The sequence below is a fragment of the Pleurodeles waltl genome, chromosome 3_1 (assembly GCF_031143425.1).
Source record: "Pleurodeles waltl isolate 20211129_DDA chromosome 3_1, aPleWal1.hap1.20221129, whole genome shotgun sequence".
NCBI classification, from domain to species: Eukaryota; Metazoa; Chordata; class Amphibia; order Caudata; family Salamandridae; genus Pleurodeles; species Pleurodeles waltl.
In genome coordinates, this window is record NC_090440.1 from 34,474,261 (window position 1) to 34,538,681 (window position 64,421).

The 64,421-nt window shown below is 46.3% G+C and overlaps 1 protein-coding gene across 1 annotated transcript; it reads left to right on the forward strand.

Moving 5' to 3' along the window:
- Positions 1 to 26,064: 26,064 nt before the first annotated feature.
- Positions 26,065 to 59,930, forward strand: LOC138283736 (embryonic protein UVS.2-like). The gene is made up of 13 exons (XM_069221779.1): positions 26,065 to 26,189; positions 30,646 to 30,670; positions 31,331 to 31,396; positions 36,036 to 36,176; positions 36,274 to 36,391; positions 42,131 to 42,306; positions 44,909 to 44,990; positions 47,079 to 47,206; positions 52,735 to 52,850; positions 54,712 to 54,937; positions 56,208 to 56,326; positions 57,395 to 57,617; positions 59,556 to 59,930. Exons 1-13 carry the CDS (start codon positions 26,121 to 26,123, stop codon positions 59,564 to 59,566), a joined length of 1,500 nt encoding a protein of 499 aa, XP_069077880.1. The 5' UTR covers positions 26,065 to 26,120; the 3' UTR covers positions 59,567 to 59,930.
- The last annotated feature ends 4,491 nt before the right edge of the window (positions 59,931 to 64,421 follow it).

Consider the following 64,421-nt stretch of genomic DNA (forward strand, 5'->3'; position numbering starts at 1 on the left):
ATCCTGGGAGTGTACATGACTCATTCATCTTCCGTCACTGCACCATCAATGAACACTTCCAGGATGGACGGTGTGGCAATGGACTACTTGTTGGTAAGTACAAAAACCTACTTATATACACACTGCACAGCAACCCTCTAGGACACACTACACATACACCACAACAGAAACATGTGAACAGGAACATACTGAGGTCATGACATCGCTAGCCATGTTTCTTAGGTCACCATTGAACCTGTCACACATCGGAAATTACTGTACAGCCTAATGTTAAGACGTCAAAGATCACAACGTTTGGAGTGGGTTGCCCAAATGTCACCTTGCAAAATGTAAGTGTCCCAATGACCTTTACATGAATCCATTGCCTAAGTCTTAAAGGTATGAGATGTCCAGGGTACATTGATCTGAACGTGTTAACAACACTGTCAATTTTAACTGTGCATGGAACTATCATCTCACCCCCAGTGAAGACACACGGACACCTGTATCACAAGTCACAATGCTAGGGAGGGCACACTGTACTGCAAATCCCAAAACATACTGCTGACAAACGGTTAGCAGACAAACACTCGTTCTGCCAAGTAAACAAAACAATGCAGATGGTACATCCTACAAGCATAGGATGCCACATTATTACACAAAAGAGTCACAGACAACACAAGACAACTACTGGCATGAAAGGTCATTTCAATAGTGCCAGCTACATCAACATGATCCCAATAATTTTCTCTTGCAGCTGATCAGGTCTATGGCATCCAGCCATGGATTATGACACCATTTGGCAACCCAAGTACTGCTGCAGAGCGTGCCTACAACGACGCCCATAGGAGGACACGCAGCATTGTCGAGAGGACCTTCGGCATCCTCAAGTCAAGTTTCCGGTGCCTCGACATCACTGGTGGTAGCCTCCTATATTCCCCGGAGATGGTCTGTAGGATCATCCTCACATGTGCAATATTGCACAACATTTGCATCAAAAGAAACATTCCCCTCCTGGAACCAGAGCCACACATGCCTGAAGAGGAGGATGCTGGCCTGCAACAGGAGGGGGAACTACAGAACACGGCTGCTGGTATACGCAGGTGGCAACAGATCGTCAACAATTTCTTTTGAATATGATCACCTTCACCAGTTTAGTTAACGAATTTAAATAAACACCTATTCTAATCACCATATCATGGTCTGGCTATTCCTTTTTGCACACCTTCATCTCTACTTATCAGAATAAGAGTGTTGCCTCATGGAGCATTGCTGAGATAATGAGTAGGACAGAGAACATCCCAGAGCTAATGTGATGCCTAACATACAATGGTCACATACACACACACTCTTAATGACATATATCATGTACATTTCTCCTTTGAAGGCCAATAGCAGAGGACCACAACTATTTCACACATACATGTTGAAATCAAGGTCCAACGCAGCATATGGCACACAACTAAGACACCATCACTCAATAAGGAGAAAACAAGCCTCATACATGAGGCAGTCAATGTGCTTTGGCATCAGTAACAGGAATGCCTGACCAGACCCTTGACAGCAGTAAGTCGAACTGCATCCAATATTTGCAAGGAATATCTGTGACCAGAGTCCCATAGAAGCAGAACAGAGACAGCTCAAGTGCCACACATATGAGCAGCATTGCACACATGACATTCCATGTACATGTCAGCCCATTTCCTAACTCCTGACACACCCATGCACCTGGTCACAACCCACCTGTCGGAAGAGGTCCCTGGAATACTAAGATGTGTACCCTGATATTCCCTCCTCTACACACACAGACCAACATTAGCAAACCAGTGTGCTACACCCTTTCCTATGGTATGCCATTGTCATAGAACATCTGACTGCAAGGACGTCAGGTCAATTTATACACTGTCTTCTAGTTTCAAAGCCCTGTTAGCACATGTAGATTGCTTCCCCTGTGAAAATGTCTGTTGACCCTTAGAATGCAAGTCTCACCTACAGGACTGGCGAGAAACAGATGCAGCCCACACCTGTGATCACCTCCATGCACACCACCCATTTCAAAAAGCACTGCCCCTGCTGATGCCTGGAACAGCATAGGAGTTGCCATTATGTCAAATACACCATTAAGCATTGATAATAATTACGCCGTGTAACACAGCCACTGGGTTCATTTGTCACCTTAAAAAACACAGGACATACACAGTTTTACATGTCAACTGTCTAGTTTGTCCTCCAAACAGTCTCAGTCAGACCACTGATTATGTAACTTGTCAAGTAGCTGGATCCTGAATCACCTTGCATTCTGTCAGCCTGACTGGCAACTGTCTGTGCGTCACACTAAAGTATCCCTGTGTCTACATATGTACCACACTTGCGTTAGCAAACCTCTCATTCGTCAGGGGGTATTGGGCATGGGCTTCTTCCATGCATACAAAAAATACTTTGTATAGCATCATCTGCCTTTTAACTGTACCATTTGAGTTACATCCTCTTGGAAAAGCAAAATTCATGGCCCATCCCTTGTCTGGGTTGCATTTATGCATGAATGACAAAGTGTGACAGTGTCCCAGGGCCGTAGGCAGGGAATGGGTACAGGGCTTTCAGCACAACCAGCAACCTCTGATAATGTCCATGAATAATACACAAATGTCAGGACCATGACAGTTCACACACAGAATCACAGTGAGCACAACATAGTGATGGGCCGTGTGTGGTGAATAGCTGCGAGAATAATCAGCACAGAGGCTATGATGTTCCCAGATGCAGTGGGAAGTGCAGAGGCCAACCTGTGTACAAATGCTGTAATGACACCTGCCGGAACATGACACCTGAGACATTATCTCACTCAGCCCACCAAGGTTGCCCTGTTGACTGTCTCATTACACGTCTTTAGTGACAGGGTGGGACCATCCATATGTTGGTTCACATGTCCACATCCACTTTACTCACATTGATCAACCCAGGATACTCAGTAGATACAGGAATAGCTGCCACTGACTCATGATGAGTCCTGGACCGAACTGTGACAAATTACACCCCAAACAATATACAGGATCATCATTGGACCACACACATGAACAAGACACCTATGTGCAATTGATCACTGGAAATAAGTGGACACATGCTGTCTTTTATGCTGGTCCACCACAGCCACTTGATAGTTGGGGCTCACTTCTACGGCCTCAACTGTGGTGTCATCATACATTTGAGATTCACCCTTGTCTGTCTGTGCAAACAACATGGTACCCACTTCCTCAATGCATGTGTATGACTCACTGTGGGATTCACCAAGCAGTGCCAAGGAAACTCTTACCAATACTGTAGGACATAGGATGTAGAAAATGTGGACCATTGACATGAACAAGCGTCTGCCATCCATCTGGTGCATGCTATGTCACATGTGGTGTCTACGTGACCCTAAAACTTGGAAGTACACTTTACGGGTGTTGTTACATGTATGACTAACACATGCCCTCGCTCATTTCCAATATGACTTGCATCTAAGGATTGGACACATGGACCTCACATTCATACAAGCATATGTACAAATATGCTTCATGTGATACACACACACTTGGTCAACAAATACATTAGTTGCCAAAGCACACAATTTGAGCCAAAGGCATTTAGGTATTGTACATATGTGTGTCACATTGCTATCCTCTCCTTATGCCAACCATGCACAATTAGGGCAACACATATATGTAGGCCACACTTAAGACCATCTATTGCGTCAGCCAACCGTAAAAATACTGTGAAGGGAGTAGTGGATCATGTTCCGCTGCAGTATGATGTCACACATGTGAACATACACCATCAACACCATAATGTCTTCAATCAGCCTATCTCTGATGTGTCCCAAATGTAACATGACCAAAAAACAAGTAAAAATGCCCAAAACCAGTAAATGCACTGTAATTTGACGTCCCTAGGGTTATGCGTCATTTTTTGACTACCAAAACTGTATTTGCGTAATTTTTTTTTACGCACAGGAGTGAAATTTAGCCCGCATCCAGATATTTGTACAGTCCATGTACTATTATGTGGATGCAGGTTAATTTTCACTTCTGTGCGTCAAAAGAAATGACGCAAATACAGTTTTGGTAAACAAAAAATGACGCATAACGCAAAAAAGGCGGGACTTTTCATACAGGAAGTTTTGTAATAGATATCCTGTTTACAGATCATGTACAATGGTTGTACTTTCACTTTCACTTTGCAGTCTATGATCCTTCTAGACTGTGTGGCTGTGTAGAGAGTGTTGTCCTGAGATTTTGTGCTGTTTTTGTCCTGTGTGCTATCTGTATTGTCAATTTGTGAAATAAATATTGTTGCTGTATACTGTACTACTGTGTTTTGTCTACATTTGTCCATTTATCTTGTGTTTTTGTTGTTTGTGGGAGTCTGTTGTGGGTAGTTTTTAGTGTTTATGTTTACTTTTTTCTGTCTTTGTACACCTACTTTCCCCCTTTTCCCCTTTCTATTTCTTTTACCCCTATTCCATTTAACTTCCAAGTATGCCTGGTAGGCCACGTCTTGGCAGGATGGGGGAAGAGGAGTTGGGGGGGTTCATCTGGCTTGTGACGCTTTTCTTGCCGCTCATGACCCAGGCAGGGTGATACAGGGGTATCCAACAGAGGCGCGCAGAATCCGGTGGGGAAAGGTGCTGCATCACCTGCAGCGTGTGTATGCCGGCCAGAGGAGTGACCACCAGCTGAAGCACCGGTGGGCGGACCTCATCACCAGGGAGCAGGATCTCTTGGACCACCTGGGAATCATGATTGGTGGCACTGTTGGTGAGTACGAATCATGTTAATGTGCACAATTAAATGCTCTGTAGTGACATAAGGGGATTAGTACAATGTCTGCCAGCTAACTTGCTGACTGTGTGTAATGCTGGGGAAATATAAAGGGATAATTGATGCACTATGGCAAGGATCACAATTGCTAACTGTCAGGTAGCACGTGCTGAGCAAACTTACAGGTTACTTTTCCATGAAGGAAATTGGTGCGGCCTTTTTGTCAGAAAAGCTAACAAAATAGGAGCCAATCATGTCTATATACGGTACTATTGACAGAGAAGAACAGATTTACCAACATTTAGGCCAACTTTGTTGACGCAATTGCTAGACTGACTTTAGAATCACTACATGATGCAGAAAATGGGTGCTGCCTTCACGTCAATTGATAATAGCAAAGTGGCTCAGACATATGTCTCATGTGAGTCTGGTGAGTGTGGAAGGAATGCGTTCACGGAAGTACTATGAATGTGTGGGATTATTGTGTTCCTTGATCTTTTTGGATACATGTCAGTTCTGGATTTGAAAACATCGTAAAAAGGTGTAAGGTGCCCTCAGCTAACATCTTAGAATGTTTGTTGGAGTTAGTTGTGCCACAATCCAAATATGGATGGCAGTCCAAGTGTATGCACATGGCCTCACATCTCCATGGTTGGTGCAAATCACCATAGCTGGGCCACATCAATTGAATAAACTGTAACAACAGGATGGCTTACAAAGGTCCCTGCCCCTCCCTCTGTACATTGGACCTATGTGCAATAAATATGTCATGGCCACAAGGCATGTTTGACTGGTAATGCAGTCCTCAAGTAACCAGGCTTTGGATGTCTCTCTTGGATGCACACGATGAGACGATTACACTCACAGGAGACCCATGCTATGTACAAGTTGGCCGTGAAATATCAGATGCAGTACCATCATGTCTGAATAGCTGCCATTTCCTTATTCAGCCTACACATTGTATATGTTTATGAATTTGTTGCGCTGTGCACAGATTTTGAGCACATTTCTTCCTTCCATACCTTACAGTTGGACCGGCACCCTACACTGTGGGAGAGGTGGCAACATTTGAGGACCCCGACCACTCCAGTAAGTGTTGATATGTCTGTTATGTGTCGTGTTTGCTGGTTATGGACTCGTGTGAGTTGGACGCATAGCAAGGTGTGATGCGTTGGGCAAGCTTTTCTCTTGTTCGATGAGTGAGAATGCAGTTCTCACAAGTTTTGAGTTGGCCAATGCGTATCCAATGGTATCATGTAGGGATTGTAGGCCATTCCTGTAGGCCCCACTGTGAGTACAGGGGTTAGTCATGTGTATGACACTTGTATCACCAAGAGTCGCAATGGAAGTCAGCCCCGATTTAGTCAGCCTGTCAGACCCACATTCTCTAAGATTGGTACAGCAAATAGCTTTCCAATAGACATCTGCTTCCCTATTTACCTACGTAATTTTGAAACAGTAGGCAGAACCTCCTAGCAGCATGTACTTCCACATGTAGTGCTACAAGTATGTGGAACTTGAGTGCAATGGCCTAGGTGTGCATGCAATTCATGATCATGGGTGTTCTAGCAACTCTGTGTCTGATGTAAGTAAGGCCTCACTGGAAGTACATGCTGTGTACCAAGTTCTGCATTTCCTGACATGTCTGACCCTATGAGTGCTCTAGGGTATGCTGACTCCTAATTGTAGATAGACCTTACCTGTGGTGTGTCTGTAGAGACAAACATGTGTGGAGTATTCTATACACTCCTCAGTGTACATGTTGTTGGCAAATTATAGTTGTTTATCCACCCCCCCACCTCAAACACGGGCATGGGTTTGTGAATGGGGTACCTAGTACTGATGCTACCAGTATGTTACACATACATGTGAATAAGTGACGGTTTGGTTGCAAACTAGTATACACACTCAGGTTTGGCACTTGGTACTATACTGGCAAGTCCAGTTACAACTTCCAGACCATGTGGCTTTAGTTTTGCTTTCCGTACACTGACATTTGTAGCCCAGGTCTTGGCAGAGGATATGCAGCATGATTCTTAGCTGATAACTGCCAGAACTCAGATTGCAAGTCAAAGCCAGTTGTTACCCATCTTGTAGGTTATGGATGTGCTATGTGTGATGTGACCTTTGTAGTCTGGCCTGCCATGTACTTCCTCAGGGACATTCAATGATCTGTATTGTGATATGAGCTGTTACAAGTACAGTAGATGTAATGTCTGATAAACTTGCTGTGCCATTTCACACAATGCAGTTACTAATGTAGAATATCTGCATTTGTCTTCTGCTAACATGACTCCAGACAAGGTCCGTGAATTTCAGCGCCGGGGCATGCGATATCAGCACATCCTACTGGTGGAGTCGGGGTTCCGGAGGATAGCCCGGCGATATCGCCATGAACGGGCCTCCAGAGCATGGCGAGCCTTCCCACAGGGTGGGCCTACTTTGCCCACCACAGCCACCACCAGTACAACCACCAATCCAAGCCAGGTGGCCCCACCCACAGCTGCCACTGTTGGTCTGACATCTGCTGTACTTCCAGGCCCCAGCATTGCCACCGGTGCAGGACAGCCCACTAGGCCTGGCACCACACCCACACAGACCTCCTCCACCAGTACCCAGACTGCCACTGCTCCATCTGTTGACCCTGCAGCCTTCAACCAAATGGATCGTAAGATGGACAAAGTGCTGCGCAAGTTGAGCCACCTGAGCCAGGATGTGCGGCACATTAACCGGCGGGTTAAGTCCATTAAGAGGACCCTCCGGAGGGCCAACGTCTAGACTTTTTGCTATGGACATGATTCCCTCCCCTCCCTCCTCTTTCCTTGTTCTTATAGTTAGTGGGCTTAGGGGGCTTAGTGTTAGGTTAGTATAGGCTGTTAGTTTAGTTAGTGTTAGTGGGTGGGGTGTGGGGGGTCCTGCTTGTTTCTATTTTTACTTATTACATGTGTTGGGCTATGTTTGGGTTCTTGTGTGTTTAAAAACTAAAAAAATAAAACCAAAAAAACTTTTTAAAAAATCCCAAAATATATATATTTGTATAGGACAGTATAGTATGTGTTTAGGTTAGTATGTGTTGTCCTCCATGTGTCCCGTCTCATAAGGGGGGTGGGGGTAGATGTTTAGAACATTTCGTTACATGTGATAAGTAAGAGTAGCTTAGGTTAGTTAGGGACAGTTGTGGGTAATGAGTAGTCAGGTAAGATTAGGGTAGGTAAGAATTTTCCCTCAGTTTCCTCATCTGTGATTAGCATTTAATAAATATTTGGTTAACCCTTAATAGTATGTGTTGAATGGTACTTGATCGTGGGTTTGGATTCAGTGTACATCAATTTTGTACTATAACATCTGTGTCCTAGGCTACAAACAAATCCCAACTGAGCTGTACGATTGGCAGCTAACCCAGAGCTACCTTGCATAGTGTCAACCCTTCGTTGCAACCACCAATCACAGTTAATATGGATCTCAATGTGTTTCTGTTGATAAGTGTGTTTTGAAAGTCACAAACAGTGCTTCGAGACTTGGTATTGGGGAAACAGTTTTAGGTCTGACTGCAGTGTGATGATCATGCACACCCTTATAAGATGAGTTCTCATTGGCAATCTTGTATTCTTGTCTTCATGACCCTCATACATCATTTGTGACACATTTAGGCATGATTACCTATTTGTATGTTAACTCAGACACCTTCATTTATGCAGTTTTTTTAGTGTTTACTTAGATTAGTGTGGCATGTTTATTGTGTTATTTTTACATGTTGACAACATTTTGCGGCCACTATTTGATGACTTAGTTATCCCCTGAGGAAGCATTCTTCTGTCCTACACAGCATGGTGGTGTATGGTTTCCCACTTCATCAGATTTGTCCCTCAGGATGGGCAGAGTATGATGCAATCATGGTCACTGTGCAGAAGTCTCTGACTACATATTATCAGGACGGTTGTATTGACAAGCTACGTAATTTGACAGTAGGCACATTTCAGTTATCTACTGCACAGTTGATATGTCACATTACCCAGAGACAGATTTGTTGTGTAAGTGCTATTTATTGAAACTCTGTACATTGTCCAAGATTGTGAGTCCATTATAGTGACATCCTACATTGTGATCCAACACAAGGGGTTACGGAAATGCTTTTGACATGCTGGGGTTGATGTTTCAGACAATGCAGAGGGACAGGATTTGGCAATGAGTAGGAGAGAGACAATCACTGGGCTGGGTGACAAGATATACAGTGGTTTGCAGAACAGTGCTTGAGTAAAGTTGTTGCAAGACTGGCAAGTTACAAAGCGCAGAACCTTGGTAAATGTGGGCCATGTGGCAGGGACTAGTGCTTCCGGGTCATTTTCCTTGTGAATGTGATCTGTTCCAAGTCTTCTTCTTCTGATGTGTGTGTTGCCTGCTCTGTCCTTGTTGTTGTTGGTTGTGAAGGGGCAACACACACCTCAGTGTTAGAAGACGTGGCGTCAGACATCCCGGTCGCTGCTCCCTGTGAAGGTCTTACGGGCAGTAATGCAGCAAGGAGGGTCTGCTGGTTCTTGAGAATAGCAGCCACATCATGATGGTAGGCAGCCAGGTCGGCCCTGAGAGAGTCATGATTGCATTTGTGCATGCAGTGGAAGGTTTGGGGTGCGAGGTGTTGTGGCAACTATCTTACTGCAGTGGTGAATTCCTTAACAGTTTCTTGTAGTCCTTGCAGTATGGATGTTAGGGCTTGCATAGCTGCTGCCTGATCTGCAGATGACATCATGCATGAACGCATCCCCTCAAGGCTGGCTCCCATAGTTTGCATCCCCACCCTCACCTCCTTGGCCAGCTCCCGCTGCACTCCAACTACAGTTCTCTCAAAGCTGGTGCCAGTGTCGTCTGAGTCCTCAGCTGTATTGGAGCTGGCAGGTCTTACAATTGGGGTGGTGGGTGGATCCTCTGCGATGGCTGCTTGTTCTGTGCTCCTCCTTGTGACTGAATGTGGGGTCTGGAGGGTGTCAAGGACCTTTTGGATAGTCTCCTGGGGAATGTTTATCGGCTCGTCATCCATGTCATCAGGGAAATCTGGGACAGGCATATCGGCAGGAGATCCATCTTCCTCGGCAATGTAACAGGGTACAATTAGTGTGTCTGTGCTGTGGCAATTTTGATGTGACGTGCCTGCCTTTTGATGAATTCACTTTGTGATCTTGTTTTGTGTTAATTTCTCCAGTCCTTCAGATGGGCATTCTTCCAGGCCTATGGCCCACCTGTGTGTCACATGTATGTTATTGAGTTATCAGACTTGTCAGCCTCATTGCCTCTAGGTGTTGGTTTATGCCAAATAGAGAATTGCCACCTTCTTTTCCTACTCAAGCCTCCGTCTACATCCATTCTCATGGTGAGACCTTTCACTGGATGTGGGTGTACTGATGGCCCTGGCAGCACACTTAACAATCTGGACCTGCCCCAATCCCTGATCTTTCACATCCACTTAGATGTAATTGACATGTGGCATATCCTATGCATGGCAATGTTATGATCCGATATGGATGTTGACATTGGTAATGTGTCCTGCTGATGTTGGGGAATGTGTGCTACATTGGATTGCCCTGATAATCGTATCAGTGTCCTATTTCCTCCTCTGACTGTGCAGGTGTATCTCAGTGACCAGTTACATGTGTCCCCCCCTCAATGCTGTTGTCTGAGCAGTATGACATTTGGGATGTTGCATTGTTACCCAGGCACAGGATGGACCCTGACATATGCAGCATGGGTGTGTCCTTAGTGCTCTGTAGCTCCTATTGTTGTTTACATTGGCTGATGTTTGTGACAACTATGGGCATTGACATTTGAGAGTACTGGGGCCTTTGTCTTGTTTCTGGGGATTATTGAAGTTGTCATCCTCACCCCCTAATTTAGGTGTGTATGATCCATGGGGAGGTTACTGCCATTGGCTACTTGAGCTGCACACAGAGCAGAGGTGGTAGTTGTGACTGTTGTCGCAGTTACATTCCAGTTGTCGGTATGGCTAGAGGTTGTTAGGAGGGCCCTTGTTAATGTAGGGGGTATGGTGGCTGACATGTGCCGGGATGTCAGTTTGACGTTGTGGCCTTCCCTCCTGGCGTGGCTTTCCCTTTGCTCCATCTTTGGCATGACAGCATGCCCCCATGGGACTGTTGTTGGTGTTGTGTAATGGTGTGCCCCAGGTCTTCTCAGAACGGGCCATGCCCCCATGCCATGCCCCTTTACCCATGCCACTCTGCCACTCCATGTATTAGATGACTTCCATGCATTTAGTGGTCGGTATCCCCCGCCCGCTCACAGTTGACATTAGTGCATTTTAGTTTCCCATGCGACTTACCCTGCATGTGCGTTGTCTCCTGGTAGTCTGCGCTGTCCTGTCCTTCAATCCCTGTGACGATCTCCTCAGGGATGACGGCTGCGACCATCTCCTCCATGTGGTCCAGGGCCTCCTGGTGTGCTGGACTCCCCCCTCCAGTCTGCAGTGCTGCCTTCCTGTTCCTGGCCATCTTTTCCTTGGTCCTGCGCTTGCAGTCATGCCAGCATTTCTTGCACTCGATGACAGTTCTGCGTACTTCAGCCACACTGTTAATCTGTTAATCTTGTCGACAATTTGTTGCCATATAGCCTCTCTCCTACTGATTGGCAACTTTGAGGTGACAAACAGTTGGTGCTGGTGTTCCGTCACCTCTTTAACCAGAATTTCCTGCTCCTCTGCACTAAAGCAACACTTTCTTTTCTTCTTAAAAGATTCCTGGTTCTTGTGTGGGTCATCCTGGCTGGTTCCTGGTCTGCTGCCATCTTCCTGGGGTCTGTAGTGGCATCTGGGATCCATTTTGGCTATCCTCTCGTGAAATGGTAGTGTTCGCAGGTTTATTTGGCGCTATTGCGTAAAAAAAACGGCGCATATCCGGTTTGCAGGGTCGTAAATCGACCCACAGTCATTTCCGTCACGTTAACGTCGTTTTGCTTTACGACTTGACGCTGTGGTGTACGTCGAAAATAATGACTCCCACCTGTGGTTTGCACCGCCGTGCGTCAAAGTATAAATATGACGCCCGGACGGTGCACCAAAATGGCGTTAGCCGGCGGTAATATTTTTGACGCAAAACTGCGCCGGTGCAGTTTTGCGTCAAAAAGTATAAATATGGGCCAGAGTACCTCGTCACATGTTCACAGAATGCGTCATCCTTCACCTCAACAGGACAAGGACAGGAGCACCTCATCACCTATGCACAGAATGCATCATCATTTCGAGTACCTTGTCACCTGTGCACAGAATGCGTCATCCTTCACCTCAACAGGCCAAGGACAGGAGCACCTCATCACCTGTGCACAGAAGGCATCATCCTTTAGAGTACCTTGTCACCTGTGCACAGAATGCGTCATCCTTCACCTCCACCGGCCAAGGACAGAAGTACCTCGTCACCTGTGCACTGAATGTGTCATCCTTCACCTCCACCAGCCAAGGACAGGAGTACCTCGTCACCTGTGCGCTGAATGTGTCATCCTTTGCCTCCACCAGCCAAGGACAGGAGTACCTCGTCACCTATGCATAGAATGCGTCATCCTTCACCTCCACTGGCCAAGGACAGAATTACCTTATCACCTGTGCACTGAATGCGGCATCCTTCACCTCCACCAGCCAAGGACAGGAGTACCTTGTCACCTGTGCGCTGAATGCGTCATCCTTCACCTCCACCGGCCAAGGACAGAAGTACCTCGTCACCTGTGCACAGAATGCATCATCCTTTGGAGTACATCCTCACCTGTGCAAGAATGCGTCATCCTTCACCTCAAAAGTCCAAGGACAGGAGTACCTCATCACCTGTGCACAGAATGCGTCATCCTTCGCCTCCACCTGCCAAGAACGGGAGTACCTTGTCACCTGTGCACTGAATGCGTCATTCTTTGAAGTACCTCGTCACCTGTGCACAGAATACATCATCCTTCATCTCAACAGGCCAAGGACAGAGTACCTCATCACCTGTGCACAGAATGCATCATCCTTTGCCTCCACTGGCCAAGGACAGGAGTACCTCGTCACCTGTGCACAGAATGCATCATCCTTCACCTCCACTGGCCAAGGACAGAAGTACCTTGTTACCTGTGCACTGAATTCGGCATCTTTCGCCTCCACCAGCCAAGGACAGGAGTACCTTGTCACCTGTGCATGGAATGCATCATCCTTTGGAGTCCATCCTCACCTGTGCACTGAATGTGTCATCCTTTAGAGTACCTCGTCATCTGTGCACAGAATGCATCATCCTTCACCCCAACAGGCCAAGGACAGAGTAACTCATCACCTGTGCACTGAATGCGTCATCCTTCGCCTCCACCGGCCGAGGACAGGAGTACCTCATCACCTGTGCACAGAAGGCATCAATCTTTGGAGTACCTCGTCACCTGTGCACAGAATGCATCATCCTTCAACTCCACTGGCAAAGGACAGAAGTACCTCATCACTTGTGCACTGAAAGCGTCATCCTTCACCTCCAACGGCCAAGGATAGGAGTACCTCGTCACCTGTGAACAGAATGCATCATCTTTTGGAGTACCTCGTCACATGTTCACAGAATGCGTCATCCTTCACCTCAACAGGACAAGGACAGGAGCACCTCATCACCTATGCACAGAATGCATCATCCTTTCGAGTACCTTGTCACCTGTGCACAGAATGCGTCACCCTTCACCTCAACAGGACAAGGACAGGAGCACCTCATCACCTGTGCGCAGAATGCATCAATCTTTGGAGTACCTCGTCACCTGTTCACAGAATGCATCATTCTTCACCTCCTCCAGCCAAGAACAGGAGTACCTCATCACCTGTTCACTGAATGCGCCATCTTTCACCTCGACCAGCCATGGACACGAGTACCTTGTCACCTGTGCACAGAATGTGTCATCCCTCGACTCCACCAGCCAAGGACAGGAGTACCTTGTCACCTGTGCACTGAATGCGTCATCTTTTGCCGCCACCGTCCAAGGACAGGAGTACCTCATCACCTGTGCACAGAATGAGTCATCCTTTGGATTACCTCGTCACCTGTGTACAGAATGCATCATCCTTGGCCTCCAAAAGCCAAGGACAGGAGTACCTCCTCACCTATGCACAGAATACTTAATCCTTTGGATTACCTCGTCACCTGTGCACAGAATGCATCATCTTTGGCATCCATCGGCCAAGGACAGGAGCACCTCGTCACATGTGCACAGAATGAGTCATCCTTCACATCCACTGGCCAAGGACAGGAGTACCTCGTCACCTGTGCACAGAATGCGTCATCCTTCGCCTCCACCGGTGGCTTTATTCATACACTTTCATTATTGGGACTGGCTTGAAGTGCATCTGTCTGCAAGACGTATTATTACCATTTAAGTAAATATGTAGAGTTGAGTTTAGATCTACCCTGAGGAGGACATCTCTCTCACCTCATGCTATTGGCTGTATGATTCCACCGTCCAGGAAATGCTTCCATTGGAACATATGAGAGACTTTTATATCTGAAAAGTACATCTGATCATCACTCTTCCTCACACATGGGGCCACATGGACAAAGCTTTTTTCCAGTTGCAAACAAGTAATACGCAGAATCAGCCCATTTGCGAACGCAAAAAGGCTTTTTGAGATGTACAATGCCCTATTTGCGGTTCAGTAACCTATTACCAAATCACAAATTGGGTTTCAAATTTAGTATTAGGAAGGACTGTGTTTAGGGCATCCCTTTCTAATACCAAATCACAGTGGTATGTGTGAATGCTTTGTGACCAAAATGCGGTTGCACAATATTTGCAATTTACCGCCAACTTCAAGTTGGTGGTATCCCATTCGCAAATGGGTAGGGGTCCCCTTTGTGAATGTTTGTAAAAGCATTTTTTAAGTGAAGGCACTGGTCCTACGGACCACTGCCTACACTTATAACTTTTAAAACTTTAACACGCATCTCGTTTTCCATTGAGGAAAGTGGGCTTCATTTAAAAAAACAGGATTGCTTTTTTAAAAAGCAATCACAGACATGGTGGTCTGTTTACCCCAGCAGCCCACCATCACTCTGATTTTTGTAATTCCCAATGGGTCGTAAAATAAGACCTACCTCAGTAATATTCATGAGGCAGGTTTATTTGCGATACACTGGGAATAGCAAAATGTGTCAAAGACAGGTTTGTGCATTGGTGTTTGCGATTACCAAAAACCACAAACAATTACCTTTGTACATGTAGCCCTCAGTTCTTTATATTCTAAATACATTCTATATGGAAAGCAATATTTTTTTTTTTACTTGTTTTCCCTGCACTGGAAAAGCAAGAAAGGCATGCTTTAATCTGATAAACAACATTTATGTTATAACTGCAATCGCAGATATTAGTCATATAGGATACCAATTGCACAAGTAGTTTGAAGTCCAGTGCACTGATGATAATAGTGGGTGTGGGAGGAGGTGAGCTTACATAATTAGTGGGTATCATTTGCGGCAGGCACATACAGGAGGAACCCCCCTTTGAAGTGTTGGTGGGTCTCACTACTCTTTCATAAGAATGTTTGATAAACTTTTTTTTCAGTAGTTGAATGTTTAGTTGTGCTCTTGTGGCCTAAGGGAGGGCTTCCAGATCTTTACACTTTGGTGCTTAACCTCTCTAGTTGTAGAGGGAGCTAAGTGTGGGGGCCACAAAGCATTGCATTGAAGGAAGAAACATTGTCCGCTGGTGACCTGAGCCTGGCTCCAGAATATGAGGATGGGTAAAAGAGGATGGGCCCTGGTCGCTTTGTGCCTAGTGAGCACCAGCTGAGGCTCATCTGTACAAATGGGAGCTAAAGTTACAGTCTTAAAAAGCATTGTGTGTAGGTACATGTGAAAGCCGAAGTAATGGTATTACACAGACCTGTGAACATGTGTGTTTCACTGTGGGTGCACCTGTACAGATGAGCAATTAAGTAAGAGTGGGCTATAGACCTGTATGTAGTCACAGCAACTCAGAAGTGTCTCACTGGGAGGGGTCTTTAAGTGGAAGCAACCATAACAGTGTGAAAGTAAAGCCTCTCAGGTGCACCTCAATGTGAGTCTATCTGCACAAGTTTGAGGGCGCACTCAGTAACAGGGTTGACATGAAACCTTATCTCCTAACAATAGTGGGCACAGATTTGCACCAAAAATTAACGTACTTTGCTTTTTTTACTCGCAGCTTTTCCCACTCTGCATATGTGCTGCACTGTACAGTATATATCCAGCGTGGGAACAGTTTTAAAGTTATTCTAAACATAATAATTTGCACTGGAAGGGTGTCCCTGCAGTACAAAACCTATGCAATACTCAGACAGACAGCTCTGTACTATGGCTCAAAGGTGGGTGAGTGGCCCTCTGCAGCCTAATGTTGCACCAGAGGTAGGTAGAGAGCAGGATAGTGTCATATCTTACTATATACAGCACTTTGCCGCCCTCCCCGTGTCATGCAACGCAGCACAGTGATTTTGTGTACTGCACTGAAAATCTGGGCAGTGAGTAAAGTGTATTAAGTGTGCTTCATATGACTACAACATACAGGTGAGAGCTGCAGTAACAGTGTTAAATAGACCCAGGTGCACATGAAGACTCTCAGGTGTGCCTCTCGGTGAGTGCACTATACAGGTGAGAGCTACAGTAACAATGTTAAATAGATCCAGGTGCACATGATGACTCTCAGGTGTGCCTTTTGGTGAGTGCCACATGCAGGTAAGAGATACAGTAACAGTGTTACCTAGACAGATAACCAAGTAAACCCTCCTAGGTGTGCCACTCTTCGAGTACACCATACAGGTAAGAGCTACAGTAACAGTGTTAAATAGACTCAGGTGCACATGATGACTCTCAGGTGTGCCTCTCGTGAGTGCACCATAAAGGTAAGAGTTACAGTAACAGTGTTACATAGATAGATCAGCAGGTAAAGCCTCTTAGGTGTGCCACTCTGCGAGTACACCACACAGGTAAGAGCTACAGTAACAGTGTTAAATAGACCCAGGTGTACATGATGACTCTCAGGTGTGCCTCTCAGTAAGTGCACCATACAGGTAAGAGCTACAGTAACAGTGTTAAATAGACCCAGGTGCACATGATGACTCTCAGGCATGCCTCTCAGTGAGTGCACCATAGAGGTGTGAGCTACAGTAACAATGTTAAATAGACTGTGCTCCACATGCTGACTCCTAGGTGTGCCTTTCAGTGAGTGCGCCATACAGGTAAAAGCTATAGTAACAGTGTTACATAGATAGATCAGCAGGTAAAGCCTCTTAGGTGTGCCACACTGCAAGTCCACACCACAGGTAAGAGCTACAGTAACAGTGTTACATAGATAGATCAGCAGGTAAAGCCTCCTAGGTGTGCCACACTGTGACTACACAACACAGGTAAGAGCTACAGTAACAGTGTCACATAGTTAGATCAACAGGTAAAGCCTCTTAGGTGTGCCACACTGTGAGTGCACCGTACAGGTGAGAGCAGCAATAACAGTGTTACATAGATAGATCAGCAGGTAAAGCCACTTAGGTGTGCCACACTGTGAGTACACCACACAGGTAAGAGCTATAGTAACAGTGTTACATAGATAGATCAGCAGGTAAAGCCTCTTAGGTGTGCCACACTGTGAGTACACACCACAGGTGAGAGCTGCAGTAACAGTGTTACATAGATAGATCAGCAGGTAAGCCTCTTAGGTGTGCCACACTGTGAGTACACCACACAGGTAAGAGCTACAGTAACAGTGTTACATAGATAGATCAGCAGATAACGCTTCTTAGGTGTGCCAAACTGTGAGTACACCACACAGGTAAGAGTTACAGTAACAGTGTTACATAGATAGATCAGCAGGTAAGCCTCTTAGGTGTGCCACACTGTGAGTACACCACACAGGTAAGAGTTACAGTAACAGTGTTACATAGATAGGTCAGCAGGTAAGCCTCTTAGGTGTGCCACACTGTGAGTACACCACACAGGTAAGATCTACAGTAACAGTGTTACATAGATAGATCAGCAGATAACGCTTCTTAGGTGTGCCACACTGTGAGTACACCACACAGGTAAGAGTTATAGTAACAGTGTTACATAGACAGATCAGCAGGTAAAACCTCTTAGGTGTGCCACACTGTGAGTACACCACACAGGTAAGAGTTACAATAACAGTGTTACACAGATAGATCAGCCGGTAAAGCCTCTTAGGTGTGCCACTCTGTGAGTGCACCATACAGGTAACAGCTACAGAAACAGTGTTACATAGATAGATCAGCAGGTAAAGCCTCTAGGTGCCCTTCACTATGTGTGCACCTCTAGATATGCGAGTAACAGTAGCAGTGTTACATAGACTGATGAACAGCTAAAACCTCTCAGATGTGCCTCTCAGTGAGTGCACCACACAGGTGGGAGCTACAGTAACTAAGTTAAATAGACCGACGTGCAGATAAAGCATCTCAGGTGTGCCATACTGCAAGTGCACTGTACAGGAGAGAGGTTAGATAGAAAATGAGCAGGTACAGAATCTTGGGTGTACTTCACTGTTGTTGCACCATACATCTGAGAGTTCCAGTAACAGTGTCATAAAGACCTGCACTATGCACATCCACTCAGGTGTGCCACATTATGAGTACACCTGTAAAGACGAGAACTGCAGTAACAGTATTATAAAGACTTGCAGCATGATAACCCTCTTGTGTGTGCCTCGTGTGACTGCACCATACAAGTAATGGCCACAGTAACAGTGTTCTAAAGACCTGCAGTATGTAAAGCCTCTTGGGTTTGCCTCATTTGACTACACCACCCGGGTGAGGACTGCATCAAGAGTGCTACATAGACCGATGAAAAGGTAAAGCTTCTCAGATATGTCTCACTCTGCGTGTACCATACAGGTGAGAGCTGCAGTAACCCTGTTCTATATAAAGAAGAGGTGAGTGAAGACTCTCTAGTGTGCCTTACTATGAGAGCACCTGTAGAGATGAGAGTTGCAGTAACAGTGCTATATAGACCGATGAAGAGGTAAAGCTTCTCAGATATGTCTCACTGTGAGTGCACCATACAGGTGAGAGCTCCAGTAACCATGTTATATATACAGAAGAAGAGGTGATTGAAGACTCTCAGGTGTGCATTACTGTGAGAGCACCTGTAGAGATGAGACTTACAATAGCAGTGTTACATAGACCGATGAAGAGGTACAGCCTTTCAGGTGTACCTCACTGTGAGTGTGCCATGCAGGTGAGACCTGCAGTAACCCTGTTATATATACAGAAGAAGAGGTGAGTGAAGACTCTCAGGTGTGCATTACTGTGAGAGCACCTGTATAGATGAGAGTTGCAGTAACAGTGATACATAGACCGATGAAGAGGTAAAGCCTCTCAGGTGTGCCTCACTGTGAGTGCACCATACAGGTGAGAGCTGCAGTAACCCTGTTATAAATACAGAAGAAGAGGTGAGTGAAGACTCTCAAGTGTGCATTACTGTGAGAACACCTGTAGAGATGAGAGTTACAGTAACAGTGTTACATAGACTGATGAACAGGTAAAGCCTCACAAGTGTGCCTCACTGTGGGTGCACCATACAGGTGAGAGCTGCAGAAACCCTGTCATATATACAGGAGAAGAGGTGAGTGAAGACTTTCACGTGTGCTTTACTGTGAGTGGTCCTGTAAAGATGAGAATTACAGTATCAGTGTTACATGGACTTATGAACAGGTAAAGCCTCTCAGATGTGCCTCACTGTGAGTGCGCCATACAGGTGAGAGCTACAGTAACAGTGTTACATAGACTGATGAACAGGTAAAGCCTCTCAGGTGTGCCTCACTGTGAGTGCACCATACAGCTGAGAGCTGCAGTAACCCTGTTATATATACAGAAGAAGAGGTGAGTGAAGGTTCTCAGGTGTACATTATTGTGAGAGCAGCTGTAGTGATCAGAGTTACAGTAAGAGTGTTAAATAGACTGATGAACAGGTAAAGCCTCTCAGGTGTACCTCACTGTGAGTGTGCCATACTGGTGAGAGCTGCAGTAACCCTGTTATATATACAGAAGAAGAGGTGAGTGAAGACTCTCAGGTGTGCATTACTGTGAGTGCTCCTGTAGAGATGTGACTTACAATAGCAGTGTTACATAGACCGATGAAGAGGTAAAGCCTTTCAAGTGTGCCTCCCTGTGAGTGCGCCATACAGGTGAGAGCTGCACTAACCCTGTTATATATACAGAGGAAGAGGTGAGTGAAGACTCTCAGCTGTGCATTACTTTGAGAGCACCTGTAGAGATGCGAGTTACAGTAACAGTGTTACATAGACTGATGAACAGGTAAAGCCTCACAAGTGTGCCTCACTGTGAGTGCACCATACAAGTGAGAGCTGCAGAAACCCTGTTATATATACAGGAGAAGAGGTGAGTGAAGACTTTCAGGTCTGCTTTACTGTGAGTGCTCCTGTAGAGATGAGAGTTACAGTATCAGTGTTACATAGACTGATGAACAGGTAAAGCCTCTCAGGTGTACCTCACTGTGAGTGCGCCATACAGGTGAGAGCTATAGTAACAGTGTTAAAATGAGCTGCAGTATGTAAAATCTCTCACCATACAGGTGAGAGCTCCAGTAACCCTGTTATATATACAGAAGAAGAGGTGATTGAAGACTCTTAGGTGTGCATTACTGTGAGAGCACCTGTAGAGATGAGACTTACAATAGCAGTGTTACATAGACTGATGAAGAGGTAAAGACTTTCAAGTGTGCCTCCCTGTGAGTGCGCAATACAGGTGAGAGCTGCAGTAACCCTGTTACATACACAACGGAAGAGGTGAGTGAAGACTCTCAGCTGTGCATTACTGTGAGAGCACCTGTAGAGATGAGAGTTTCAGTAACAGTGTTACATAGTCTGATGAACAGGTAAAGCCTCACAAGTGTGACTCACTGTGGGTGCACCATACAGGTGAGAGCTGCAGAAACCCTGTCATATATACAGGAGAAGAGGTGAGTGAAGACTTTCACGTGTGCTTTACTGTGAGTGCTCCTGTAAAGATGAGAATTACAGTATCAGTGTTACATAGACTGATGAACAGGTAAAGCCTCTCAGATGTGCCTCGCTGTGAGTGCGCCATACAGGTGAGAGCTACAGTAACAGTGTTACATAGACTGATGAACAGGTAAGCCTCTCAGATGTGCCTCGCTGTGAGTGCGCCATACAGGTGAGAGCTACAGTAACAGTGTTACATAGACTGATGAACAGGTAAAGTTCTCTCAGGTGTGCCTCACTGTGAGTGCACCACACAGCTGAGATCTACAGTAACCCTGTTATATATACAGAAGAAGAGGTGAGTGAAGACTCTCAGGTGTGCATTACTGTGAGTGCTCCTGTAGAGATGAGACTTACAATAGCAGTGTTACATAGACCGATGAAGAGGTAAAGCCTCACAAGTGTGCCTCACTGTGAGTGCACCATACAGGTGAGAGCTGCAGAAATCCTGTTATATATATACAGGAGAAGAGGTGAGTGAAGACTTTCAGGTGTGCTTTACTGTGAGTGCTCCTGTAGAGATGAGAGTTACAGTATCAGTGTTACATAGACTGATGAACAGGTAAAGCCTCTCAGGTGTACCTCACTGTGAGTGCGCCATACAGGTGAGAGCTATAGTAACAGTGTTAAAATGAGCTGCAGTATGTAAAATCTCTCACCATACAGGTGAGAGCTCCAGTAACCCTGTTATATATACAGAAGAAGAGGTGATTGAAGACTCTTAGGTGTGCATTACTGTGAGAGCACCTGTAGAGATGAGACTTACAATAGCAGTGTTACATAGACTGATGAAGAGGTAAAGACTTTCAAGTGTGCCTCCCTGTGAGTGCGCAATACAGGTGAGAGCTGCAGTAACCCTGTTACATACACAACGGAAGAGGTGAGTGAAGACTCTCAGCTGTGCATTACTGTGAGAGCACCTGTAGAGATGAGAGTTTCAGTAACAGTGTTACATAGTCTGATGAACAGGTAAAGCCTCACAAGTGTGACTCACTGTGGGTGCACCATACAGGTGAGAGCTGCAGAAACCCTGTCATATATACAGGAGAAGAGGTGAGTGAAGACTTTCACGTGTGCTTTACTGTGAGTGCTCCTGTAAAGATGAGAATTACAGTATCAGTGTTACATAGACTGATGAACAGGTAAAGCCTCTCAGATGTGCCTCGCTGTGAGTGCGCCATACAGGTGAGAGCTACAGTAACAGTGTTACATAGACTGATGAACAGGTAAAGCCTCTCAGATGTGCCTCGCTGTGAGTGCGCCATACAGGTGAGAGCTACAGTAACAGTGTTACATAGACTGATGAACAGGTAAAGTTCTCTCAGGTGTGCCTCACTGTGAGTGCACCACACAGCTGAGATCTACAGTAACCCTGTTATATATACAGAAGAAGAGGTGAGTGAAGACTCTCAGGTGTGCATTACTGTGAGTGCTCCTGTAGAGATGAGACTTACAATAGCAGTGTTACATAGACCGATGAAGAGGTAAAGCCTCACAAGTGTGCCTCACTGTGAGTGCACCATACAGGTGAGAGCTGCAGAAATCCTGTTATATATATACAGGAGAAGAGGTGAGTGAAGACTTTCAGGTGTGCTTTACTGTGAGTGCTCCTGTAGAGATGAGAGTTACAGTATCAGTGTTACATAGACTGATGAACAGGTAAAGCCTCTCAGGTGTACCTCACTGTGAGTGCGCCGTACAGGTGAGAGCTGCCAGTAACTGTGTTATAAAGATAGATGAGCAGGCCAAGCCCCTCAGGTGTGCCGCACCATGAGTGCAGCTGTAGAGATGAGAGTTATAGTAACAGTGGTAATCGACAAAAGTGCAGGTACAGACTCAGCTGTGCCTCACTGTGACTGCATTGTGCAGGTGAGAGCTTTAAATACAGATGAGCAGACAGAGCCTCTAAGGTGTGCCTCAACATTAGTACAGCTGTATGTGGGAGGCTCTGTAGCAGTGTTACATAGACCTGTGTGTAAATCAAGCCACTCTGGTGTGCTTCCCTTTGAGTACACCTATACAGGGGAAAACCTCAGTGTTATATAGAACTGTGGCATGGAGAGCATCTCAGGTGTACTTCTCTGTGAGTGCACTTCGCGAGATGAGAGATACAGTACGAGTGATACATAGGCAGAAGAGCAGGGACAAACTCAGGTGAGCCTCACAGTGATTGCACCGTACAGGTGAGAGTCATTGTGGCAGTGCTATAAAGACAGATGAACAGGTGAAGCCTCTCAGGGGTGCCTCAACACTAGTGCAGCTGTATGTGGGGAACTCTGTACAGATAGCATAGAGACCTGTGTGTGAATAAAGCCAATCTGGTTTGCTTCCCTCTGGTTGCACCTCTATTCGTGAAAGGCTTAGTGTTATATAGAGCTGTTTGCATGCAGAACATCTCAGGTGTGCCTCAGCTGGGGGTCGTGTATGTCACTGCTGAGGTGCACTGAAAGAGCTACGTGTGTGTCCAGTACTGGAACAGCTGGAGGTTGTGTATGTCAGTTCAGGGTGCATAGGCAGAGCTACGTTCATGCCCAGTACTGGAACAGCTGGAGGTTGTGTATGTCACTGCTGAGGTGTACTGGCAGAGCTAACTACCTGTCTAGTACTGGAACAGCTGGAGGTTGTGTATGTCAGTGCTGAGGTGCACTAGCAGAGCTAATTGCGTGCCCAGTACTGAAACAGCTGGAGGTTGTGTATGTCACTGCTGAGGTGTACTGGCAGAGCTAACTACCTGTCTAGTACTGGAACAGCTGGAGGTTGTGTATGTCAGTGCTGATGTGCACAAGCAGAGCTACATATGTGTCTAGTACTGGAACAGCTGGAGGTTGTGTATGTCACTGCTGAGGTGTACTGGCAGAGCTCCGTGCATGTCTAGTACTGGAACAGCTGGAGGTTGCGTATATCAGTGTAAGGTGAACATGCAGAGCTACATATGTGTCCGGTACTGGAACAGCTGGAAGTTGTGTATGTCACTGCTGAGGTGTACTGGTAGAGCTCCGTGCATGTCTAGTAGTGGAACAGCTGGAGGTTGTGTATGTCAGTACTGAGATACACTGACAGAGCTATGTGTGTTGAGTACTGGAACATCTGGAGGTTGTGTAAATTGTGTACGTCAGTGCTGAGGTGCACTGACAGAGCTACGTGCATGTCTAGTACTGGAACAGCTGAAGGTTGTGTATGTCAGTGCTGAGGTGGATTGGCAGAGCTACGTGCGTGTCCAGTACTGGAACAGCTGGAGGTTGTGTATATCAGTGCTGAGGTGCACTAGCAGAGCTACGTGCGTGCCCAGTACTGGAAAAGCTGGGGGTTGTGTATTTCAGTGTTGAGATGCTTTGGCACATCTTTGTCTGACTCCCTTTGTACCAAAAGGGTGAGGAATAAAACATGCACCAACCAGCACAGGATGTTTGTAAAGAAAGCGAGAAGTCTGTGAGTCAAGGCACTTACAAAAGGAACCAGCAACAAGACATCATGCACTACAAAAGAAAACAGAGAACATCATACAATGTGGAGCAAAACAAAGAACAACATGCACTACGAAAGAAAAGAAAGTACATCATGCAGTGTCCCTTCCTGCACATAAACATCTATAATTGTGGTTTGGCACTTCTATGAGTGCTGCAAAATGCAGCACACATAGAAGTACCAAAGCGTCATTCTTAATAATTGTTTAGGTGCAGAAAGCTGTCCCTTCATGCATGTAAACAATCGTCCATGCCATTTTGCATGTTGCTTCTTCTATGTGTCCTGCAGAATGCAGCACATTGAAAAAGCAAAAAACAAGGATGAATAAAAGCATTCCTCCTCTTTTTGCCATGTTTTTGGCGCTGCCTCAGGTTTACGGCAACTCCTAAATCTGAGGCCCTGTCAAAAGCAATGGGTGTTGGGATGGAACGCCCACAACAATACCCATTGCACGCCTCTCTGGCGCAGAAAACTGGGTCGCAGAGGCCTATATTTTCAAGGAGGCGTGACGCCACAAACAAGTGGCATTACACCTCCTTCTAAATTTGGAGCATTGCCGCTACGGTGGCGCTAGGGGCTCTTAAATATGGCCCTGTGTGTGAATTTCTCACCCATGGAGATGGTGAGCTGAGACTGAGGCATGTAATTCAGGAAGGGGCACCATAATTCCTTCATGAGGGAGGAAGGTGTAATATCCCTGGTGCCATCCTTACACACTCCCTTCCATCGTTTTACTTTATTCTACCCTGCCTTCCACCCTTCCACAGCTTTGCATCTTTCTTACGTCCATGTAGCCTTCCTCCCTTCTTTTTCTCACTCCACCCTTCCTTTCGTTCAGCCTCCTTCCACGACTTCCATCCACCCATCCTTTCATCCTCCAACCCTGCCTTTCACTCTTCCACCCATCCTTTCATCCTCCAACCCTGCCTTTCATTCTTCCACCCAAACATTCATCCTCAGACTCTACCTTTTATCCTCCCACCATGCCTTTCATCTCCCACTCTGCCTTTGATCTCCCACTCTGCCTTTCATCTCCCACTCTGTCTCTCATCCTACTACACTTCCTTTCATCCTACTACTCTGCCTTTAATCTCCTACTCTGTCTTTCATCCTTCTACTCTACCTGTTATCCTCCCACCATGCTTTTCATCTCCCACGCTGCCTTCCTCCTGCTACTCTACCTCTCATCCTGCTACTCTGCTTTTCATCCTATTGTCATCCTACTACCCTGCCTCTCATCCTGCTACTCTGCCTCTCATCCTACTGTCATCCTGCTACTCTGCCTCTCATCCTACTACTCTGCCTTTCATCCTACTGTCATCCTACTACTCTGCCTCTCATCCTACTACTCTACAACTGTTTAACTCTGATCCATCTACAAAGCTACCTAACTTTGCTTGAAAAATTAAATCTTCTCTTCAGACTCAGGTCCAGCTCATCAGATGCACTTGTTGTGTCTCTTGTGATTCTCTCCAGTCCGGGGCTTTAGGTGCCTCGAGGATGTGGTTGTTGTTTGGGGAGCCAAACCCTGGGAGGCGAGACTGTGTCCAATCACAAATTCACCCTCTTTCAGACAGAACACAGTGTAAAGTTTTTCAAACAAGAATATATCACGGGGCGCGGTCTGTCACAAACCACATTTACCGCACTTAAAAGCTGTTTATTATTACCTTGGCGCATTGCACCTCAGAGAAGATCCCGGGGCATCCCTCCCAGGGCAGACACACCTTGCGACCTGTGCTGAAAGAGTTGTCATCCTTGGGACTGAAAGCTGATTGGAGGACGCTCAGCCTCTTATGGGTATATAAGGGTTCGGTCTGGAGCCAACAGAGCATCTCCCTGAAGGAAGAGACATTGTCTGCTGGTGACCTGAGCACTGCCCAGAACCCGAGGATGGAGAGAAGAGCGTGGGCCCTGGTCGCAGTGTGTCTGCTGAGCACCTGCTGGAGCTTACCTGTGCAGGTGAGAACACCTTTAGCAATGGTATCTAGAGCTGTGTGGAGCTACAGGTGAGAGGTGCAGTAACAATGTTACACGTGATTCTGTGCTTGTGTGGACTCTCAGGTGTGCATCGCTGTAAGTACGCCTGTGCAGGTGAGAACTCCTTTAGCAATGGTATGTAGCTTAGAGCTGCAGTGCTAATGCTAGTTGTGGTTCTGTGCTTCTGTAGACTCTCGGGTGTGCATCACTGTAAGTACACCTGTGCAAGTGAGAACCATGGTAACAGTGTATGTGTGGGCCCTTGGGTGTGCATCACTGCAACTACACCTGTGCAGGTGAGAGCAGCACTAATAGTATTATAAATAGTTCTGTGCTTGTGTACTCTCTCAGGTGTGCATCACTGTAAATACACCTGTGCAGTTGAGAGCCGCAGCAAGTGTTATATATGGTTCTGTGCTTATGTAAGCTCTCAGGTGTGCATCAGTATAAGTTCACCTGTGCAGGTGAGAGCTGGAGTAACAGTATTATATATGGTTCTGTGCTTCTGTGGACTCTCAGGTGTGCATCACTGTAAGTACACCTGTGCAGGTGAGAGCTGCAGTAATAGTATTATATATGGTTCTGTGTAGGTGTGAACCCTTGAGTGTGCATCACTGTAACTACACCTGTACAGGTGAGAGTTCCACTTACAGTATTATATATGGTTCTGTGTAGGTGTAGTCTCAGGTGTGCATCACTGTAAGGACACCTGTGCAGGTGAGAGCTGCAGTAATAATATTATATATAGTTCTGTGCTTGTGTACTCTCTCAGGTGTGTATCACTGTAAGTACACCTTGCAGGTGAGAGTTGCACTTACAGTGTTAGATATGGTTCTGTGTAGGTGTAGTCTCATGTGTGCATCACTGTAAGTACACCTGTGCAGGTGAGAGCTGCAGTAATAGTATTATATATGCTTCTGTGCTTCTGTGGACTCTCAGGTGCGCATCGCTGTAAGTACACCTGTGCAGGCGAGAGGTGCAGTAATAGTATTATATATAGTTCTGTGCTTGTGTACTCTCTCAGGTGTGTATCACTGTAAATACACCTGTGCATGTGAGAGCTGCAGTAATAGTATTATATATGCTTCTGTGCTTCTGTGGACTCTCAGGTGTGCGTCACTGTAAGTACACCTGTGCAGGTGAGAGCTGCAGTAATAGTATTATATATGCTTCTGTGCTTCTGTGGACTCTCAGGTGTGCGTCACTGTAAGTACACCTGTGCAGGTGAGAGCAGCAGTAGTATTGCTATATATGGTTCTCTATCGGTGTAGTCTCTTAGGTGTGCATCCCTGCAAGTACACCTGTGCAGGAAAGAGCTCTAGTAACAGTATAATATGGACATATGTGCACATAAAGCCTTTCTGATGTACCTCACTTGCCTGTGAGGCAGAGCCTAGAACCGCAGTAACCATAATATATAGATCCGCAGTACGCCTGCACAGGAGAGTATATGTGACAGAACTGCATAGTCCTCTATACATATGATGCACCTCAGTTGTGCTTCGCAGAGAGCGCACCTGTACAGGATAATATATCAGTGACAGTATTAAACAGCCCTGTGTACATGTAATGCCTCTCAGGTGTGCTTCATAGCCAGCACACCTATACAGGTGATTATCTCAGTGACAGTATCACATAGCCCTGTGTACATGTAACACCTCTCAGGTGTGCTACAGGATAGGATATAAGTGACAGTATTACACGGCCCTCTCTAAATGTAAAGTGTCTCTGGTGTGTTTCACGGAGAGTGCATCTGTACAGGTGAGTATATGAGTGACAGTATTACAAATGCGAGGCTTTTACACCTCCTGCACCAGGAGAGACAACATGGCTGACACACCTGCTGGCCCTGTCAAGGAGCTTCTTGTAAACTTACAGCTGGTGTGACAGGCCACCACCACTAATGATTTAGGGTATAATTTTAAAGCTCTTTGAGGCCAGGAGACAGACACTGCAATGTCAGCGGCTGAGTAAGGATGCCATAGGCTCTAAAGAAAGCAAGAAAAATGACTCCTTCTACTCACATGTTCTGTAGTATGACAGCCAGAATTGCAGGCACAGCTCCTCCATTAGGGCGGAGGAGCGTCGCCCCCCGCCAGCAGCTGCAGCTGCAAAACCTTTAATAATAAACTGTGTTTACTGTCGTTTCCTTTTAAAGGGGCAGGGCCACAGGGTGACGAGGAGTGAGGGGGAGTGCACAGCGCTCCCGCTCACTGCACATGTATGTTTGGCTGGCCGTCTCGGGCCGCCCAAACACACATGCGCAGTGTGCTCTTTCAAGCCCGCAACACAGGTGCCAGCTGGACAGAGCCTGTACAGGCTCCCAGTCTGCCTGGGAGAGCCATGGCTAGGCACTCCCAGACAATCCTGACGCTGCTCTGGGCAGCGTCAGGATTGCCCGGGCAGCAGGCTGGCAGCCTGTGCCTGCCTGCAACAGAGGAGCGGCGCAGGAGCGGAGAAGGTGAGTATTTTTTTTTCTTTAATAAATGTAAGGTTTATTTCCCCCCTTCCCTGCCCCCCACACACCACCCACCCCTTCCACCCTTGGGCTATACAGCACCACTGTTAACTACACCTGGAGCAAAGTGTCTAGACACTTAGGGGCACATTTCTAAGCCCATTGCGCCGCCGATGCATCACTTTTTATGATGGAGCATAGCGCAGACCCATATCTACAAGGCATGCAAGGCCACTTTGCGTGTGTTTTCATTACCTTGTAAATATGGTGTAAGGAACTCAGCTCAAGTTGCTGTGTTGTCTTACAGTGCGTCAGGGAGGCGTACCATGGGTGTTGCAGTGGGTGTTCCCACGCAACACCTATGGGTTTTCACGCATTCCCAGATTCACAAGAATCTGTAAACCTGGGAATGTGTTAAAACTACACGCCTCCTTAGGGTAGGTGCAATGAGGAGAAATAGTTTTAGTTTTCAAGTTTTGACTCATTCCCAGGTTTAAAGAGTCTTGTAAATCTAGGAATGCATCAAAACCCATGGGTGTCGCGTGGGAACACCCACCGCAACCCCATGGTAAGCCCCCCCCCCTGATGCAATGTAAGTCAACGCAAGACTTGCGCTGTGTTGCCTTACACCATATCTACAAGGCCATGAAAAGTCACGCAAAGTGGCTTTGTGTGGTCTTGTAGAAGTGGGGTTGCACTATGCGCCGCAGGTGCTTCACAAAAAGTGACCCACGAGTGGCACATGGGGCTTGTAAATATACCCAACAGTAAACCTAGAGGTGTATCACAGGCACAGAAGGCGTTTCCATGAGTATATGTGAGGTATAGGTCTATTAGTCTGGGGGCACCAGAAGGATCCAACTGCAATTAGTGGTCAGCTTACCTGGACAGATGATGTGTCAATCAAACTTCCAATTTAGTTGGAAAGTATGATTTCCACCTGGGCTTATTTTGCAGATCTCATAAGGAGTTAAGACTTGAGGGGAGGGGGGCTGTAGTGAACGTCCCTAGATATTTTCCAGTACCTGGGTCCTAATTCTGGGATTGCAAGGAATGCCAAATTGCACCCGCCTCTGACTGAGCCATGTAATTCCTGGGTCAAACTGAGCTCATTGGAAGCAGTGATGCTGTGTGGTATGGGATTTAGTAAGGTGTGTGGGTTCTGAGCAATGTGATCAGTTTTCTGCGTCTGAAGTTTCAGAATGGGGGGGGTGATGCTTATTTCATACATGCCAGAAGATGTGAATATGTTTGGAAACTCAAACAAGGATGTTTTGGAGTGCGCCTGCACGGTTTCTGTCACTTTTTATCTGGGAAAAAATGTTGCTTGCCATAAGACTTGCGGGTATGGGATTAGCACGCAAATTGGAATTCTGATTTGGGCACAAAGAGCAGTTTGTACCCAAATCAGGATCAGATTGTTCCACTTGAGAGACCTCAAGGACAGCTCCATAGACTCTCCTGTTACATTGTACGGGAACTCTGTACAGCTTCAGGGCATCCGTCCTGCTGAAGGCCACTTGTTTCCATGAAACTCTTTCCGAAACGTTCCTTCGGCAGTAAGAGGCATCCAGACGGGTCCATGGACCACAGACTTCACCTCTGACACCAGTGCAATCCTGAGTGTTTCAAGGAACAGGTCACACCATGCCAGGGGCCACCGCGCTTTACCACAACATTGGCGCTTAAATATCGCCCCTAACAACACTGACTGCAAGATGTCAGCTGCACGGTATCGACGAGGTAAGTAGATGAATCATTTGAACAGTAAATCTCCACTCAGTTCCCTTGATGACCCTGTGCAGGGGGTTGTCCTGCAGCCCACACCGCTGCAGGGCGAGACTTTGTATTCGATACTTAGACATATAGCCCAATGTACATCTTATGTCATCTTTTAAAACATGGCTTTAGGGTCCCCTAAAGTTCTACAATCCGAATACTTATGTTAGGTGATTAAAACTTCATTTTTCTCTTTTGCAGATTTTCTACGAACTGGAGAAAAATCGTGAGTACATTTTGAATCGGGATAGCTTTAAACTCGAGCATAGCTCCTCTCTGTAACGAAGCGCTGTACTGAGGGCGGGGTTGGTGGCTGCATTGTTTACTGTTGCGTTTAAATCACTTTTTGCGGGTTTACAAAGGGATCCAAAGTAAGACGTGGGGCGGTGAATGACTTGTGTGCACGTGCGCCGTGTGCACGAACATAGCGCTGCTGTGAGTCACGCGGTGTGAGGATGAAAGGAGGAGCCTTCACACTCCTGACTGGACACGTAAAATGAACTCGAGAGAAACAGCTACAGAGAACAAAACCCTAAGAACCAGAGTCCGGCAGACAGGACTAGAGCGGTTCATTGATCGAACGATTTTGCGAGCACCCGTAACATGTCACGCATTGTGCGAGCACCCGTTCGGTAAGGAAGATGGGCCTGCACATTTGTCCCTGTTTGCCACTTATATCCTGGCGCTACAAGCTCTGCACACTTCACCCCCTCCCACACAATGTGCATGAACATCTTTACGCGTTGGCAGACAGACACATCTTGTGCACAGACACAGATGCACATTTGGGCGCAGAAATATTTCAGCTCCTATCATTGCTTTCTGAATTCATCTACTCCTGTGCACGAGCATCTGATGTGAAGCTGGAATGTGCCTTCTCTTCCAGGCACCCAGCATTCAGCGGAGCCCCTGACTCCAGACGTCTTCGAGATCATCACCAGAGAGAACAAAGGTAAGAGAAAACCTCCGGCTTCTGGGCACTAGACTTTGTTACATGATATTCAGCTGTCACTCTGAGACCAGACGTCTTGGAAATCATGACCAAAGAGAACCAAGGTAAGAGAAAACCTCCGGCTTCTGGGCGCTAGACTTTGTTACACACTATTCAGCTGTGACCCTGAGAGCAAAAATCTTAAAATGATCACCAGAGTGAACAAAGGTAAGAGAAAACCTCAGGCTTCTGGGAGCTAGACTGTTTTACACGATATTCAGCTGTCACTCTGGGACCAGACGTCTTCAAAATCATCACCAGGGAGAACAAAGGTAAGAGAAATCCTCGGGGCCTCTGGGCGCTACACTGTTAAACAGTGGCCAGCCATGACCCTGAGCACAGACATCTTTGAGAAACTCCCAAAAAGAATCAAGGTAAGAAATAAATTCAGGGCCTCTAGGCGCTACACGCTGTTTCAAGATAGTCAGATGTGAGCCTGAGCACAGGTGTCTTCACAAGGTGGCAGTATTATGAGGTATGACGGGGGAGTTTTACCATGTAATACTAACATGTTACCCAGTAGAGGGCCTCAGGTTCACACTAGTAAACCTTAGTTCAGTCCTGGTAGTGTGGTAAAGAATAGTCAGGCTACTTAGAGGAACATGTGTAAAGCATTTCACAGTACCAACATGGACGATAAGCAAATGACACGACTCAAAGGAAATACCACACCAATTTAGAAAAAGAAGACAGATTTTTACAAAAAATTTAGTCACCAAAACGAACTTTTTAAGTTACACACAACCGGAGTTATGCATTTTAGAAGCTTCAGCAAATAGGGTATTTTCACTGTTTAGATAGCTCCCATTGAAGCCAATTGAGAAAATCAAAATGTGCTCTCGGGCACTTGCAGGGTGAGTTCTGGGGAACACACCTGGACCTAGAGTTCTGCGGGGCCCTAGACCAAGACTCAACAGTCAGTTTCCTATTACCTTGCCCAGGGAGTCCGGGTGCAGAGGTGCTTTAGCTGTGCTTGGTGCTGACGGGTCCGCCTCTGCTGGCACGTTTGCACCATTTAGCAAACGGGTACTTGGGGGTGGACAAAAGCACTACCCTTTGACTGTAGAGGTCTTTGGGGGAGCAGGAATCAACAGCTGGAACTTCGCCACCACTTCCGGTGGTTCTGGGTTCAGAGATGGCTTCAGGCTGTCAGTCACGGGAGATGGTCAAACCAAAGCTGCGTTGCTGCTCTTCTCGAGGTCACTCTCTTCAGGATGCAGAACACAGGAGGAGGGTCATTGCGGACATCAGTCTCAATGCTCTGCAGTCGGTGATGTCCAATTGGCTGTCAGTTTCTAGACAGGTGACAGACAAGCCTTGGTATCTGTAAAGGTGGTCCGCTGGTACTTCGATGGTTGGAGGTCATCCCGAAGGGAGCAGAGGCTCAAAATCTGGCACAGACTTCACTCCCACTCTGTTGATGGTAAACACAGAGTTTTTGTAGGCTCACTTACACGGAGCCTGTTGGGTCGCAGTTTGATGACCAGCATGGCGTTTACTCCTGCAGTTCACAGGGAACTAGTACCACCAGTCAGGTGAGTCTTTCTTGGCTTCCCGGTGTCCACTGGGGTTCCTCTTGCTGGGACCAATGAGCTTTCACCTGAAGCACACGTCAGTCACTCAGTTCCAGTGGTAGTCTCCGTAGGTAACTTCTGTGTCCTCTCTTCTCGCTGTGGCTGGAGTCAAGGTCTTGTTGTCAGTGACGACTCCTTTGTGCCTCTTCATCTTTGCAAGTAACTACTAAGGTTCTGGTGCCAGGGGAGTCCCTTAAGTCCTGGTTTAGGGTGCATTAAGGGTGAGGGGGACAGTGGCCAATGGGCTACTGGTCCCTGCAGCTATCCCGCCCCTGTAGTGACCACTTCCTGTGGAAGTGGTCCACTTTCCTACCCAGAATCCACTAAATCTAAGGGTTGCAAAGATGGCAGAACCCTCCCTTGGCTGTACAGACCTCCTGGTCCACCCTAAAGGTGTGGGTAGTTTTTGGAGGTGTACGCCTCCTGCATAGCTAAGTTCCTGCCTGTAGGGCTGGACTGGACGGGAAGGGGTTTGTCCTGAAGTGGGGAACGAGTAATTACATTTCAAGCGCAGGTTTAGCCTTTGAGACTCGCCGCCTTGATTACCTTTCAAGTTAGCCAGCCTGGGAGGGAGGATGTGTGACCTCCTGCCTGCCCAGGCCCTTTGTCTTCATCCTGTAGAAGTGCTATCACAAACAGCAGGAGGGCAGAGTCTTGTCTGTGGTGGCAGAGGCTCGAGAAAGCCTACCAAAACAGCAGAGTGGGCACCCTCTAAGGGTGCCACCAGGGCACATGCTAGTCAACCCTGAGCATGGGCATCGTGCTCAGGATTAAAAAGCAGGGTGTTTGATACCAAACACAGGGGAACTGCCCAGATGCCAGTCCATGTTATCCTATTGACTGCCGTTTACTCCTGGTAGTATCACATTTTAAATGCTATTATGGGGTCATATATGCTCATACATATATGTCCTCACTCATAGTACAGTGCACCCTGCCTCCTGGGCTATAGGAGGCCTGCCTTAGGGGTGACTGACCTGTGGGCAGTAAAGGGGACTCTTCCTGCACCTGGTGTGGGCAGAGTTGCACTCGAGCAGCAGGCTGCTTGTGCAGGCTGACATGGCAGCTCTGCAGTCTCACTTTTACCCAGGTCACACAGGGTGACACAATCAGTGCTGCAGCCCTGGTGACCCCTTTACCACCCTGGCCCTGGGTACCACTGGCACCAATTACTAGGGACTTAGAGGGGCGGTACATTCCTTGCCAATTGGCCTATGCAATTCGACATATAGTTTAAGGGAAAGAGCATAAGTACTGATGTCTGGTTAGCAGACCTCAGTGCGCAAACTGGTCAAAAACAACAGCATCACCCAGTGTGTGAGGGGGTGGCCATCAAAAAAGAGTACTTTGTAACAATAATCACCAAAGACAACCAAGGTGTTGGACACAACCCTTTCTGCAGGCTCACTACAGAGTTGTTTTTTACCATCTTCTGCTGTCCTTTTCTGTTGTTTTTTAGGACTCTGTGCAGTTTTTCCTGCTAACCAGTGGTAAAGTGTGTCTGCTCTCTCCCTAAACCATGGTAAAACTGGCCTACACCTAATTGGCAGATTTAATTTACTTGTACGTTCTTAGGGGCATATTAACAAGCGCCGTACATTGTCGGTGCAACAGTGATGCAAATTGCATACTCTCATATACAAGGCAACGCAAAGCCACTTTGCGTGGCTTTTCATGGCCTTGTAGATATGGCGTAAGGCAACCCAGCACAAATCGCTGCGTTGCCTTACACTGCGTCAGGGAGTCCTACTGTGGGCGTTGCGGTGGTTGATCCACACGCAACACCCATGGGTTTTGATGCATTCCCGGATTTGCAAGAATCTGTTGCTTGCTGCACTGCCCTGCGTGACAGGCTTGTATTATGCCCCTTAGTACTTGGTGCTAAAAGTTAAATGCTATAAATTAAATGCTGCTAGTGGGCAGCAGCCCTCCTTATGACAGCTGCTAAAGCAGCGTTTTAAACATGTCTTAGGCCTGTCACTGGCACTTATAGTGTAGTTTGAAACTGGCATTTCAACCTGGTCTCGATACATAAGCAATGACTCATATTTTACCAATGTAGTACATCTGGTAACGGGTACCATCCATTTAAAAACATATAGTGGAGTGGCCTGTCACATTTCAACGTAAATGCATTCTGGGAAATAAACTCATCACCAAACACGTTTGAAATTCATAGCATTGAAACAGACAGATAGCTATCATGCCATCACCGCTTAACTCCTGTTACTAATCAAAGCATATGATTGGCTTGCATTGCTATATATTTTGAAGGAGTTTATAAATACAATTTTATCGATCAAAATTAAAGTAACTTTTGTGCGCTGCAAACGGTATAAATTGAACCAGCTCATTGGTCTAAATCTAGTTTATTTAGTGAATATTCAAAGAATTCTTAATACTGGTTCTTATTTGTATGACACACAGATAATGACGTACAATCCTAATTTAGTTTTGAAGACTTAATACAGATATGTGCATGAAGAAGCACACAGAATCTATGGCGGTGGCAGGAGAAAGGGCTGCCTCTGACAATATGTGTGATGTCACTGCTGGTGTTTGCTGAAAGAAGATATAAAGCGCTTAGAAGGCAGTTATCCATCATAGTTGTATATATAATTTGTCTGTCTTAATATGCTCGATATTATTATATCAAGCCAGTAAAATGCTTTTAGTAGTGTCATAAATAACTCCTGATATGACAAGGTGGCAAAACTATAGAATGTAAAACACAGGAAACTATTCAGAGTAAACATTCACAGCTGCAGTCACTCCTCACTGTGCATGCCTGTGTGCTGAGGGCTTTTTTTACTCCCTGGGGTTGTTTGTTTTCTAAATTAGGTGCTTATGTCATAGTTTGATGCTTTATCTGAAATCTCCCTCCACCAAGAGTGAATCTTACATTTTGTATTTTTTCTTCAAATTGTGCTTTTAGCCTAAAGTCAGCTTCCTTCTCCCCGTGTGCTCTTGTTCCTTCTGGTTTCACGACAGGCACTGACTGCTATCATTGTGTTTCACTGTTGTAGGCACTTCACAGCTGGTGCACGAGGGTGACATTGCCATCCAACCAGGCCGCAGTGCCAGGGTGTGTCCAAACAACAGCTGCTTCTGGCCTAAATCCAGAGATGGGTCCGTCCCTGTGCCCTACACCCTCAGCCCTACTTACAGTGAGTTTTACACACAGGCTCACCTTTGTGTTCCATAGATACTTTTCCAGGTTACTTCCCCTATGTCACCGTCCTCCTTTCCTCTCTTGTCCCTCAGGTGCCGAAGATGTGGCCGCCATCACAGATACAATGCGCGAGTTTGCAACACTGACCTGCATCCGCTTTGTGAACCGTGCGGCGGAACCAAATTACCTCCAGATCCTGCCTACGGATGGGTAAGAGCACAGGGCACCATAAGCACTGATGCTACATTCAGCATCACACCAGATAGAGCTCCATCACATAGACTCATTACCTCCAGATCCTGCCTGCGAATGGGTAAGAGCACAGGGCACCCTAAGCACTGATCCTACATTCAGCATCACCAGATCCATCATACAGACTCATTTCCTCCAGATCCTCTCTGTGGATTGGTAAGAGCACAGGGCACCCTAAGCACTGATCCTACATTCAGAGTCACCAGTTCCATCATACAGACTTCTTACCTCCAGATCCTGTCTGTGGATTGGTAAGAGCACAGGCACCCTAAGGACTGACCCTACATTCAGCATCACACCAGATAGAGCTCCAACACATGGACTCATTACCTCCATATCCTGTCTGCGGATGGGTAAGAGCACAGGACACGCTAAGCACTGATCCTACATTCAGCATCACACTAGATAGAGCCCCATCACATAGACTCATTATCTCCAGATCCTGTCTGTGGGTGGGTAAGAGCACAGGGCACCCTAAGCACTGATCCTACATTCATCATCACACCAGACTGGGCTCCATCACATAGACTCATTACCTACAGATTCTGCCTGTGGATGGGTAAGAGCACAAGCACACTAAAGACTGACCCTACATTCAGCATCACACCAAATCCATCACATAGACTCATTACCTCAAGATCCTGATGGTGGATGGGTAAGTCCACAGGGCACTCTAAGGACTGATCCTACATTCAGCATCATGCCAGCTAAAGCTCCATCACATATACTCATAACCTCAAGATCCTGCCTGTGGATGGGTAAGACCAGAGGGCACCCTAAGGACTGATCCTACATTCAGCATCACACCAGATCCATCACATAGACTCGTTACTTCAAGATCCTCCCTGCGGATGGGTAAGAGCACAGGACACCCTATGGACTGGTCCTACATTCAGCATCACACCAAACAGGGCTCAATCACATAGACTCGGTATTAACAGCCATGTTCACTAATTGTAACAGGACAAGGCAAATGAACATGCATGATCTCCAGCTCATATAGGACCCATGGTAGAACAATATATCCCTACACAGCACAGTTAAGATGCTTACAATGGGGTAATAATTACATTCACCACATAGTTTGGAAACATTGGTAAAACTCTCCTCTAGAGATGATGGCAGCTGATATTCAACATTTCACCCCCTGTTGTTTTTGCTAAAGCTAAACTTCCAGTGAGACAGCTAGAGTTAGGGAATCCCTTTATGGTGCGGTTCCTTAGGGCTGCAGTTCCTGAATGAGTAATACGACTAAAACTGAGGTCCTCTCGCTGGTGGCCTACCTCCTTTGATGACTCATCACATGCAGCACAATCAGCTTGCAATTCGGGAGTGGTTTTCAATTCAAATTTATATTGTAGTTTTCAAATTTCAAAACTCATTTCCACTAGCTAATTTATGCTCAAAGTACTCAGAAATGTTGCCCCCATTCTGCCTTTAGACTCGCAGATCTTGGTCCAGTCATTGATATTACGTAGACTGGATTTTTGTAACTCGGTCTGTATCAGACTTCCTGCACTTCTGATCCACAAATCGCAACTTGTATAAAACATAGCAACACAATTGATTCACAATTCACTCAAATGGGACTATGTGTTAATATGTATATCATCAACTTATATGGATGTTTAGTTGTTTAGAATACTAAGGGGCATATTTACAAGTCTGACACACCACCGGTGCTTCAGCTTTTTTTACGCTATGGCGGCGCAGAGTGCAGACCCATATCTATGAGGCCACGCAAAGCCACTTTGTGTGGTTTTTCATGGCCTCATAGATATGGAATAAGGCAAGGCAGCGCAAGTAGGTGCTTTGCCTTACTCTGCGTCAGGGAGGTGTTCCATGGGCGCTGCAGTGGGTTTCCCCACGCAACACCCATTGGATTTGACGCATTACCAGATTTACATAGACGTTTAAACCTGGTAATGTGTCAAAACCTTATGCCTCCCCGGGGGAGGAGTAATGAGGACAAGTACTTTTATTTCTCATCGTTTTTTCCTCTCTCCATGTGTGCTGCATTCTGCAGCACACTTAGAAAGAGGAAAACTGCTCCCTGGGTTGATTGTGTGCAGTAAGATGTCCCTTTGTGCACAAAAACAATCCTGCATGCAATGCAGACACCCTTGCACCACGGTGCAAGGGTGCCTGCATTGGCGCTAGGCATTCAGTTGTGCACCAGTGCAGGGGAAGGGACAGAAATGCACTGTATTTTAGAAATACAGTGCATTTTTGCCTTTTCCCTGTGGCGCAGGGCAGTGCAGCAAGATTACTTACTGTGCTGTCCTCCACCACTATTCTAATAGATTTACCCCTAAATCTATATCATTTTGGATCGATATAAAATTAAACGTTTATTCCCTTGAGTTGTGATGGCTGGACCCTGTATGCTTTGTTCTTTCCCTAAATGTTCTGATGACTGGATCTCATATGCTTTGTTCATTCCCCAGTGTTGTGATGGCTGAATCCTGTATACATTGTGAATTTCCAAGAGGTTTGGATGACTGGATTCTGTATGATTTGTTTATTCCCAGATATTCTGATAGCTGGATCCTGTATATTGTTTAACTCCCTAGAGGTTCTGGTGGCTGTTTCCTGTATGATTTATTCATTCCCTAGAGCCTGTGATGGCTGGATCCTGTATGCTTTATTAATTCCCTAGAGGTTCCGACGGCTGACTCCTGTATGATTTGTTCATTTCTTAGTGTTCTGATGGCTGGATCCTGTATGCCTTGTTCATTCCCTAGTGTTGTGATGGCTGGGTCCTGGATGCTTTGTTTATTCTCTTGTGTTGTAATGGTTGGTCCTGTCTGCTTTGTTCATCTCCTAGAGGCTCTAATGGCTGGATACTGTATGCTTTGTTCATTACCTAGAGGTTCTCATGGCTGGGTTCTGTATGCTCCATTCATTCTCTAGTGTTGTGATGGCTGGATCCTGTATCCATTGTTCAATCCCTAGAGGGTCTGATGGCTGGATCCTGTATGCTTTGTTCATTTCCTAGTGTTTTCATGGCTGGATCCTGTTCACCATGTTAATTCCCTAGTTTCTGATGGCTGGGTCCTGTTTGCTTTGTTCATTCCCTTGTGTCCTTATGGCTGGATCCTGTAGGCTTTGTTCATTCCCTATTGTTGTGATGGCTGGTGTTCTTTCACTAGAAGTTCTGATGGCTACATCCTGTATGATGTGTTCTTTCTCTAGAGATTCCGATGAATGGATCTTGTGTACAATGTTAAATCCCTAGAGTTTCTGATGGCTGGCTCCTGTACACTTTGTTCATTCCCTAGTGTTATAATGACTGGATCCTGTACACTTTGTAATTCCCTAGTGTGCTGATGGTTGGGTCTTGTATGCTTTCTTCATTCCTAGTGTTCTGATGGCTGGGTCCTGTATGCTTTGTCATTCCTTAGCAGTTTTGATGGCTTTCTCCAGTATGCTTTGTTCATTCCCTATTGTTGTGATGGCTGGATTCTGTATACTTTGTTCATTCCCTAGAGGTTCTGATGGATGGATCCTGTATGCCTTGTTCATTCCCAAGAGGTTCTGATGGCTGGATCTTGTATGCTTTGTTCATTCCCTAGAGGTTCTGATGGCTGAATCCTGTATGCTTTGTTCATTCCCTAGTGCTATGATGGCTGGATCCTGTACACTTTGTTCATTCCCTAGTGTTATGATGGCTGGATCCTGTTCACTTTGTCATTTCCTAGTGTTCTGATGGCTGGGTCCTGTGTGCTTTGTTCATTCCCTAGTGTTCTGATGGCTGGGTCCTGTCTGCTTTGTTCATTCCCTAGAGATTCTGATTTCTGGATACTGTATGCTTTGTTCAATCCCTAGAGATTCTGATAGCTGAATCATGTCTGCTGTGTTAATTCCCTAGAGTTCTGATGGCTGGATCCTATGTATGCTTATTCATTCCCACATGTTGTGATGGATGGGTTCTGTATGCTTTGTTCATTCCCTAGAGGCTCTAATGGCTGGATCCTCTTTGCTTTGTTCATTTTCTAGAAGGTCTGATGGCTGGATTCTGTATGCTTTGTTCATTCCCTAGCGGTTCGGATGGCTTTCTCCAGTATGCTTTGTCCATTCCCTAGTGTTCTGATGGCTAGATCCTGTATGCTTTGTCCATTCCCTAGTGTTCTGATGGCTGGATTCTGTATGCTTTGTTCATTTTCTAGCGTTGTGATGGCTGAATCCTGTATGCTTTGTTTATTCCCTAGAGGTTCTTATGGCTGGCTCCTGTATGTGTTGTTCATTTCCTAGAGTTGTGATGGCTGGATTCTGTATGCTTTGTTCATTCCCTAGAGGTTCTGATGGCTGGACCCTCTAGGCTTTGTTCATTCCCCAGAGGTTCTGATGGCTGCGTCCTGAATGCTTTTCTCATTCCCTAGTATTCTGAAGGCTGCGTCCTGAATGCTTTGTTCATTCCCTAGTGTTTTGATGGCTGGATCCTCTAATCTTTGTTCATTCCCTAGAGGTTCAGATGGCTGCGTCCTGAATGCTTTGTTTATTCCCTAGTGTTTTGATGGCTGGATCCTCTATGCTTTGTTCATTCCCCGGTGTTCTAATGGCTGGATCCTGTATGCTTTGTTTATTCCCTAGTGTTCTGATGGATGGATCCTCTATGCTTTGTTCATTCCTTAGTGTTCTGATGGCTGGATCCTCTATGCTTTGTTCATTCCCCAGTGTTCTGATGGCTTGATCCTCTATGCTTTGTTCATTCCCTACAGGTTCCGATGGCTGCGTCCTGAATGCTTTGTTCATTCCCTAGTGTTGTGATGGTATAGAGAACATCTAAAACACAGAAGGTCTAAGCTGCTCATGAGCCCTAAATACAACCTCAAGAAATATCCTAGCATGCTTGAGGTACATGAGTGCAGATGGAGTCCACGCTAGTGTGGTCCAGTGTTATGCTGCTCTCTGCTCTAGCCAGGCATAGGTCTTCACTCTTTTATTATGGTGGTGTTTATATTTCTCCTGTTCAGTGGAGGAAAGGTGCCAGACAAAGTGCTACAGCGTATCAGCCTGGCGTTGATAGGGCTGATGTTTGACCAGATCTCTCTAGGCAATGCCCATCACAGCACAGGGGCAGGAGGGGGTCTCAATTCATTTTTCTGGACACAGGGTTTGGTTCTAGCAGGAAAGAGATGGTCTGTATATTCCTGGTTCCACCTATAGAGCCATGATAGTGCAATTGTAAAATTCCAGAGGGAGAAACACTTACACAAAGGATAAAGACATCCTAACGGACCAATCATTTAAGGACGTCACTCGCAATGCATATGCTTTCTCAGCTACACATCACACATGTAACATGCCACACACAACCAGAACACTGGCTTTGTTGGAGTATGAATCCTAGTTATGGAGGTACAGAATTACCTATGGCCACCTGGTAGATCTACCCCACCAGGCAGACAAAACTCATAGATGGGGAGTCCACTGGGACAAAAATATCATAGAGTAGTCCAGAAATGAATCAAACTGGTGTAGGGTGACACAGCTTTCCTGTGCCTACAAGGGCGTTTATCCCAACCTAGACTGCACATTGTCACTGTGCTAGAATCTCTCCTCTTTTGCAGATAGCCACAGTTGGTGAGGAGGTGCCCAGGCCGATGCCTTGTACGGGGTAATATTGTAATATTCTTTTGCTGAAGGTGCCAATCCAGTGATTTATGTATCCCCCTGGTCCATCTTCTCCTCTAGGTGCTGGTCATTCATCGGGAAGACAGGGGGAGTTCAGCAGGTATCTCTCTCCCCGGGATGTATGTCAAAAGGAACCATACAGCATGAGCTGAACCATGCCCTGGGCTTCTACCATGAGCAGAGCCGCAGCGACCGCGACAATTACGTGAACATCATGACAGAGAACATCTTGCCCGGTCAGTGACACTTCCTGGGCTACCATTACTACTGAGTGGGCAAACTGAGTACAACGTAGATTCCTGATAGACTCAACTTGGCACTGAATTATGCACCTGATTGGTTCAGCTCAGGTTTGATCGCTGATACCCACCAACACACTATTTCTATCAGTCTGACCCTTGGTTACGGTGATCAATATTCATTACTGTCACAAGCAGTCTGGTGTCTTTTTCATAAAGGTTATCACTACAAATGGCATTACCTGGAGCAATGCTTCCTTTGAAACGGTTTGTTCTTTGCCTACTTAAAAATGGCTGCCAGAGACACCGGGTCCAGATTTACAGAGAAGTCACGCAGCGCAGCGGGTTAAGACACTGCACTGCATTTTTTTAATGCAATACTAATATGTGGTGCTATTCTGCTCTCTCCTAGAGCTGGTGGCAGACTTTAGGCAGACATGTGCCAACGCAGAGACCCTTGCGCCATAGTGCTAGAGTGTCTGCACTGACTGAAGCATAGTGTTTGTGCTGAAAAGGGTCTCTTTTAATACAAGAAGTATGCTTTCAGACTTTTCCCACTTTGTATGTGTGCTGTACAATACAGTGCAAAAGTGGGAAGTAGAAAAGCAAGGAGAAATTAAAACATTTAGGCCCTCATTCTGACCTTGGCGGGCGGCGGAGGCCGCCCGCCAAAGTCCCGCCGTCAGGTTACCGTTCCGCGGTCGAAAGACCGCGGCGGTAATTCTGACTTTCCCGCTGGGCTGGCGGGCGGTCGCCTTCAGACCGCCCGCCAGCCCAGCGGGAAAGAGGCTTCCACGATGAAGCCGGCTCGGAATCGAGCCGGCGGAGTGGAAGCTGTGCGACGGGTGCAGTTGCACCCGTCGCGTATTTCACTGTCTGCGCAGCAGACAGTGAAATACATGTAGGGGCCCTCTTACGGGGGCCCCTGCAATGCCCATGCCAGTGGCATGGGCACTGCAGGGGCCCCCAGGGGCTCCGCGACCCCCCCTACCGCCATCCGGATCCTCTGGATGGCGGTAGGGGGGGTCGGAATCCCCGCGGCGGTGCAGCAAGCTGCGCCGCCGTGGAGGATTCAATGGGGCGGCGGTACACTGGCGGGAGCCCGCCAGTGGTGCCGGTCCGACCGCGGCTTTACCGCCGCGGTCGGAATCCCCATTGGAGCACCGCCGGCCTGTCGGCGGTGCTCCTGCGGTCCTCCGCCCTGGCGGTCTTTGACCGCCAGGGTCAGAATGAGGGCCTTAATCTACTTACACTTCTCTCGTGGAGGCTCAGGATTTTGGCCCACATCCCCGTCTCCCATTGTTTGTAGTTAGGGATTTATGCCAAACCAATGGGTAGTTGCATAGGAACACCGATCCACCACCATGGAACGTCACCTTGCCTCAAAGTAATGAAAAGCAGAACAAAGCGCAACTTTTTGTTACTTTGGCTTGCAATCCAATGCAAATTGTATTTTTTGTTGGATTGTAAATCCCACCGGAACACTATGAAACAGGTTTGCATTAGAAAAGTAACAAAAACCTGACACAATGCATGTGTTGTTAACTAGGACCAGGGCCAGATGAGATGTACAGCACTTTGAGCACCACTCTTTCTCACTTCACGATCTCACATGCAAATAATGGTGTTTCTTTCTGTAGTTTTTTCATCCTCTGATTGCATGGAATCTCAAACAGCCTCCTCTGTATCCCCAAAACTCTGCATGAAAAACTCTCCTTTCATACTCTGCATGCCTCGTGTCTCTGACCACATCCTACTTTAAGTCACAGGCATGTTTATCTTAATCTTTATTTTTGCATTACTGCTAATGTCCTCATTTTATTCAAAATGTTCTAATAAATCACCTCTGCTTTGTAAATCATACCCACAAACTAACAATACCTAACCTCCTTTTTCATGTATTAATTCCACAAACCATCTACACCACTTCCCAAATGATCATTCTTTAGTCCTAAAGATTGAGATCAAGACTATTTTCAATAACCAACAACCAATAAATCATGGGTGCCCAACGCAATGTGCTCACAGGCATAAAGTGCTTCAGTGCCTTCTCATGGGTAGCAAGCGCTATGTAAATGCAATTACACTACAATCTAAGGTGAAGGGTGTGCCCTGGAGTTTATCAAGGGAGTTGGATCCCTTTATGAGGCAAAAAGGTTTTCATAAGGAAAAAAACAGGATGATTTTATCTTCAAATAGACAACCGTGAGTTAGCAATAAACTTGGCTGAAACCCCCATGCATCCCTCCCCAATGCATGTAGGCACTAGTATTTATTAGTGTGAACCTTACTCAGGAGAAAGGTGGTGCTCTTCATCAAACAGGATTTAAATTTAGAAATTCACAACTTCATTTCACATACTGAAGCGAATAAGTGATTTACCTCAAATCACATGTTTTTCCATCTTGTACCAAGTCCCAGATTTAAACTCATTCCCCCATGTTCGAAATTCGACAGCTTAGCCAGTAGACACTTCTAACCCCTGATTTGATGAAGGCAGCACTGACCCCCAGTGAGCTGTGATCTTCCCTTTATCAAAATGTGCCCTACCAGACTCAGTCCTCGCTAACTCATCTTTATTGTCTGCTAATCCTAACAGACAGCCTCGGCAACTTTAACAAAGAGAACACCAACAACCTTGGCCTGGAGTACGACTTCTCCTCCGTGATGCATTATGGAATGTAAGTCTTCGATGCTCAGCTAAGAAGAGATTTTCTGTTTAAAACTCTGTCAAAGGCTTTTACATATAAATACTGACCCTGATTTAGATTTTGGTGGACAGGGTGCTTAGTTGCAAGCACAGCTGATTAACCTGTCCACCAAATCCTAGGACCACCCCCTTCATTTAGAGATGGGCAGACCCTATGTATTCCTCGATGAAGCCCCTATCGCCTCTGTTGATAGAATACTTCCTCTGACAGCCCGATGGAGTATCGGCCTTCTGAGGAATGGTATTAGAAGGCCTGCCCTATTTAGGGTGGATGGTGTAATATCTTTTGTTTTCCTGTCCATCACTGCCAAGAAAAACCTTGCATTAAGGGAAAGATAAAAAAACAATGCCCCCCCCCCAAACTCTTGGTGAAAACTTTTATTAACTGAAAGGAACCGCAGTGATGGTGGATCCCTTTTTATGTGCAGGAATGACTGCTGGGCTGGCTGTCATGTCTAAACGTGGCAGACGGAGTACCGTTGGGGTGGCATTGGTAATGTCTTCCGCTATCCCCAAAATCCTCCATCCATCAAACTTTAAATCACACCCAATGGTTCTGATCATATACTGAAATGATCTCTTTAATCAGCGCTGAGATTGCTGGACCTGGGAAGTAGAGGGTGGTGTTTAAATCACCTTTGATAGTGGTTTGTTTATAGGGAGCACATCATTGTGCATATTGGAAGTTCTATGTGTGAGGAACAGCATCAGAGTGGTGGCTGTGTCTGTCAGGAAGGAAGAGGGGCAACAGGAGTATGGCTGAGTTGTACTACATGAGCCCCAAAATGTGGACTGGTCATAGGTGATAAATGTGAGAAAGGGCAGTAGATTCATGTCAGTGCGCATGTGCCCACACAGTGCAATGTCCATGGATGAGAAAGACTAATATAATCATGGCCGTGTTGGTGAACATGATGGGCTAGGATCGACATTCTGTATGTGAAGTGAGGCTACGGAACGGGGGCTGGTTGGTGTACATGGACACCAAAGTGTAGATGTGCTGTAGATGATGGAGGTAGGAAAGTGAAGTTGAGTCATGGCTTTGTCAGTGAACATGTTCCCATAGAGTGGAATGTCCATGGCTAAAGAAGACCAGGTAAATGCTGTCTGAATGGGTGACCAAACTCGGTTTAGAGTGGAAGGGCCACTGCTGATGAATCGTATGAGGATGATGCCTCAGTGCTGACTCAAACCTCTGTCTAAAGAAGAAATATTATGAACATCAACAAGAGGATTTTTTTAAATCAGTGCTTTTTGGAACCTGCGATGATGAGTGAATGTGAGGGCGCAAAGGTGGGCATGTGCTGCCCTCCAAGGGTTAGATGCTCATGAAAAGGAGAGGGGTGAAGTTTTAGAATGAGCTTGGCAGGATCTGCAGGAGGCTTGTTCAGGAAAAACTTTGAGTCTGAATTTAAGCATTTAAGCAATTTAATCAACGTTTTGAGCAAACACCAAGGGGCATATTTAAGAAAAGTGGCGCTGCACCCCTTAACGCCCCCCTAACGCCACCATGTGTGCACCGTATTTTAAATATGGCGCACCATGGCAGTAGTTAGGGGACTAGCATCAACATTTTTACGCTAGACCCACGTTTTGCAGGATTAGCGTAAAAAATGTTGACGCTAATCCTGCAAAGCACCCAGAGGCCCATCGTAACCAATGGAAGTCTCCTTTTAACACCTGCTCTGAGCAGGCGTTAAAAGTGCTGAAAAAATGGCGCAAGGAAATCTCTTAGCTTTCCTTGCACCATTTTTTTGGCCCTCCTTATGGGGCAACTCCCCCTTTGCATACATTATGACTGGTGCAGGCATAATGTAGCGCAAAGGATTACAAAGTGGCGCAATGCATGGCCTTCTAACACCACACTGGCATCAAAAAAATGACACTAATGTGGCGTTAGAATGGCGCTAGGGGCTCTTAAATTTGCACTCAAATATTTGACCCTCACCTGTTTCCTCTGTAGACCCACCTGGACTTGTTGTAGAGTTTTACAAGTTTATAATGTATTATAAAGGCAGATACATGGTGGGCTTTACCTGTCGGGTCTTTCTTTCACCAGGTATGCTTTCAGTAACAAATTTGGACAGCCGAGCATCGTCCCAAAGCCAAATCCCAACATACCCATCGGACAGAGAAATGGGCTTAGCAACCTGGATGTTTCCAAAATCAACACCCTCTACCAGTGCGGTAAGGAGAGCATGCCTGCAGATATATTGTAAAATTCCAGTGTCCCAGCATCTTTTCCTATTAGCTGGTAATATTATCTTTGTAATTATTACAGCTCTCAGTTTCCACCGCTATCATCCATCAGGGGACATTTCTTTTTTTTTTTGTTGATTTGCAGAGCACACACTGTTACATTTTTAGGTGCCAAGGTCCCTAAATAAATAATCAAAAATACCATGTACATGTAAGTGCTGCAAAAATAGAACCACAGTGGAATGTTTTAAGACAGTAAATGCAAAATCTGTGGGCCAACTAGTGGGAATCTGCGGTTTCCTGTCCACTGAATTTTAGTAGGTTCATTGTGGAGAAGATATAGGCCACATGACCCTAAGATGCAGGAGGGAAGATTTCTAGTGATGTTACCCCACAGACCAAGTGGTGCTGTATCCTTGATGCACTTGAAAGCAAGGGATGCGTTGTTGAAGATAAAGACATTTTGGACAGGTAGCCAATGAAGCCAAGCCTGCTGAAATGTCTCAATATATCCTGAGTTTTCAAACAAGTCATGCCACCATGTCTTGCCTATGTTGCATCTTAGTAAAATGATTTTTGGAAGCCCACTCATAAAGGAACTGGTATAATCTAGATTTGAATTACCCAGCAAACCAGAAATGGTTTTGTGGTATTTGTTTTGGATACAGGGCAATGTCATTTTCAGTTGTCTTATGTTAAATACACCTGAACACATTATGGAGCTGATGTGAGCCTCCAAGTTCAGATCTGCATCCCAGATGACCCCCACCTTTTTTAGCTTTCTTAGTGAAGGTTTATGGGCGCTCACATAACGCTGAGGGATGAGCGAGATTAGTTGTGATTTTGTGACTTGAGACCATGTAGAGCATCTCAGTTTTTGCTCCATTTAACTTGAGCCCACTTTTATTCCTCAGCATGGCCAAATTATTTATATCTTGTGTAAGGGCAAATAAACTTTACTTCATTCCTCACACTTGCAGATAGATCTGTAAGTCATCAGCAGGTAAACAATATTTCAGGTCTCTGGTCCTAACAGTAGAAAATAGTGGCTTGTAAGCCAAGAGAGGGAGCAAGAAAGAAAGATAAAAGGGCAAACCCTGGGGGACCCCACATTCTACCTTCCCCACTGATGACTTGAAGGACGCAAGCCTGATACTTTGTGTTTGTCCTGTCAGACAATTATACAAACCATTCTAGAACTGTGTCCGACACAGAGGCTGACATTCTGAACTGAAAAGCAGTGGATCATAGTCTAATGTGTGGAATGTAGCTGATAGATCTAACAGTATCAGCCAAGATAAAGCTGTTCCACCATCTTCAGCTAAGGTAGGAAACTAGAACTGTCTTATTGCCCTGCTGAGACCTAAAACCTGCTCTGTGTTCTTCCTGCTGATATGATGAAATCTCAGCATTTATCTCCTGATAAGATCTTAGCATTTGTTCCTGGGCTGAACTCTGTCCTTTGTCTTCTACTGATGCAATCCCAGCATTTATCATCTGATCATATCTCAGCACTTGTCCCCGATGGGATCCCACCATTTATTCCCAGAGTGGATCCCAGCATGCATCACATGACTTGATGCCAGCATTTATCTCCTTATGGGATCCCAGCATCTAATCTCTAATAGGATCCCAATATATAGCCCTTGATTGGCCCTTAGAATTTATCCTCTGATTGGATTCCAACCTTTATCCCCTGATTGGATTCCAATCTTTTCCCCCTGATTAGATCCCAGCATGTTTGCCATAATTGGTTTATAACATGTATCCCCTGATTGGATTCCAGCTAGTTAGCCCTGGTGAGATGTCAGTATTTAGTCCATGATGGTATCCCAGTATTTATTCCCTTATGAGATCCCAGCATTAAACTCCCATCACAGATTTAGTGGATCCTGGACTTTGCTTCTAATTGGATCCCAGCGTTCATATGCAAACATATGTTTCTGGCTATGGTTTCAGCATTAGTCTACTGACAGTATCATTACTGATCTCCTGATAAGATTCCAGAATATATTTCCTAATAGGATCCCAGCACTGATGCCTTAATTTGATTGAACTGACCCTGATGGAATCCCAGCATTCGTGTATTTGTAGCATCCTAGCTTCAACCACTGATGAGATCCCATCACTTACCTTTCATTTGATGCTAACATTCATCTATTGATTGAATTTTTGCATTCGTCCCCTGGTTGGAAAATCAACATTCTTCCTCTCATGAGATCCTGGAATTCATATCATGTAGCGATCCCAGTATCCTTTCACTGTTGGCATCCCAGCATGTATCCACTGGTGGGATCCCATTATTTAATTCCTGATGAAATTCCATAATTTATCCTCTGAGTGGATCCCAGCATTCATCACTTGATGAGATACAAGCACAATTTACTTCTTTATGGCTACATATTCCTTTTATATTAAAGTGTCTGATGGTTTCAATGTTAGAGTTCTGCTACGCCCCGTTTGTTCCCTTTATGGTGTTTGACCCTTGCGTTCCTAGAGTTGAAGATGTCTCTGTAGGCAGTGAAAGCTGCTGTCTCAGGCCTTTTGTGCACTCTAAAGTCTAAGGTGGTCATAATAGACTTTATTCCCAGGCAGCTTTTCGAGGAGACATACACACACACAATTACTTAAATATAAAGTTGTTGCTTGTTTTCAGAGTACCCCGAAATCTCGTTTTTTCTGGACAGGATCGTGAACAAACATGAGGCCTATGAGGTCTGTGTATGAATATCAGGGCCCGTCTGCCTGAATGAGGGGGTCTTTATGTCAGAAGGGGCTCTGAGGATAGGTGGAGAGAGACTCAGATTTTGGTTTGAAAACTATTGCGGTTGGTCACAGGAATCAAACAGCTCTCTCTGCAGTTGGGCATTTAAAATGAATCCACAAGTAGGGAATTTGGGCCAACTCAGCCGTTCATCCTTCAAGTTTTTTCACAGTGAATGCCATCTGACTAGGCATAGCTACTGTTCTTTGTGGTGCTTAGGAGAAGTAAAATGAGCAAAATGAAAAGCTGTCCGTTTTATTAACATAATTATTTACGACAGGCAGAAGGTCGCACAACATCGTGTTTGCTTCCCCGTCATCGCTCCTCTCTCTTCAGCGCCTCGTGCGGGCGCCTGTCGTGCACTGCTAGTAAAGTGCAGTGTTCGTCTGAGCGCTCTTGAAGCGAAGCCATTGGTGTTCATATGTATTTGCTTTTACAACCAGAAGATTTTTTCCAAAGACCCTTCCAATTGCCATTAGTTACACTGTACTCGACTCTTTATTCTCACATTTATGGAAAGTGGAAAAAAGTTCAGAAAGGATCTAGAAAGTTCCAAGGAGGGTTTGCAATGGATGTATGAAAGTGCAGGTACCCTATCCTAGAGTACCCTCCAATTCAAAGTATTGCCCCTCTGCTCAGAAGTGCAGGTACTCCCTCTGAAGGTAAAGAGGAGCAGGTACTCCGTACTGAGGACAGTCCTGTTTAAAAGCCCTGGTTGCAACAGCTACCGGAAGCAATCAGAGAGCCTCGCGCTCCCCAAGGCCTTTTGCTTGCACGCGGACAGACCCGCTCTTCAAAGGCTCCACATACCGGGCGGAATCCACACCGACCTTATTCTTCAGCCTGGCATTAAGCTCTCAAAAAAGAATGCATAGTGCACGCTGATAGTTAATTATGAAACACAACACCACCACCTAATTCAAGACAATTTCATATTTAATATGAGGCACCTTACATTATTGCTAGTAAGTATATTTCAAGTGGCAAGTAAAGTGCAACAACCCACTGTTCCCTAAATTCTTCAGCCCACACAACACCGTTCCCTTTTTCTTTCCATCTCTTTTTAGGAAATGTACCTTTTTGGGGAGCACTTTGCCCAGTCCCCATCTAGTCTAACGTCAGCACCTCGCTAGTGGTGTGAAGCGCTATATTAATTGCAATGTAATATATCTGGCAATTACAATTCCTCGCAGAATGACCTTGCAGCGCCGATGTGCATGTCCTGAAGCCGCGGCATAGCCCTCCTCCTCTGTTTTTACGCCCACACTGCGAGCTCCACCCTCTGTGCGCGCATCACCAGCCACCGCCCACCCACCTCCTTCAACATAACCGGCGCTGACACCCCTCCTCTCACACACACTGTGCCCGCCATCTTTCTTTCCCTCGCCTTTTCAAGATTTCTGTCCCTCAAACCCACGCTTTCCCCCTCTTCTTGGGGTGTCTTCTGCGTACACAGGCGAACCCTCTTATGTGTCTGTGGCCTGCTCTCCCCTTCTTTCTCTCTTTCTCACACATTCTTCTGCTCCTCTGTCTGGAGTTCATTCACCACTTTGTGCACAAACTGCCTTTCCCTCTCTATCTTCCTTTCTATCTATTCTGTGCAGCTTTCACCCCTATCTATTCACCATGCCACATAATTCCAGTACACAAATACACTGCACACCACTCAACAACACCCGACCCAATTCCACAACTAACAATTCCGATTCAACTCCCATAACTCCACTCCACACCACATACCTCCACTCCACTCCACTCCAAAAAACACATGGGTAAAAGACATTGGGGGTGATTCAGACCTTGGCGGACGGCGGAGGCCGTCCGCCAAGGTTCCGCCGCCGAATGACCGCACCGCGGTCAAAAGACCGCGGCGGCCATTCAGACATTTCCGCTGGGCCGGCGGGCGCTCTCCAAAAGAGCGCCCGCCGGCCCAGCAGAAATGCCCCTGCAATGAGGACGCCGGCTCAGAATTGAGCCGGCGTAGTTGCAGGGGTGCGACGGGTGCAGTTGCACCCGTCGCGTATTTCAGTGTCTGCAAAGCAGACACTGAAATACTTTGCAGGGCCCCCAGGGGCCCTGCGGCACCCCCTACCGCCATCCTGTTCATGGCGGGTTTCCCACCATGAACAGGATGGCGGTAGGGGGTGTCTGAATCCCCATGGCGGCAGAGCGCGCTCCGCCGCCATGGAGGATTCAATGGGGCAGCGGTAAACCGGCGGGAGACCGCCGGTTTACCCTTTCTGACCGCGGCTGAACCGCCACGGTCAGAATGCCCTCGGGAGCACCGCCAGCCTGTTGGCGGTGCTCCCGTGGTCGGTGACCCTGGCGGTCACCGGCCGCCAGGGTCAGAATGACCCCCATTGTCATTTACAACGCCAATTGCTCAAACGTTCACAAATGGGAGACCTATTGCATTGTAATAGATTGTTAGCTATGTCTCCGAAAATCTATCCTAGCTCTGCTGCCATTTTATCAGCTCCAGCTCAGATTCTGTTGAAGCTCAATGTGCCCTGTGCAGTTTTGTGTGTACTTCCATATCACTGCTGAGACTTGCACTGGCACAGAGATCATTCTTTAGCTTAGGGGGCTACTTCTTGGTGGGGGTATAAGATGCCCGCTTAAGTACTAGTGAACCTGACTGAGAAACTCCAGGTAGGAGTCACTGAAGGGAGGAAGCTCTACCTTTCATGGTCATTGTGCAGCTTAAAGAAATTAATTTTAAAAGAATTTTCATTTTCATATTTTGTTTCAGATTTGTGCAGGACTCTTCTACCTGACCCGACCGGCACTGTGAAGTCGTCCAATAACCCCTCCTCGTACCCAAACAACATCAATTGTGTCTACTTGATCCGAGTGCCTTCTGATAAGGTACGGCCTTCAGAGACAGGCTGATGAAGCCAGAAGCGCATTCCTCCTGCCAGAGCCCTGAGCTGCTAGGGGGAGGGACTTGGAGTAGTGCACTGGGTTAGGACCTGCCTGATTGGTGGCAAAGGTAGCTGCTGAGGTAGGTCACTGTGGGTAGAGTGGTCCATCAGCATGGAGGAGAAAGATCTGTCCTTGGAATGTTCTCTTCAATGACGTCAGTACCATCACTGCAGAGCTTCGGAAATGGACCAATCAGAAGGTGTTATTGAAATGTGCAGTAGTGTTGCCACCGCATAGAAGGCTGAATATAGCTTAACGAGTGGGTCTCCAAAGGGCAACTGAGTTAGACTGTAAGTTCACATGGTTCTTCATAGAAAGTCCACATGGGGGCAGCATGTGAGAGAAAATGCCTGTGGAGTTCCCTAAAGCAGTGGTTCCCAACCTGTGGTCAGGGAACCCCTGGGGGTATGCAAAGCCTCCTTAGGGGGTCCGCGACTGTTTAGAAAATAAAATAATATTAACAGATTAGGTCCCCAGCTTGCAGTACAGACTCAGTAGGGGGTCCCCGGATTCCAATAATGATTCCGTGGTGGTCCCCGGGTTCCAGTAATGATAAAGGGGGGGGTCCACAGATGTCAAAATGTTGGGAAACACTGCCCTAAGCAACACCCATGGAATGCCCCTTTTCACGCAGTGTTATGCATGAAAGAGGGCCATATTTGCAAGGCCATGAAAAGCCATGCAAGGTGGCTTTGTGTAGCCGTGTAAATATGGGCTGGCACACTGCGCCACCGAAGCGTAAAAAAAAAATACCTACTAAGTGAGGCCCCACGTTTCTTGAAGTTTACACCAGCATAGCTCTTAGTTACTCTGTTAAATATGTGGTCTTGATGGATAGCTGCAGCACAGCACAGGCAATCAAGAAATCCATGGCTATATATAAAAGAAAGTCATGCAGTGCAGCAGGGAAAGGACAGGAATGCGCCATATTTAAATGAATACTGTGTATTCCCACCCTTGTCCCTGCGCTGGTGCCTAGCCCCAACGCAGGCACCATTGCACCATGGTGCAAGGGTATCTGCATTTTAAGGAGGATTGTTTTTGTGCAGGAACAAGCATCTTCTTGCATACAACCAATCCCCTGCGCAACTGTCCTCTTTCTGTGTGCTTCAGAATGCAGCAATCATAGAAGGATGAAAAAAGGAGGAGAAATGAAGATATTTCTCCTTGATACGCCTCACCTGCAAAGGCGTAGCATTTTAGAGCATTCCCATGTCTACCACTTCTGAAAGAGTGATACAAGTCCCCTTGTAACTAAGTCCACAAAAGTGCAACTTATCCACACGTGGTACCTGAGCTTCAGCAGAGGTTTGGTTCCAAGTGGAGGCACCAAAAAAGAAGACAGGAGTTGCCTAGTTGCCAATATTTCCAGGTCCACGCGTGATGTGCTGTTCCAGTCGAGGTTTTTTCCTTTGAAGTCTGGGACTTGTAGTCCTGTTTTACAATGGAATAAATACAACTACAAGTCCCAGAATTCAAAGGAAAGACCTGGACAGGAGCAGCACATCACGCATGGACCTGGGAAATTTGGAAGGACTGGAGTTGCAGGTACAACATCAGGATGTCACTTCGAAAACACAATTGAAGTGGGATAGGGGCAAAGGAACTGGAAACAGAAGCAGTCACTGAATTAAAGCGTGGCAGTAAAGGGCTGCAAGTATTGTCAGAGAGTCAATGCACAATCACCAGCTGAGTCTAGTCTGTGAATAACATAAAAAAACTGAAAAGCAGTCCTTTTTAAACAAATGGGGGGTAGAAAGTTTTAGACAGTCTGGAGGTCTAATTTACTGCTCTTTCTTCTCAGATTTTTCTGCAGTTCGATGCCTTCGATCTCCAGTCCTCACCAAACTGCGCCTCCGACTACCTCACAATTTATGATGGGAACGATAAGGAGGCCCCAGTCTTACTCAAGAAAGCGTGTGGGACTGGCCAGCTCCTGCCCTTTACCTCTTCTGGAAATGAGATGCTGCTGGAGTTTGTGACAGATGGTTCTATCACCGCCAGTGGGTTCAAGGCCTCCTACAGCAATGGTACGGTCCTTGGTGTCAGGCCATTCTCAGACAGGGAGGAGGAACGCAGAGGCCTCCTCCAGCAACTGTGCGGTCCTTAGTGTCAGGCTGTTCTCAGACATGGAGGAGGAATGAAGAGGCCTCTTACAGCAATGGGATGGGTCTTGGTGTTGGGGCACTCTCAGTCAGCAATGGTACCATCCTTGGGCACTCTGAGGCGGGAGAGGGAGGACTCAAAGGCCTCCTAATACAGTGGTATGGTCCTTGGTGTCAGGCCATTCTCAGACAGAGAGGAGGAATGCAGAAGCCTTCTACAGCAATGGTACGGTCCTTGGTGTCAGTCCGTTCTCAGACATGGAGGAGGACTCAACGGCCTCCTACTGCAATGGTACAGTCCTTGGTGTCAGGCCATACTCAGACAGGGAGGAGGAATGCAGAGGCATCCTACAGCAATGGTACAGTCCTTGGTGTCAGGCCATTTTCAGACAGGTAGAAAGACTCAAAGGCCTCCTACTGCAATGGTCCTTGTTGTCAGGGCATTCTTCAGGGGAGGGAGGTCTCAGAGGTGTCCTGCAGCAATTGTATAGTACTTGGTATCAGACCTCTTGTTGGTGCCCAGTGAGCTGTGCTCCCAGGATATGTGGGTGTGTTGGCATCACGTTCACTGCAGAAAGTGCTTATTTCTTAGAGTGAATAGAGGTCTCACCATGGAACATAAGGCGATGCTGTGGGCCCAGTAGGCTGACATAATCCACTTGAGTCTGGAAAAGGGGGCAGAGGGTGGCACCTGGATTAGCACTATTTTGTTTCTGATATCTCTGCCTGTGAAATCTTGCTCACTGAGGATCAGGGGTTGGCAAAGATCACACTATGTGCAAAATGTATGGGAAAACATGTGATTACTGATGTGGGAGAGTATCAATAGTGAGGTGCTCTAGTGCCAGAACCACTCCCTGGCATGAGCTCTGTTATTTACCATCCTGACAGGAAATGTGTACTTTCTTATCAGGACCCAATGACATGACAGCAGCTGTTTCCCAGATGTGGGCTAATGACTTCAATTCTTGCCTTGTACCACTATTTCTGGTGTGAGATGTGAGCTGAGGCAGAAACAGTGTGCCAATGGGCTTCTAGCTGAACCTTACTCTTGCCTCTAGTTTGGCACACAGTTGTTTTTGAAGGGCTGAAGCTGAGCTGTTGTCCTGTGTTTTGTGCATGTGGACATTGTACGCTGGTGGCCGGTACTCTATGCTGCAGGGTACTTTAGATGTGCTTTCCTTTTGTTTGACAGTAAAATGTGGCGGCACGTTCACCAGCTCTTCTGGCACGGTCTCCTCTCCCTACTTCCCCAACATTTACCATCACAGCATGGACTGCAGCACCTACATCATGGCTCCGGCTGGATACAAGGTAAGTGCCCTAGCTGGCCAATGTCACTCTAGTGCTGAAAATACTGGTAGACCCTAGAATTATGAAGAACCTTCTAGAATGTCTCCAAGAGAGGGCGGCATGGCATCATGTTTTTCCAGAACATGGAATCATGGGCATGTTTAAAAAAAAAATTGACGTAGCCTGCCATTAGATTCAGGTGCTCAAATATCACTTTTGGGAGATGAAGGTGTCTATGCGCTGAACTGTATAAATAAAAGTACAGAAAAACCCTGCTGGCAGGACATTGATGGTAAATAAAGGCCAGCACATACTTCTCTTTCCTATGTCACACTGCCTCCTGCTGGCAAGACAGTGATGGTAAATAGGAGCAAACTCATAATTCTCCATCATTTTGTCACACTGCCTCCTGCTGGTAGGAGAGTGATGGTAAATAGGAGCTAACTCATAATTCTCCATCCTTTTGTCACACTGCCTCCTGCTGGCAGGACAGTGATGGTAGATAGGAGATAACTCATAATTCTCCATCCTTTTGACACACTGTCTCCTGTTGACAGGACAGTGATGGTAAATAAGGCTCAATGTATATTTCTCCTTCTCTATGTCACACTGCCCACTGCTAGATGGACAATAATGGTGAATAAGCGCCAGTGCATACTTCTCCTTCCTTATATCACCCTGACGCTGCTGGCAGGACAATGAAGGTAAATAAAATCCAATGTATATTTTCCTTCATTATGTCACACTTCCCCCTGCTGGCAGGACAATGTTGGTAAACAAGAACTAAAGCACACTTCTCCTTCTTTATGTCCCACTGCCATCTAATGGCAGGGCAATGATGGTAAATAAGAATTAGCACATAGTTCTCCTTCCCTGTGTCACACTGCCTCCTGCTGGCAGTACAATGATGGCAAATAAGGACTAACACATAGTTCTCCTTCTTTATATCACACTGCCCCCTACTGGCATTGCAGAGGTGGTCAGTAAGAGCTATCACATAGACGTCTTTCTTATGGCATGCTGCCTCCTGCTGGTATGATGGGGGTACCATTTAAGGACTAACGCATACTTCTTATTTATGCACTGCAGGTCTCCTTGACATTCACATCTTTTGACGTTGAACCTGATCCAAACTGCGCCTTTGACTCCTTGTCTATTTTCGATGGTGCCAAGACCACCTCCCCGCTTTTTGGCAAGTACTGTGGATCCAGCCTAGTCCCACCTGTGACATCCACCGGAAGCTCCCTGCTGCTCCAGTTCCACAGTGATGCGTCATTGAACATGAATGGATTCCAGGCCACCTACACCTTTGGTAAGTTTAGCTAAATGACCCACTGTCTCTTCACCACAGGGATCAGCACAGCAGGGAGGTGTTTGTTGAGAACAAGTGTCAGAAGGCCTGTGCAGCGCCATGGCATGTGCTCTAGTTTACTGTGCATGGAGTTATCGTGTACCCTCTGGTTGTTGAGCGTGCTCAGAAGAGGTACCAAATGCACTATCAAGACTAAAGCGTGTACAAAGAGAACACATTATTCCTGTAGTCCACCCCTGCCTTTCTTGGCTTAGGGGTCAGTTGAGGATATTTATAAAAACTGTACATGGAATGGAGATAAGGGTGTAACCTTCGTGCATGGAAGGCTGAACCACTCAAATTTTTCAACAATACTCAAAGAAAGTTCCAACACCTGATACCTTACTTTATGAAAGTCCTACCTTGGCTATGATGTGATGCAACTTAGTGTAAGATGGTCCAATTCCAATCAAAGCGCAAGACTCAATAAATAGGAGAGCAGGGACAGAGAAACTACAATGTACCAGTGTAAAACAACCTCATGTACTCAGCGTTCAAGGTGAACATGTGGAAGATTGGCCAGGTCTGCAGTTCAGTCAATGAGCTGGATGGCCAGTTCAGTCGAAGAGCCAAGTCTTGAGGTCTTTCTTGAAGAGAGGCAGTGAAGGAGATTGCCTGAGATGAAAGGGCAAAGGGCACTAGTGCCAATGAATTAATAACCTCATCGCCCACCATCTATTTTTGGTGGTAGGGACATGTGTCAAAGGGCTCTAGTGCCAATTAATATATAGGTTCATCTCCCACCATCTAACTTTGGTACTAGTGACGTGTCAAAGGGAACTAGTTCTAATTAATAAATAGTCTCCTCTCTCATCATCCAACTTTGGTAGTAGTGACATGTGTCAACAGGTGCTAGTACCAATTAATAAATTGCCTCATCTACCACATCTAACTTTGGTAGTAGTCACATATTTCAACGGGCGCTAGTAAGGATTAATAAATATCTTCATCTCCCACCATCTAACTTTGGTAGTAGTGACATGTCATTATCCTTTCAGTGAAAGACTAAGGGGCTCATTCAGTAAGGGCAGTCTTGACGCTGTTTGACATTTCAGGGCCTGTTATTTCTCCTGTAGATGCCAAGTAAAGGCGGGCTTTAATGCCAATTAATAAATAGCCTCATCTCCCACCATCTAACTGTGGCAGTAGTAATATGGAAGACAAAGGTGGGGGGATCAGTGTTTTACAGAGGGGGAGTGGTATTGTAAATCAGTGGGGTACTCCTCTGTGAAACTCGTAGTTCTCCCTCCTGCTTGAAGGTGCACAACTACTGATTGACTAGGGCGTGCTCCACTGACAGTAAAGTATCTTCCACAAGTCTCTGCCATTGATGCATCATTAAACCCACTCTATGTAAGGTGTGCCAAAGCAGATTTACCCTCCTTGTGTGTGCCATGGGAGACATGGCCAAACTGGGCAGGGACAAACAATAGTGATATCCATGGGCTGGGAGAAAACACCCAGCATGTCAGGTATAGTGTTTTTTTTATTTTTTTTATTGCAAGTAAATCCGTGCTTTGGAGAATTGTTTGTGAAAAGCAAAGAAAAATTCTGCTGCAACAGTTACATCTAATTAGGATGGGTTGTCTGCAATGGCATGGGTGGAGATGGTACCTCTGCAGCCTCAGAAGCCACCATGCACTGACTGCTGGTGTCTAAATGACCCCCAAAGTGCTGCTGACTAACTCTATGATGGGATGGGATCGATTATTCACAAAATCAACTAAATTCATTTATATTTCAGAATGATCAAATAATATGCAAATACTCATCACAGTAAATTTGCATTGTTCATACCATTTGGGGATAATAAAATCCTGACTAAATTTTGCCATTCAGTGGGTGGATATTCTTCTCACACTTCAACAACTTATATGTGTTTCCCATATTTATTTGCAGTGAGAGCTTAACACAAGGGAAGCTGACAAGCCACAGCTTCACAGAAGGTCATGACTCCAGAAGTACATCTGATCCACATGAAAAATGAGTGGATGATTTAAGTGCTGAATTTTTTTCTGAATCTCAGTCTTTGGTCATCCAGCTTCTCTCTCTTGTTGAACTTGTAACATTTCTTCTGTTGCGTGTTGTTGTCAGAGGATGTAATGGCCACATATCCTAAGAGTCAGGTCGCAAACAGTAGTAGCAAATTGTGAATCGAATCTTTGCAACCTGTCTGACATCAGCCCCTAGTTCGCCAGCGATAAATCTGATGGGGAAATACACTGAGTGTACAGTGTTGTGCTGATGTGAAGTGAAATAAAGACATAAAATAAAGTCTTGACTCTTTTGCAGCTCATTTAATATAGAACCAGTTTCAAGTGAATAGGGGGGGCCCTGCCCATCTCAATGATTGGAGTTTTCCATTAGTAAGAGAGATGTGTCTGTGTGTGTGTGTTGTGTGATAGGGTGTGTGTGTGTGTGTGTATGTGGTGTGTGATAGAGTGTGTGTGTTTGTGTGTTTATGTGTCCATGCGTGCCGACTGTGTCAGCTGGAAGTGGTACGAGGGATGAATGGATGCCATCAGTCAGGGCCAAGCCACCAATTATGGAGCACAGGTGGAGTTTCTTTGATATACTTTACCTGATACAGAAGTAATGTCAGGTAGGGAATGCCGGAAGATTTGTCCAGATCAGGTGGATGGGCGTTCTCTAACATTGCTCCTAAAGTGTGGAACGGACGCCCACTTCACACAAGAGCCTCTTCCTCTCTTCTTGAATTCGGCCAGAAGCTGAAGACCTGGCTGTTCAATTAAACAACCTACCACAGGCAGATCTAGGCACAAACACCTGTTCAGTGCCAGGATATCCTCGCGGGTGATTAAAGTGCTTATATACTTTACAAATACACATGCTATATCTGCCTGAGGATACAGTATCAGTGGTTGGCCATGTGGGGGTGCTGGATTGACTACTGCTCCGTTCTGGTATTATGAACATACTCTAGTAAATTTGAGTATCTTTATATTTCTAAATGGTGAAAACCTCAACAGATTTTAGTTCTCGGGGACTCAACGAGGCCACCCCTCCTATGAAGTCACAGTAAGGTTAGCATGTTGGGGCTGCTCCTGGCTTAAAAACTGGTGGATCAGAGTTGGTCATACGTCACTGAAAGTTGCATTGAGTGGCATGTCATGCATGTAAAAGGCCAAAAAGCTAGTGAAGAGCCAGTCACATGCCAGGCTGGTGACTCTAAAGCTTGGCATCATTCAGCCCTATCAGGTGGGGGGAGTCATCAGTCATGCGTCAGTCTAGTCCCCCCTAAGGGTAGGGACTCTAATGGCTGACAGGATTTGGGATTGTAAAGGATTTAGTAACGTGTCAGTTCGGTCTCTCTGCAAGCCACTAGGGCTGGGGTAGGGTCAGCCACGTGTCAGGATAGATCAAATGCAGGACATAAAAGGCCATTGAAAGCCATCACAAAGAAAGCTGTGAACGTCCATAGCTTGTCATCAATATTCAGAAAGGCTTTTGAGGCTGGTGCAAAGCCAAGCGCTTGTCCGCCAGTGCCCTAAAGTCTTGTTCTCCTAGTGGGGTTGTGATATTTTCAGGTATATACCAGACTAGTGGAAATTGTGTGATTTCCTGTTAGGAGGTTGAATATGGAAGTTTGGGGGAGCTCAGGAAGACTACATTCAGAATATTGACTGACGTCACTGTCTCAGCAATGCCAACAAGGTAGATGTACCGGTGTGCCTGTATCTCCTGTTTTCAAAAATAGGCTAGAGAGAGCCTGTCATATAACAAGCTATAGGGAAACTGTGAGAGTTATTGACAATATTAGGCCCATATTTATACTTTTTGATGCAAAACTGCTCAAATGCAGTTTTGTGTCAAAAAGTATAGCGCCGGCTTGCGTGATTCCAGGGCACCAGCCGGGCGCCACATTTATGGAATCCCTCAAGCCGGCGCAGAGGGTAGGCTAGCGCCTGGGATAATTACTTTAGCCGGGTGGGGGTGGCAGTATGGAGGAAGGGGGTTTTGCACCAAAAAATTAGGTTAGGCTGGTTAGACCCAAAACAATGCATCTACTCAGCCTAGCATCATTTCCTGACACAAAACCATCCATACTACATGACTCCTGTCTTAGAAAAGACACCCAAAGGCCAGCACAGGGGACCAGTGTCCCCTGGGCATGGCCATTGAACCTGTGCCATGCAGGGGGCCCCAAGATGGCACTTTAATAAAAAAAAATATCCTACTTACCTGGGATGGGGTCCCCCATCCTCCGGTGTCCCTCTGGTGTGGGTGGGGGTGTTCCTGGGGCTTGAGGAGGGCACCGATGCACCCATTCCATGGTGTTCAACCATGAAAATGGGTCACAGGTCCCCAAACGCCTAGTCCGACCCAGGCGTTAAATAATGGTGCAAATCAAGCATTGCACCATTATTTAGCCCCTGCTCCCACCCGTGCGTCATTTTAGCACGGGATACATATGGGGCTATGGGGTTAGCACCATTTGTTAGATGGGAACGCCTACCCTGCATCTCACTGATGCAAGGTAGGTACAGGCATCCCAAAAATGGTGCAAACTCCAATATTTTGACGTTAGATGGTTCTAACGTCAAAATATAAATATGGAGTTGCGCCGAATTTGCATCAAATAAATGATGCAAATTCAGCACAAATGGAGTATAAATATGCCCCTAATTGTCTCTGAAAGGCTGCATAGGGAAATAGCCATGCAGATGTCACATTATGGAATAACTGAATAGGCTATTGACAAAAAAAAGGAATCTTGGGCTTGTAAAGAGTAAGACAAGTGGCTGCTGAGAACTTCAGAATGATTGTAAATCCTGGAAAAGAACCAGCCATATTTACTTTCAGTTCCCTGTATGACTGTGCTCAGAGCTCTACAAATGGCCTGACTGAAGCAACCATTTCTCCTGGAGGCACTAAAACCCCACAAAAACAAGACGGGGTCAAAGAGTTGTTTTTCGGGTCTTCAGAGAACTCTTGAATTCTACAGCAGGAACAGGGAGTTGTGCTGCTAATGCCTTATTTCTTCAGTGCTCGTCTTCTTTTGCTGCTTACTAACTGCCCAGGAAACCTGAGGGTCTGTCACTTAAACACAGCAGCACAGACTGAAAAGGCCCACTTAAAGGGCGCGGAGTACTGACAGGAGAGGGCAGGACATGCACCAAGAACAATGGGATGAACCCGAAACCCAAGTGTAATCTTACAAGTCTTATCATATTTATTGCTACTAGCTACCCACATGAAATCTGTGCCAAACTGCTCACACTCACTGGTCTGCCACGTGAGCACACTGACTGTGCTCAGCGTGGAACTCTGGATTGGTCTACCCTGTCACAGGCTCTCTGCTGCACTGATGGTGCATGCAAAGGTACATCGCGACTGCCAATGGCCATGCTCTTCTGAATCACTGATGCCGCTGTTGAGTAGTTTTAGAAACTGGGTTACTGATTGACTGGGGTATGAGCCCTGGTCAAGCAGAAAGCACAATCGGAGTCAGTGTAAGGCACAAGCAAACCCCCTGGTAGTTTGGCATTGAGCAGTCAGGCTCAACTTAGAGGCAAAGTATTTGTTCAATACTTCAAATACTAAAACAGTGAAAACACCACACAAAAAGACCCTGCACCAGGTTAGGAAAATAGAGCTCAATTTAATGGACAAAACAAGACCAAACCAACAAAAATCTTAACAGTAGAACCAGAGATACGAATTTTTAAAGAATACACTGCAATATAGCACCTAAAAACACAAAATGACAACCACAGCTATCTGGTCGTGCTGGACAGGGTAAAAATAAAAAGGGCAATCGCAATGAAGGGTGGGTCCGATACAGTCCATGATTAGTCCCATTGAAGGTTTACCTGCTCAGGTTTTGGGCCCAGAGTCCTGTTTGCTTTGGAGAGGGTTGCTGGGAGCTAGGAGATCATCATGGGCAGCAGTCGGCATGGTTTGAGAAGCAGGTTGGGCATCGTGGATTGGCGAGCTGGAGCTTAATGGTGGGGGTCTTCTGTGGCACTGTGCGAAGAAATGGGCTTAACATCAGTGCAAGCAGAATAGTTCTGGTGTGAATCGTTTCAAAGAGCCTAAAAGCTTGAATTAACAGCCCACTGTGCCACATCAAGGGTCTAGGGCCTGAGGGGCACCACTTGGATGTCAGGAACTCACTGTAGATGGGTCCAGGAGCTGTTGGGGAGCATGTTCTGTCCATGATGCTCAGATTAGGAGGCCAACAGACTAGCCCTTTGAGTCACTCTTGGGTTCTGGGTTGAAGATGGAGGTTGCGGGTCCAGTTCTTCCCCAGGCAAGAGGGCAGCAGGTCAGCACAACAGGGCATCAGCTCCCTCAAAGTAGCAGTCAAGCAGAGTGGCAGTCCTTGTAGCATCACAGCAGTCCTTCTTCCTGGCAGAGTATCCACTGGTCCAGAAGTGTACTGAAGTGGTGGTGTCTGAGGTCCTTTTTGTATACACTGGTGCCCTGGTTCTTGAAGGTGGGAGAAGCAGCTAGACAGTGGCTTTGAAGTGCATGGAATTTCCTGCCTCCCCTTTTGTGCTGGCTCCAAGCTGGCTGAAGTGACAACTCAGAATCGTTAGGCCCTTTGTGTGGGGACAGAACACAGCCTATTCAGTTATAAGTGAGCCCTTCCATTTTACCAGTGATGGACCATCCAGTCACACTGATGCTCCTATTGTGTGTGGCTGTCTAGGAGGAATACACAAAGCCCAACTGCCAACTGCCAACTACATTCAGTCATGTGACCAGAGACAGGCTGCATACACCAAATGGCTATGGCTA

Excerpts from the sequence above, each read along its gene's own strand:
- LOC138283736 (XM_069221779.1), top strand. The coding sequence starts at position 26,121 with ATGGAGAGAAGAGCGTGGGCCCTGGTCGCAGTGTGTCTGCTGAGCACC. Across the intron at positions 26,190-30,645 it reads GCTGGAGCTTACCTGTGCAG|ATTTTCTACGAACTGGAGAA; the intron begins GTGAGAACACCT and ends TCTCTTTTGCAG. Across the intron at positions 36,177-36,273 it reads CACCCTCAGCCCTACTTACA|GTGCCGAAGATGTGGCCGCC; the intron begins GTGAGTTTTACA and ends CTTGTCCCTCAG.